Source organism: Globicephala melas, chromosome 12 (assembly GCF_963455315.2).
Source record: "Globicephala melas chromosome 12, mGloMel1.2, whole genome shotgun sequence".
Lineage (NCBI taxonomy): Eukaryota > Metazoa > Chordata > Mammalia > Artiodactyla > Delphinidae > Globicephala > Globicephala melas.
Window position 1 is genome coordinate 1,700,612 of NC_083325.1, and position 72,089 is coordinate 1,772,700.

At 42.6% G+C, this 72,089-nt stretch overlaps 1 protein-coding gene across 1 annotated transcript; it reads right to left on the reverse strand.

Moving 5' to 3' along the window:
- Positions 1-23,366: 23,366 nt before the first annotated feature.
- On the reverse strand, positions 23,367-39,359 carry SLC5A7 (solute carrier family 5 member 7). Its single transcript, XM_030845052.2, has 8 exons — positions 39,231-39,359; positions 34,913-35,026; positions 34,006-34,161; positions 30,058-30,206; positions 29,083-29,226; positions 25,813-25,966; positions 25,071-25,288; positions 23,367-24,041 (listed from the first exon to the last, which is right to left on the reverse strand). Exons 1-8 carry the CDS (start codon positions 39,235-39,237, stop codon positions 23,412-23,414), a joined length of 1,572 nt encoding a protein of 523 aa, XP_030700912.1. The 5' UTR covers positions 39,238-39,359; the 3' UTR covers positions 23,367-23,411.
- Between the last annotated feature and the right edge of the window lie 32,730 nt (positions 39,360-72,089).

The following is a 72,089-nucleotide window of genomic DNA, read 5'->3' on the forward strand; positions in this document are numbered from 1 at the left end:
ATGTTTGAATCTTGGAGGGGGGAAACAAGGAGGAGGGAGATCGTGGTCCCGGGGAAGCCGGGTCAGTCAGCTTTCGCTGCGTCCTCTAAACCTTCCAGCTCCAACTTAGGATGAAGATATTGCCAATGAATGACCTGAAAAATGCGTCTTTTACCATTAACAATTTGTTATATTCCAGACATGAAAGATAATTATTCCAATCAGCTAATGATCAAATCAACTGAGAAATGGAATATTTCCTGCCATATCAGTAAACAAAGGAGGTCACAGTCATTGGAGATCGCAGCCACCTCTGATGGTGAGCTGGTGAGCCCTGAGGGAACTCAGGAAGGGAAAGAATACCTGCCACCTAGCAGCCGTCACACTGCAGCCACTCCCCAAGGTGAGCCTTGGCGAAACTCAAGATGGGAAAACCCTGAGGGAACTCAGGATGTGAAAGCACAGGACACGGCTGCAGGTGGCTGAGGTGCACATCAAAGGAATGATTTCAGCGAGCCCAGACTCTTGCATCTTCCCATACATAGAAATGCGCCACATTCCTTAACTTGAGATACCTGGTTTCCTTTAATTAACAATAATCTTTTGATGTTCTGACTACCTGCCCTTTGTTGCAAAACTTCTATATAACCTGGGTCCCCCCCGTCTCTTCCTTCTCTAAGGGTTACTTGAGATGTTGCTTCCCGGGCTTGAAGTCCTAAGCATTCCCGCTGAATAAAGCATAACTCTCAACTTTTAGGTTGTGCATTTAGTTTTTTAGTCAATACAACTAAGGAACCCAAGTATAACAGATTTTTGAAGCCAAAGAAAAAAGGAAAATATTAAAAGCAAATCTGGAAAATGAGGCAAAATTAATGCCAATTTATTTGAATTAGCTAACTTTTTATCTCAGATATGAAGGCGGTAGTCCTAGATTTAAATATCTTTTAAATGAGATACTCAGAAGCAGAAAGAAATCCCATAAACTGGCTGAAGCAGTGAGTGTGATGTATGACATCAAGGGTGAGACAAAGCAAGGTAAGGTCAAAACTGACCTGGAAGAAAGTCATCTGATTAAATGGAGTTGGTGGCACGCATCTGCTTCGGCAGCAGGTCAGAATGTTTCCATCTCCCAGTGCTGAGTTTTCTCCTGGCAGCCCTCTCATACTGGCATTGTAATCCCGACAGTAAAGAATTGGCGATAAAACTATGGATTCCAGGCTGAGTATGCTGATTTCATAGTATGTTTAGGAAGGGAGCAGAAGGGAAGATTTATTTTCAAATTAGTTTTATAAAATAACTCAGGTTATCTTAGACGATCCCTAATACCTTTTCCCGCAGGAACTGTTCTTTGAAATTCCCTGAAATGTAACTCTATTCATTGCCTCCTTCAGAGAAGCTGTGCATATGGTCTCCCCTCATGCAACAGACTCAAACCCTTTTATCACCACAGGCAAACTCATGGGGAGTTTGCTTCTCAGATGACTGGAATAGATTTGAAAAAAGAAAACAAAAAAACCTTCCTGTCTGGGCACTTGCAGGAAATGTTTGCATTTTAGAAAGTTTTACAATCAGAGTACACGCTGTGTGTTTGCTGCGTCAGCTGGTAACCTCCCTGGCACCTGGAGCTCCAGGTGGGGGATGGAGTACGAAGGAAACCAGCTGCGGCGTGAACTCCCAGAGGCAGCCGGCTTTCAGGGAGCTCCAGTCACCATGGCCGAGCTTTACTGCAGTCCTCATCTTCCCTGATTTAGTTTGAAATGAGCAGAAAGGGGAAAGAAAAGAATCCTCATGAAAGTTTTCCAAAATCTGGGGACTGAGAATTATCCTAGCAGCGTTATTGGGGGCGAAGGGGTCAGAAATCAAAATGATGAGCGTGCTTTTGGGTAGCGCAAGCCGCGGTCATCTTTCGCACAGGTCGCCACGGGAAACAGGTTGAAAGCTTTGTTCGTGTGCAGGGAAGGGAAACAACTGCAGGGTCGTGGACATCTTTCTAAGTCGTGTTGAGCCAACGAAATTGTTTGAGGGAGAAACAGTGCTCAACTGGAAGCTGGAAGGACCAAATTTCCAAGGCATTGCAGGCTAATACTTTTTGTAAAATACAATGAAAAGAACTATTAGAAAAGAACAAACAGAAAGCCATAAAATATAAGCCTACTGATCTCATGCTTGGATGTCAGGGTTCAAATTGCTAGAAAAGCTTCTTAATGCCTACTCTCTGTTGTGTACTTTTCTCACCATGATAACTACAGCGATTGGCATGCGGGGGGTGGTCCTTGTTTTGAGGGGCACTGGCTTAGCTTCTCCACAACTTCTTCTCTTCCTTTAGGTCTCAGTTGAGATGTCCCTGCCCCAGAAGCCTTCCTCAGTTCCCCAAGACTGGCCTGGTCCCTCTCCTGTGTGCTTCCCTGGCAGGCTGTGCTTTTCCTAAACCTACAGGGGTTATGTTTTATTTACCTTCCTATTTCCACGGCTGTTGAAACCTGGTGCACAGCTGATGCTCAGTAGATATCAAGTGGATGTATTTCTTTCAAATCAGGAGAGAATTAAGGTGCATATTGTTCAGTGCCATCATTACCTGAACTTGGCGTAGGATCATTCCTGCCATTAACTAGATTTATTGCTCTGTTGAGAAGAATGCTTCCTTGGCAAGAAAGCAGAATGAATAAACAGCGGTATATTTAGACTCTGGGCAAGTCATATTCATAGAACTTACTCATCAAGTGGGTTTTATTCACGAGTTTCAGAAGAAAGATTGAAGGTTTAATCTGTATCCCTTTCTTAGAGGTGGATGTATATGTCTTTGGAAGCTTTTCCTATTTTAAAAATGTATTGCGTTAGAAGATTTGTCTTTGACAAATCATGGTTCTTTTGACTCGCAGAGTTGCTCAGAGTGTAAATTGATGTGTGCAACAGTTTCCCCCAAGGGATAAGGAAATGCCTCACCAAAAGAATAGCTAAGATTTTCCCTTCCTTCTCTCTTTCCCTTCAGGATAAAGGGGAAATGTGAAAATACAGTTTCTATTTTATGAATGGAGGTTTTGCACTTCCTTGGGGAGAAGAAAGGCTCCCTCCCCCACACACTTAACAGAACAGGTCATTGTTTGGGTAATCAAAGGAAAGAAAACACAGTTCTCTTGAAAGATGATCAACTTGTTTTTCTCCCCTTGGTGGGGTCAGTTATTCCATAGCAATTCTGACCAAATCAACATTAAAGAAGCACCCGTGGGCCCCGCCCAGAGCACAGTGTCTCTGGGCTCCGCTCTGAGGGTGGAAGTGGCTGTCCTGTCCTCTCCGGGATGTCCTCGCCAGGGACGTGGACCCTCAACTGGCCCCAGGGGCCTCTTGCAAAGCCACGGTCTTCCTTTGTTTGCAGAGGAGGGGAGAGCACTGAGGTGCCTTCATGACGCCGAGCATCTGGGGATAAAGCAGAAGTCTCCTGTACCAGTGGGAAATTAGTCCAGGCTAACCACATAGACCTGGAGAGCTGGAGACCTGGGAGTGGAAACCCTGGGGCCGTGGACGACGTGAAGCCGGGCGTCTGCCCCCGAAGTGTACGCCTTGCGCAACCTGGAGACCGAACACACAGCTTTTCTTCCCACATGCGGAGCGATTTCTAAGTGTGCAGAGACTGTCACGCTTAATAATTAAACACTTTAATCATTAATAATTAAACACTCTCAGAGGAACGACTGAGCACACCTCAAAATTTTCACCATGAAAATGCCACTGCTGCGATCGCGTGTGAGTCTGTGAAAAATGTGGAGATTACGAAGGGCCCCTGAGTGCCTGGGATTGGAAGCTGAGATGTGCACGGCCTGGCTTCTTCTCTACACCTGCACAGGTGCGTGCAGGGCAGGGAGGGAGGGGCAGTCAGGTCACAGCAAGATCCAGGCATCCCTGGGTCTCCCCATCGAGATGCCATCACCACGCCTCCCTGATGACCATGCCAGCTGTAACACCTACCATGGACAAGAGTCCGCATCAGAGAAAAGGAAGGGAGAGCGGCCGAGAGCGGGACGGACCTTTTCCCACCAGTGCTTGGAGTGGCCCCCAGGGAGGAGCTTCAGCCCCCACATCCATCCTGCCGGAATAAAAAGTATAAGGGGGAGAAAGAGAAGGAGAAGCAGAGGCCTCACCACTTACGTTTTCAAGGTTAAGCCCGATTCAAAACTGACCCTCGCAGGCCACGCCTCCTCTTCCTGTGGCTGGATTCTTGCTAAGAGGTCGGGGAGGGTGACAGCACGGAGGGTCGGGGCTCGTGGGGCAGAGGCCTGGCCAGTCTTGTTCAGCTCTCCTGTCCCAAGAGCTGAACCCTGATGCTGACATAAGGGCGGCCCAGAGTTAATATTTGTTGCAATTTTGAGTGAATGAATGTCCTCTTCCTCCTGAAGGCCGACAGAGACCTCTGACCACAGATCGATTACTTGAGTTTTGCCTAATTTCCTTCACCCTGACTTGACGCCTTCCATTCACAGCACAAGTAAGGTTACTCATTCATGTTAAACACAAGAAAATTACAGAGCTGCAGATCAGCATCTCTGGAGAGATTCTAAACGATTCTGAGGATTCTGAACGCGATGGGAGTCTCTCTGCCCTGTATGCATAGCAGATCCGTTGATACAGTCCCCAGGCTGCTAGCAGGCATCAAATCCGATGTCACACGCACACACTTTTCCGTACAAGGGGTGTTTGCACAACAGTACCTGAAGGCAGGAAAAAGCAAATTCATTGTGTGACATGAAAAGTCCACTTCATATTCATCATTGCGTGTGTGTGCGTGCATGTGTGCACGCATGTGTGTGCATGTGTGCGTGTGTGTGTGCGTGCGTGTGTGTGCGCATTGCGTGTGTGTGTGTGTGCATGTGTGTGCAGGTCGTCCATCTCACGAAGGTCTTGGTGAACAGAGTCATCTTGGGCCCCAGTCATGGGTACTGTGTTCCTGCCCCATTTACAGGGGTCACTTCCCCTCCTTTCACTTATTTTTCCCTCTTTGCTTCTCATGTTCATGTTCCCTCTTTTCCTTTCATTTTAATTGCTCTTTCTCCTTTTTTCTATTCTGTTTCCCTTTCTTTTTACTTTCAGGTCTGGTCTGGAATTCCCTGTTTGCCCCCCTCTTCTGTAAACCCACACGGAGCTCGGCCGTGAGGGGGAGTCTCCACTGTACTTTGGTTTGAGCCTGTTTAAGACACCCACTTCCCGTGAAGGGACAGGGATGTCCTCCCTGACGTTATGTCGAGATGGAGCTATTTGTTTATCATCGGTTCTTCCCACTGGCATTAGGAACTACGCGGGCGCACTTTCTTGAGCTGTGCCTGATACATGTAGAAACTGAAGAGTATTTGTGGAATAAATGAATAGACACCGAACGTCTGTGTAGGTAGACAGGGTACGTTTCACAACTTGATGTAAACAGATGTCTGCACTTGCGCCAACTGAAATGAGGACCCCGGGGGCTTTGCAAAGACGGGCTGAATCTCCTGAAAGCAAATCCTTACATCCCTTTCCACTCTACCCCCAGGGACTTGCTGGGATTTCTCCAAATCCACAGTGTGTTGTTGTGCCAGGCCCTGACTATTTATCTCTGTGATGAATACTTAATGCAAATGGCAAGCCATCCTGAGGGCAGCTGGCGTCCATACCCACTGAGAAGGCCGGCAGTGGAGCGTGAAGCACTGCTGTCAGAGGCCATTAACGCAAATGAGAGCAAACGCTGTTCATCAAGGCCTGATGTGTGTCTCCAGGTGGGCCGACCACTGTGCCACCTGTTTACAGACACACGCTGCTAATCAGCAGGTAAAAGCCCGCGAATGTCTGTTTCTCCGTTAGATTCGCCTCAATGAGTAAAGCTAATGTGTGCAGGAATACTGAACATTTTATTTTAATGGAAAGCATCCTGCTGGGTGAGAAGCACGGTTTCTATCTGGAGCCCCTTTTTTTAGCACAAGCTGTTGGTTCCCTGTCTCGAAAGGTTAATCACAGGTTTATTGCAATCAAAACACTGATGTCTACTTTTTTTTTTTTTTGCATTTCTTACAAATCGTTAAAAACCTTGATATTCATTTCCTCAGTGATGAAGCTTCATCAGGAAGGTAATGACCTAATTTGTGAGTGTGAATTTTATCTTGTCTTCTGTTGAAGCAATAGAAGGGAAGTTGCTTCCTCATGAATGTTTTCTATGGTGTGAATAGTTTCCATACAAATAAAACAGGAAGTACAACCAGGCAGCAGCAGTGATGGCCTCATACTCCCTGCTCTCTCCTTCCTGTGCAGTTGGCTGTTTTATTGTTGTGCCTGCGGCCTGGTTTCCGGGGGGAGGCCCCTGTGTAATGGAATGCCAGTCGAATTCCAGCTCCCTGTGATTTCGCGGGCAGCTTTGTTCTCGAGAATAAACTGAGAGGACTAGACACAGGTAATGAGAAACTGCATTTTATTTACCGGCTGATGTTCCTGTGTTGATTTTATGGGGGTTTAGGTTTTCAGCCATCACTAAACTTCACAGAACTGGCGACTCATAACTTCACATCTTCCCAAGGGTCATCACAGTGAGAGGCTGACGGGCGGGATGTGACAGGTAGAAATACACGTCAAGTATATGGCCATCAAAAGAGAATATCTCAGTATTCAAGTTCAAGATAAAATTAAATTAAAAAAATAAAGATAAAATCAAATGTCATAAATCAAAGATAACCTTTTATTCTCATCCATCATATTATGAAAATAATAATGATTCCTGGTTGTGTTTATCAAAAAAAGATGTAAAAAGTGAAAAAAGGTAGTCTGATGCTGGAGCTCAGGAGGGCGTGCAGGAGAAGAGGGATGGGGTGAGCCCCCGGGCTCAGGGTTCCTGGACATATTAGACCCCAATCCACTGCCCTTTGTCGATGGACGCACATTTCAGTTGTGGATTTGACTCCCTGACCTGTAAGCATCTCTATTCATCGCCATACTACAGGGGACGCAGTGGGCAGCAAAGGACGTGTGACAGTGGGTCTCAACCGTGGTTCTCTGGTTCTTACCAAGGTCCCCAGACTCATATGTTGAGACTATAATGGCCAGTGTGGTGGTGCTGGGAGATGTGGCCTTCGAGAGGTGAGTAGGTCACGAGGGAGGAGCTCTCCTGATGGGATCAGCGCCCTTGCAAGGAGGAGAGAGCTGGTTTTCTGCCTCTCTGGTCTCTGCCATGCGAGGACACAGAGAGAAGTGGGCAGTGTGCAAGCCGGGGAGAGAGCCGTCCCCTGAAGCCCAGTCTACTAGCACCTGGGTCTTGAACTTCCAGCCTCCGGGTCTGTCCTACAGCATTTGTTATGGCAGCCCTAGCTGACTGTGGGGGTCCCACACCCCAGAAGCACCTGGCCTGGTAGAATCCTGCATGGCCCGCAACGGGTTCAGTTATGGGAGAGTTGGGGGTGAGTTTGCACACTTACCCGTGTGGTAAATGCTCTGTATGAGTGGAAAACACATGGTGTTATCCACCATGGACCCAGAGGTGGGAATGGCCCCTCTCACTGTCCTAGCTGTTAGCCCACTGGAAGAATGTTCGATTCCTTCCCACACCTTGGACTTGTGTGTGTGTGTGTGTGTGTGTGTGTGTGTGTAGGATCTGATCCCTAGGGAGGAATCCGTCCACCCAGGAATATGACCGTCCTTTCCTTGAGCTGGAAGCTGAGAGCATCTCCTGGCCGTTTTGGCTTCTTTGGCTACTGAACGAACAGAGAGAGAAGAGGGTGTGGCTGTGATGACTGCGGGGTCGATCTCAGTTACTGAAGGAAAGTTATGTTTCTGTTATACAGTTTACATGAGAAGGACCATGCCTGGGTCAGCGCTTTACTGGGGAGTCTCTTATTACTGTCTCGTCGAAAAGTGCTGGTCTGTGAAAACCTGCGGCCTACCCAAAAATCAGACTTGCAAGGATTCAAATACCAAAAGCATAAAGGTTTGATGTATCCTGCTGGGCAAACAGTCCCACACAGCTACAGTGCAGGAAAAGACAGGGAGGAAGGATTGGGTGTGAGAATGTGGAGCTCTGCACCAACTTATGCTTCATGAGCAGCTATAGGATTGGGGCTCCCAGAGCCTTGTTTCCTGTTAATTCACTTTATTCCCCCCCCGTCCCCCTGCTACTAGTAGTGACTTATAGATTTCAAATGTAAGTATGACAGAATCAACATTACCTCGAGAAACCCCTGTCAGCGTTGCTAGCTACCCCAGGGACTTTGCTGTACCTCAGGGTTTCCCTGCACCCTACCCACAACCTTTAGATATTCGCTTACCTATGCTCTCCTAAAATTACCCAGTTTGAGTGTGTTGCATCTTTCCTGCTTGGATTTTAATTAATATACCCTTTAAATGAATAATTGAAGATTCTTTAAAAATTTTTTCTGATGCATGTTTCATCATAATTATATTCAGTACTTATGTAATGCTTTTTTACTACACAAAATATTCACATTACCTCATGTGTAACACTCACACCAACATTTTGAGAAAGGTATTAATGTTACTGCTTCTTAGATTTAAAAAATGGGGGTAGAACTATCAGAATATTCACACTCACAGGCTTGAAGAAGCAGAGCTGGGGTTGAGTATTCTCCCTCTGGATCCTTTCCATTATGCAATTACTGTTTCACAGACGACAGTGCACATGCTTTTTAAAAACTTATGTACAGGAAACTTTACTTCCTCTTGGTGTACAGTTACGTGAGGTTTAATACATGCATAGAACCATGTGACTTGCACCGCAATAAGGATAAGAAAATTTCCATCATTTCCCCAAATTCTCTTATATTTCTTCATCGTCAATCTGTCCACCATTGTTCATTTCTTAAAAAAATTATCTTTCTCCATGAAATTGCCTTTTCAAGTTTGTCAGAAAACAATTGATCATCTTACCACGAATCTATCTTTGGACTCTATTCTGTGTCTATGTTTTTGCTAATACCACACTCTGGTACTAGAATGGGAAAGGGGTGGGGGGAGGGGGAGGGTTGTGAGGGAATTGGGCGGGGCGTGTGACAGAAGCAGGAGGTGTGGACCTCAGAGGCCTGCCTGGAAGAGGGGGCCTGCGCAAAGCATGTGAGCCAGGTGGGAGTGCGGGAGCACGGGTGGAAGAAACTGGGAGAGAGCGCAACTGAATATGAGCGAGCGAGCTAGTGAGTACAGAGCTACAGCTGCCCGCTTGGGGGACTCTTCCAGTCCAGGCGCATCCCACTCCCAGATGTGGCTCCACCATATCACGTGTTGATTGCTGGTGGTGTACGTCCTCCAACTTTATTCTTCTTGGAAAAGATTTTTTTCGCTGTTCTATCATTTCCTTTTCTTTTCCATATCAGTTTAGAGTCAGCTTATGTATCTTTAAAAAAACGCTGCGTGGATTTTGATCGCATCTGAGCTAACCTATGTATAACTTTGGGGAGGATCGATATATCATGTCTATTATCATAATTTTTCTAACCCATGAACACAGCATATCTCCCCAATTATTTAGGTCTTCTTTGACTTCTGTTATCAGTATTGCATAGTTTTTAGCATGTAAATTTTGTACGTATATTGTTTTATTTATTCCTAAGTATTTCCTTTTGGCGTTATGTAAATGGAGCTGTTTTACTAATTTTAGTTTGCTGTTGCTCAATTTATAATTGTCCAAGTGTATAGAAATATGGTTAAGTATTGTATGTTGGCTTTGTATCCTGCAGCCATGCTAAATTCATTTATTCTTGGAGATTTCTGTAGATTCCTTGAGAATTTCTACATAAACAGTTATGTTTCTGTGAATATGAACAGTTGTATTTCTTCTTCTTTCATTCTGTATGTCCTTTCTTCTTTTCTTTCCTTTTTCTTCCTTCCTTCCTTCCTTCCTTCCTTTCTTTCTTTCTCTCTTTCTTTCTTTCTCTCTTTCTTTCTTTCCTCTTTCTTTTTTCTCTCTCCCTCCCACCCTCCCTCCCTCCTTTCCTTCCTTCCTTCGCCAGAAATAACTATGTTGAATAGAAGTGACAAAAGTGCACAGTGTTGCCTCTTTCCTGAACTTAGGGGAAAAGCATTAAGTATGTTTTAAGCTGTAGGATTTTTGTAGATTTTCTTTATCAGATTAAAGCAGTTTCCTTCTATTCCTGGTCTGCTGGGGAATTTTTATTGTGAAAGAATATTTAATTTTCTCAAAAAATTTTTTCTGCATCTATTGAGATGATCATATGCTTTTTCTTTTCAGTCTGTTAATATGGCAGGTAACATAGATTTATTTTCTTAGTGAATTGACCCTTTTAACATTGTGGAGTGTCTCTTGTTTTCCCTAGCACTCTTCCTAGCTCTGAAGTCTATGTTTTTTCGCTTTAATATTGTTATTCTAGTTTTTTTTTAATTAGTATTTTCATTGCATTTTTTTTTTTTTAGTTTTTCTTTTATTTCAACATATCTATATCAATGACATTCCAAGTGGATTTCTGATCGTGTTTCTGGCATATGGTTTCATGTTTCCTTGGTTTTTTAAATTCAGTATGATTGATATTTTTAGAACATTTACACTTAATGTAATTATGAGCATGGTTGGATATAGTTCTACAATTTCATTATTTATCTTGTTTGATCCCTTTGTTTTTCTACTATCTTCTTTGTCATGGTATCGTTTCTATTATTTGAATATTACTTAGTATTCCATTTGAATTTATCTATTGGCCATTTGTATCTTTTTGAGCAATATGTTTAGTGGTTAAACGAGGGATTACAATATGCAACTTAACTTTCTTTTTTTTTTTGCGGTATGCAGGCCTCTCACTGTTATGGCCTCTCCCATTGCGGAGCACAGGCTCTGGACGCGCAGGCTCAGCGGCCATGGCTCACGGGCCCAGCCGCTCCGCGGCATGTGGGATCTTCCCGGACCGGGGCACGAACCCGCGTCCCCTGCAGCGGCAGGCGGACTCTCAACCACTGCGCCACCAGGGAAGCCTGCGACTTAACTTGCACCCATATACGTCCATTCCTCCTCCCTTATAATTTACACATTTATTGTATCCACACACATCGAAGATTCTACCCGACAGTCGTATAACTTCTGCTTTCAACTGACATACATATTTTACGGAACTTAGGTGAAAAATCATCTCCTTTTGTTATATTTACCCGGATATATGCCATTTCTTTTGCTCTTCCTTTGTTCCTAAAGTATTAGATTCCTCTGATACCATTGCCACTTTGCCTAAAGAGCTTCTTTTACCATTAGTTTCGGTGCACGGGACTGACAACAGTTCCTTTTAGTTTTATTTTATTGAGAATACCTTTATTTCGTGTGCATTCATGATGAATATTTTCATAGGGCTCTGAGTTGACATTTGTGTTTGTCCTAGTCTGTTGGTAGGGATGCTGTTGGCTAGCAATGCCCTGGTGTACTCACCAGGGCACTCACTCTCCAAGCGAGCCTCTACAGGCATTTTCCTCATCAGGGCCAGTTTTGTTTCTGGACCAGCCCTTGGTGTTCTTATAATGAATGCACAACACAATTCAGCAAAAATCGTTAGGGAACGTTGAGGACTAAATGTTATCACTCACAGGTCCTGAAGGGGACTTATTCTCAAGACTTGGAGCTTTTGGACAGTTTGATCTGATGAGTGAGTGACATAATCAGATCCGAATTTCTGAACGCTGTCTCTGCTAAGAGCCCAGGGTATAGATCTGAGAAAGTTGAGGCTGGAGAGAATGTCCCAGGTGCGTGGATGTGAGGTGGAAATAAGTCAGTGGCGGGGATGGAGAAGCAGGGACAGGGGAGGAACCCAGGGCAGAAAGACCGAAGGGTCTTGGTGACTGCACGGTGAGTGGTGACCCAAGGCTCTGACTGGGGGCTTGGGTGGGCGTGGCTGCCATACATTAGGAAAGACTATCCAGGGAGAGGTAACTCCACGAGCTCTGCTTTGAACAGGAAGTATCTGAGATGTCTGTGGAAGTTTTCAGTAGGAATAGAACTGAGAAATCTGGATTAAAAATCAGGATTTGAGGAATATTGTGGTGGATGCAGTGACCTAGTGAGGATAGTTACAAGGAAAAAGGGCAAAGGCAGAATCCGGTATTCAGGAAGCTCTGGGCGGGGAAGGGGCTTTCAAAGGAGGCCCCACAGCGCGGGGCGTAGGATGGACACAAAACTAGCAAGAGAGCCAGGAAATGGTGCTGTCGGGGGGCGCGAAGGGGGAGGGGCTGCGGGAACTGGGGCGGGCGCGGGTGGGTGGCAAAGTGCAGCCCCTGAGGAGGCGAAGTCCCCAGGAAGGCAAAGCCTGAATTTCAGTATGATCAGATTTGGTTGAAAGGAGGCTGCTGGTGACCCCAGCGAGAGGCGTTCGCATGGCGTGTTGGGGCAAAAATGAGATTCTAACATCCAGGGCAGAGAGTTAGAGAAACAGAGCCAGGGCTGTGCGAACCTTTGGGGCTTCAGAGCGGAGGCGGAGGCGGAGGCGAGGAGAGAGCTGGACTCCCCTCCCCCTGACCCCCAGCTGAGCAGGTACTCAGCAACCTCGCCCCTCCCCCCGTCCGTCCCCCCCTCCCCCCTGCCCCGTCCACCCTGTGGGACAGCATCACGTTGCTCTTTCTGCAACATCATCCTTAGGTTTGGGGGTGCGGTCCTGGGGCTTTCCTTTAACCTCTGTGGCCCTCAGATTCCCATCTCTAACAGGGATGTCAGGGGAGTTTAATAGGTTAAAAATGTGTGAAGCGTGTAGCCCCGAATCCGGCTTGGAGTGATGGCTTAATAAATAGTAGTTATTTTTTAATTGGTGTTTTTGTTATTTTTTACAAGGAATAAATACTAGCTACTATTGGCTATTGTGGTCGGGGGATTATTACCTTGCTGCATGAAGTAAAACCCTAAACCTCCGAGCTGGCCAGTGGAAAGAGACTCCCTGGAGGAAGGGACAGTTAAGTGAAGCCCACTTTTCTTGTCCCCTGAGCTCACCGCCAGCACCACTTGGCCCCCGGCAGGAGCAGATTGAGGGATATCGCTTGTACCTTCAACACTTGCGCCAGGAGTGGATGCAGAAGTTCCTGATCCCTTTAGCAGAGACAGTATAACCTATGAAAACCTTTTCACCAGAGGAGTAACAGAGGGGAAATTATGAGAATTCCCCCTTAAGGGAACTTCTCCTTCCCCTAGGACTTCATGCTTCCTCAGCCAGGATCCTTCTATCAGTTTCTAGGCATCTTAAAGTCCTTTTATTTTCCATCGTAATCCACTGAAACCTTTGCACCTTCCGAAAATGCTTCCTCTGTTTAACTTTTGGTCCCTGGTTCTCCTTTAAGACTTTCTTTGTGGTTTTCTAGATTGGAACTTCGCTATGAACCCGCAGAGCCCGGCTTCTTTGAAAACCTTGTTCTCCCTCTTCCAGACTTTTTCTTTGAAGCCAAAACCTTCCCCTCATCATCCCTCTTCTTGTTGGGTAATCAGTAACGGACAGGACTTTCTGCAGCTCCCTCGCTCCCTGAGGACTTAGCGCAGGGACTCCCAGCCTTCCTCTGATGCTCTACTCAGGCCTCCCGCTTCCAGAGCCGCGTTGTGCATGTTTAACAGCGCAGAACCTTGGCGCGACTTTTGAGCCTTGGCATTTACATTGAAGCAGTGCGCAGCCCAGTTGTTTTCCCAAACGCCAGCCTTCTCTGCCACCTGGCTGGGAACCATTCTTCTACTTGGAGGCTGCAAACACTGTGCAAACTTAAATGAACTAAAGTCACATCTCCAAAATGAACTTCCGTCTTATATCTGGAGATGTACATAATCTTCTCTCATAAGCAAAATAGGCTTAGTTTTACAGGTAGCTCCCAGAGAAACCCATCCCTACAGCCTGATGCTAACACTTAGGTGTCATAGTACCGCTTCCTGTTTTTTATACTAGTTTCATAATCTGTAGAGTAGAAAATGAAAACAACAGCAGCAACCTAACCAAATACCTGTCCTCTCAGTCTGCCTATTACATTTGGGATCAGCAGGTATCAAAGATAATTAATATAGGCTGAAAGGTGATCGTCTGCACCTGCAGATTTTGAAAGCGACTTGAAGCCGTTTGCACAGCATAGGTGTTCATGCTCACCGAAAGCTTTCCTCTGGAGAGTGTGTGTCTGTAGACTGTCTTTAAAAAACACACCCTGCAGAAGAAACCCCCTTTTGAAGAGAGTCCTTTTTTTGCTGCTCTGGAAGAGCAGAGTTCAAAATGTATCCCAGTGAAGCAGGGGGCTCCTTCCCCGAGCAGCTTGGCTTCTCCGCTCTGGGCTCCCTGGAGCTAAGATGCTGCTCTGGGCTAATGCAGCCCTAGTTTCTCTCCGTCCTGCTCCACTGCCCTCCTGTGGGCAGCGCTCACCCAGGGGCTTTGGCCTCCATCCTGGGAAGTTACAGAGGAGGACAGATAAGTCCATGTGATGGCGCTGCCATTTAAGTGTCTGTCCCCAGGCAGGGGATGAACTTATTAAGGGTTGGCTCTTTCGAAGGCCCCCCAGGGACAGCTCTCTGTCTCTGGCTTCTGTGCTCAGAATGTAACAGTCAGGCAGCCCCTATCAGCCAAGCTGCTGGCTGTGCTCAGTGTGTCCTCTGTTTCTGCCTACACAGCAGGTCTGCTGGGTGAAGTCTTAGGGACGGAGCCTGCTGCTCCGGCATCTATTCAGGCAGGTCCTTCTTCCTGCGACTGGCTGACGTCAGGGTGAGCAGAAGAAAAGCAAATTCAAGAAATTGTAAAGCAACGCAGTTCGGTGAAATGCTTAGAAGTAGAGACCTTAACCTTACCAACTCGAGTTAGAGTTTGGGGCTCTTTGGGGATTTTTGGTTAATATCCCGTCTCCTCCAGTGTCACTGCTTAGCGCTGTGGTGGATTTCTAGCAGTCACAGTGGGTATATTGTTGTGAGAACCTCACGAAGCCATAAGCATATGAGTTTCAGCAGAAATATTGCATCACATTTTTTGAAATGAGTCAAGTGTCAAAAAATACATCCAGGGCTTCCCTGGTGGCGCAGTGGTTGAGAGTCCGCCTGCCGATGCAGGGCACATGGGTTCGTGCCCCGGTCCGGGAGGATCCCACATGCCGCGGAGCGGCTGGGCCCGTGAGCCATGGCCGCTGAGCCTGCGCGTCCAGAGCCTGTGCTCCGCAATGGGAGAGGCCACAACCGTGGGAGGCCCGGGTACCGCAAAAAAAAAAAAAAAAAAAAAAAAAAATACATCCAGTATCATCATAACGGCAAAACTGGCCACAGAAGCAGCTAAATCCCGAATATTCTCTCCTTTTAGATTGTTTCAGGTTTTCAGTAAATTACCCTGTGGAAGGAAACATACTGTTGCCGTCCACGTTTTCGTTTACTGTCAAAAAGATGATAGTCTAAGACTTACAAATAACTAGAGGTTTTATCTTGATAGCTTTATCCTTATAGCTTTATCTGTTTGCATTACTTAGAAAATAAAATACAACAGCTTAATTGTACATATTGAAGTATTCATATGTTTATAGTTATATATTTCTATGGTTTCTAGATGAGATTACAGTAGTAAAGGCTTTTGTGTATGATTCTTACAGCAAATTACATTTAACAAAAGAGTGGCATTTTAATATAGTAGAAAATTGATAGAGGACTAAAAATTAAGACTAGTCGCAACCGAAGTGGCTGACGGAATTAAAAAGAAACTTGCAACTTCTATTTGTCAAATGGTAATTGACCATGTAATCTTTTTTTCTCATGATAATTATTTTATTTTTTGCTTTTATTTATTTTTGAATTGAAATATGGTTGATTTACAATGTTGTGTTAGTTTCAGGTATACAACAAAGTGATTCAGTTATATATCTTTACCTATATCTGTATCTAATTTTTCAGATCATTTTCCATTATAGGTTATTACAAGGTATTGAATATAGTTCCCTGTGCTAGACATTGGGTCCTTGTTATTTATCTATTTTATATTTAGTAGTGTGTATCTGCTAATCCTAAAATCCTAACTATACTTCCCCGCCTTTTTCCTTTGGTAACCCTAAGTTTGTTTTCTAAGTCTGTTAGTCTATTTCTGTTTTGTAAATAAGTTCATTTGTATCATTTTTTTTAGATTCCACATATAAGTGATATCACGTGATATTCGTCTTTCTCTGTCTAACTTATTTCACTAAGTATAATAATCTCTAGGTCCATCCATGTTGCTGCAAATGGCATTATTTCATTCTTTTTAGGGCTGAGTAATATTCCGTTGTATAATGTACCACCTCTTCTTTATCCATTCGTCTGTCCATGGACACTTAGGTTGCTTCCATGTCTTAGCTGTTGTAAATAGTGCTGCTCTGAACGTTGGGGTGCATGTATCTTTTCTATTGAGGGTTTTGTTTTCAATCAAAACTGTGGGAAAGGAAGCTTAACTTTGCAGTTTGTTACAGAGATCAGGTTTAAGGGAAATGCAGATTTTGCCCAACAAGATGAATGTTTGTTGAACAGTAGGGAATTTCTAATGTTTGAGTAGGCGGACTCAGGAGTTGGTGAGGATCCTTCACTGGTATCTTTCAATGTGCTCTGAAGGACCACTTGGAAGGAGGCGTTAGGCAAGCATTACTGAGAGGTCCAGACGTTTTACGTGAGTCCTTCAGGATTCCAGTGGATCTCTTTTCCTGGGGGAAACTTGGAAGAGGAAAGCAGATGGTAGCAACCACAGCCCCACCACCGCATGTGGTTTCAGGGTCACAGCTAATGCTCATCGTTCCCCTTCTCTGCCAGCCATTCTAAGTTCCCTTCACCCAAATCAAGATACAGAACAGATCCATCACCACAAGGTACTCTTCCATTTCCATAATTCTTCAGTTCACAGAAAACACTGAATCTGAGATATTGGAAAGCAAATAATTTGAGTAGTTCTAGGATGAGTAATGAAGTACATCTGGACTGACGTGGAGGGGAGCTGTAGACTCATGTAGCTGTTAAATTCCATGCCAGAGAGATGCCCTAAAGAAGGAGACTTGGGGCCAAGACAGGTCAATTAGCTCATTGAAGATCAAACAGGAGCAGAACCAGGAGTGGAGGGCTGCGTCTCCTAGCCTTGGTTCAGGGGGTGGTAAAGGCTAGAAGGCACAAGCCCTAATGCGTTTTCAACGAATGTTGAAACTTGCTTTTACTTCAGACATCATTGTTTAAAAGTCTCTAATTTTTTCCGTAAATTAGGAGATAGAGTAAACTAAAGTGAATTTTAAAGTTTTTTTTTAGCCATCTTTCTAAATAACTGCGATCTCAGAATTATTTTGTAGATACTGGGTGTAAAAGGAATAGAAGAGTGAATCAAATGTGCGTGAAGCAGACGCACACGTAGATGTTTTTAGTTTATACTGTGTTTTAAAATCTCTAGTTCTTTCTGAAAAGTGAAATGTGGGAAATACTTACCAAACGTAGCATCATTTAATAGAAATTTTACTCTAAAAAGTAAAGTATACGCAAACAAAGTTGTTGTAAAATGAAAGCCTATGTAGGTCAGATTTTTCCCGAAGGCTAAATTTCAACTTACTGTTGATTAGCAGAAAATAGAGGCTGCAGCGTCCATTGTATCTCTTCAAGCTCTGAGAACACAAACAAAGGTGGTGGGACTGATTGCCTTGCATGGATTCAACCCAGATTGTTCCCTGCACTTAAGTCATAGCTTATATTTTATGCCCTTGGCCATCTAGGCCAGGGACATTTTAACCTATATAGAGTATATGGTTTGCAATACTTTCTTGACCTTGATGTCTTTAAATTTCATGTTAATTTTTATTGGTTTCCATCGGCCATCTTTCCCACTCACACCCAGGCATATACATTTATGGCCTTTGAAGTTCAGCTTTGGGTGGTATTTGAAGAACAAAATTTGCTTTTTCAATCTATAATTTTTATTACCTTGTAAAGCATTGTTTGAATCACGATGCTTTTTAATGGAATGATCAGAAATATAGAGAGCAACTAAATTAAAGAATTTTAAAATGACTTTTCCAAACCTGCACACCTCCCGTAGACTTTCTACTCCTTATTCTCGGTACAAAGTACTCTTGGGAAGTGGTATCGCCTGAAAGTCCCAGTATGAACAGAGGTCAGCTTTCCATAGACTTCACCACTCCTAGTTCAGCCATATTCATACGCGACCACAATTCAGTGCTTTCAGAGCAGCGCTAAAATTCTGTTAAATTAGGTCCTTGAAAAGCCCAATCGAGCAAATACGATCTCTAGCTCAATATACTTTAAAGCATGACTCTCCTTTCTTCATCCCTAACTTAGAATCCATGCTTAAAACTAGTTGAATATGACAAGACTCAAAGTCAGAATGGTTCCCCAAGTAGCTAGATACGCTTTGTCACAATTTTCTCAGTTGGAGAGCTCTGTTCATAGTTCTATATCTTTGCATTTTTAAGGTGTGTTCTACTGTGTAGTCTCTTATGTATCCTGTAATTTCAGCCTAATGACAGGTAACTGTGAACCTAATTTGGGAAACTGAGGCCCCAGAGATTCAGAGGCTCGGCCTGATCGCACAGCTGTTGAGACCCTCAGTCTAAGGCAGAGCTGCTATCGAAGCCACATGTGTCCTACTCTGTGGTCTCCCTCCTGTCTGCTGACCCCAAGTTATGCTGTGGTCCCTACCCGGGTTTCCAAATTAGGGTATCATCAAAATTTAGAGATTTAAGAGACCTTAAAGATGATCTGAATCAGAAGCCTTAAAAGGACAAAACAGAGCCTGAGAGATTTCAGTGATTCTCCCAGCTACATCCATTTCAGGCCAGAAGCCAGGAGTTTGGTTCCTGTGCTGTGGCTCACTTCAGCTGCATTCACAGCACTATTAGGGGGTATTTCCAATTACTCCTTTCATTAGAACCCACTACTCTATCATTAGGCCTTTAGTCCTAACTAGTTTTTAACTACTTCTAGATTAAAAATTACTAAACCAACAGAGTATTTTGGCTTCAAAATACATAATGCAGTGCTTCTTTTAAATAGGCAACCATAGTTTTCCAACTAAAAATCAACATAAAATTTCCATACACTCCTTGACTTTAGGGAATAGGAGTAACGTGAGATGACTGTTTTCACTATTTTGGAGTTTTTCTTTAGATGATTGTATTAAAAAGGTAGAAATAATCATTTTTCATTACCCTGTAGCTCCCTGGATTTCTCTCACAATATCTGTGTTAGGAGAATGCTGATGGTCAAATTAAACTCTCTTAATACAATGGTCAAAATGAAGACGGCAGATACAGCCTCCAGTATCATATTCTAAATTCTCTTTTCTAGCTCTTAATAATTTCCCCTATAGTATAGATTTGTGATAAAGCAAATATACATGCTGTCCAGAAATGTGTCCATACGGCAGACCAAACTGATGTTATCTCAGTTGGTTAACAGTTTCCCACCAAAACTATTTTTTCTTTTCTTCATTCATTCTTTCAGTGACTCGAGGCCCCTACTCCCTGTGTATACATCTGTAGGCACAAATGCTTATGACTAAGGTGTAAGGGGCAAAGGTTCTTCTGAGAGTTTATATAATTATACTTTTGTAGACTCCTGAGGGAGTTAGATAAGAGATATGAAGTATATACTTGGAGCACAGAAAGAACCAGTTCATCGCCTAACGGTTGGCTGCATATCCTAAATCAACAATTATCCGTTACTGCCTTTTTAAAAGGCAGATCTTCTTGATATTAACGGTATAGATATAATGTCTGTTGATTTCTTTGATTTAAAGAGAGACCTGGGTACAGTGATAGAACTTCTTTTCCAAGCAAAATAATTCACATTTTTTGGAGCTATGATATCGTATATTGCCCCAAGATTTACAGGAGGTGCAGCATTTCCATTTAGCGTTTTCGTAAGTTCCGGTAATGAGATGGTTTACTTCAGTTCCGGTGCATTACTGTCTTGCAGCACCATTTATATTCCTTATAAGAGAGGGCCCCAAAAAGCCAAGCCTAGACAATGATATCCTGAATTGCACCAGCACAATTTAATACAGTACCATTACATTGAAAACATTTACACAGACAGTTGCAAATCTACTTATCTTAAGCACAATTTATATAATACTTTGACAGACAAAAATATATGTTTAGAACTATTATATGTATCTGTCTGTTCAGTAGCAAACTTACAATAAATTATACATTATACCAGCGTAAACTTTCTTAAAGACTAAAAAGAAAAAGTCACATTTATGTTTAAAATACAGGTGCTACTTCATTATCTCCAAATAAAACAAGCTAACAGCCATTACATTAGATTCACTTATTTCAAGCTTACAGTCATTTGATAGTCACATCAAATTCACTACTTATAAGAGTAGCAGTGAAGTTGGATGTTAACATGGAGTGTTTGAAAGTTTGTTCCTAACACTTCAGTCCGGCTACAAGCTGGATATTTTGAAAAGCATGTGTGAAAAGAAACACTAAAATGACACAAGAAACATGTCACACTTATTGTAAAAGTGTGAAAATAAAATATGTGTTTTAGGGGCTTCCCTGGTGGCGCAGTGGTTGAGAGTCCGCCTGCCGCTGCAGGGGACGCGGGTTCGTGCCCCGGTCCGGGAAGATCCCACATGCCGCGGAGCGGCTGGGCCCGTGAGCTGTGGCCGCTGAGCCTGCGCGTCCGGAGCCTGTGCTCCGCAGTGGGAGAGGCCACAGCAGTGAGAGGCCTGTGTACCGCAAAAAAAAAAAAAAAAAAAAAATGTGTTTTCTTCTAACGCTTTATCCACAGGTATTGCCTCCAAAGGTTAATACACCCAGTGTCTGAGATGTTGCTGTTTTAGTTTCATTGAGAACGGGTTTTTGAAAATTAGGCCCACTGAGGAAAGACAAAAGACTACAAAGCCGTGCGCATCACCCATGATGTCGAGACGGAGCAAATGGTGAGCATAAAGCGTCGTCTACCATGTTTCACAATTTTGTTCCTTCCTTAGAAACTGGGGGATTTGTGTGTAAATGATCCTAAATAAAGACCCTACGACTGTTGTTTCATTCCTTTTGACCCTCAACTTTTTTTTGTCCTTTTAAAAGAATCATCTTGCTAATATTTAGCCATTTACTGGTGTATTTTACCCTAACCTAGTTTTTTTTTTTTGTATATCTAGTTTGAGAGTAGGAAAGAAAGAGTAAGTTAAATAAACACAGAACATTATTTATTAGCTTAAATTATTTAAGTTTTCTAGTTTTTAATATCTTGGACAAGGTAAATGCTTTTCCCCCTTTATCTTTCTACTATTACAAAATGAATGGAATGGAAGAAATTTTCACTATTAGTATTAATTCTTTTTCAGTGGATTTAAATAGGGTCATTTGGACAACTGCTGCCCAACAAAATTGTAAACTATAATATCGGTAGAGACCATAGTTCCCTGTGTCACTCTACTGTAACATGGGTGATGTGCTTCTATGGAAGCATGTGCCTAAAGGGGTTGAAACAAAAATTTATGACGATGGAGCGGGTGAAAATAATTATTCAGGTAGCGTGCTGGAAAGAGGCACATCTGAAGTATCACACTTGCCAGGAGCTGCAGTCCCCATCACTTAACTACCTTCACCTGTCAAAAATTTCCACCTTTGTAGTTTTTAAAAAGTGTGTTTCCTGCCCCCGTTTCTTCTCTCAACCCATGTCCGAGAAACTTGGGACTCCCACACTTACTGGTTCCAAAGCTGTGCTCCTTTCCAAGCACTCCATTCTGAGCAAAGAGATGGGTACGAAAAAATTCCCTTTTCATTTAGCTTGCAGACGATGTTTTACAAAGATTCTGAATGCAATGTCACATTTACCATCAAGCTTGGATAAAGCATTAAAAATATGGGACTGACAACATATAAAATTATTCCACATTTTAAAAATTACCCTGTAAATTTAATTCATGTTTAATAACAAAGGAGAGATTACTGGATGCTTTGGGACAATTGCAATAAAAAAGGGAATTCTAGCTTCCCAAACACAACTTTTATACTTAATGTCGCACACTGAATTTTCACTTTGTCTATGAATCACAAAAAAAGAAATATTTTTTGGAAAAAGTGCTTTAGTTTGAATAATTCAGGCTGCCTTTCTTTAACTGGATCAAATGCTTAGATAATTTTTCCGCTGATCAACTCACTCTGCTCTTGTAGACGCAGCTCCAGTTATTTCTATAATGTGACTGATAGGAAATCATTTAAAATTCGAAAATGGATACAAACCATTACATATAAATATACACATATTTTTTTAACTCCAGAAAAGGAGTAAAATAACATTTAATGACCAACCTCATGAAAGTTACGTAGACGCCAAATGTTACAATTAAGTCCTTCTTCCCTTTAGGACCTAATTTTACTTTCTCCTTTCTTCCGCATTTTAAAATTCACGATATACGATTTGTAGCGGTGATCTGTCCAGTACCTAAGACTGGTTTTTGCAAAAAAGGGCCACAGAGTAGCTCTCTTGACACTAAACCATCCTCATTAACTAACGTTCAAAATCGAGTGGTTTCGTTTTTCTAATCTTGCTACTATCAGGAGGTGTGGTTTGCCTCTCACTAAGCAATTTAAGGTGTGTAGCTATCTCACCTTACAAACGGCTCAATTTCACTTCCAATACTGATACATAGCAACTCAACAGGTTACTTCTTTTCTCATGAAGCAAAATTTTCTAAACTTCAGATGAAGGTAAAAGTTCACTGTTGTTCCTGTCACTTTCTACTTAGTGGCCTTCTTGATTTATTGCTGTAAGGTTGCCTAATAATCACGCCTTTCTCTCTGTAGGTACTTTCCCCAATACATATGGTAGTTGTATGGTAGTTTTAGACACACCCGAAGGAACCAGGATCCTCTATCGGGACGGAATCTACTTTCCTATCATCTTGCATGTCAAGAAATGCCACTACACAATATTTTTTTGTGTGTCTGCTTTGCCTGCACTCAGAATAATACATACCACTACTAAAAGAAAAACAAATTGCATATTCAGCGAATGTTATAATTAAGACCATGAAAGAAGGAATTACTCATCACATCAGGGAATCATCTGATTAATTCGCTGCTCCATTCACTGGAGTGATGGGGATTTATTCTCACAACTTCAGTGTGAGAGTTAAACTAGACTCACAGGGCATTCACAGACAAGGTCGCGATCAAGGCTCCCCCGTCTCCTTGGCTTTCTCACATCTACTTCCTTTTTCCATAAGAAAGGTGAACACTCTTTTTGGCTCTCCATTCTTTGAGTGGGGTTTTATTCATGTTTGAATACTTAACAAAACTACTGAGAGTCGAAATCAAATGAGGATGAGATGTGTCCACGAGGGAGAGAGAGATGCTGCTTCAGGGGTGCTTCCTTCTGGCTTGTCTTGGATGTGCAATTACACTATTATATGGAGTTTTGTCCTCCTGAACGATATCTTTAAAATATATTTTATATGCCGCAAACCACCCTTCCGGGACTAGCCTGCTATAGAGCTCCGTCTAGGAAGGCAGTGAGGGTGTGTTTATTGTAAATTATCTTCAGTCCCAGAGCCCTCTGGGCTGGAATCCATGTTGAGGAGGGCCTCCTGATTGGTGAAAGTCGAGCTGACGGTTAGGCTCTGCCGCGGCTTCACAGGTGCAAGTTCATCTAGCTTAATATTTTCGTTTCTGACCAGAATTGTCCTATCCATGTTTTCTTCACTGTGCCTTGCAACGACAGCATCAAATACATCTAATTTTGGTGGCAGGGTTCCACTTTCAAATAGGTATTTGGCTAAATAAGAGACGCAAATGTTGGATAAGAATGAGGTCACCATGGCAAGGGTCTTAAACGGGAATCTCTGATTATATATGCCACTTTTATCAATGTAATAACCAGGGTAAAAGATCAAGGGCTGCAGGTTCAGGTACGGCTCCCCGCCGGTTACTCTCAGGAAAAGGCCAGAGATGTAACCTGCCACGGCCCCATACGTGTTGGTCCCCTTGATGAATAGCACGCAGAGCAGCTGCGGGAAGATGATGATGTACACGAGGTCGGAGCTGAGGTACCAGAGCCCGTACACCGTCTTCGTCAGCAAGGCCATGGTCATTGCGGAAGCTCCGAACACGAACACCGTGATGCGCATGACCCAGACGAGCTCCTTGTCGGAAGCCTGCAAGAAATCGACATCGAGTCAGTTTTTCTCAGGACGTGCTGGCTCCTCTAGGAGGAGAATGAGATGACTTCCTGTGTTTTAAAGCTGCTCTAAAGAATCCGCCTGGTTCAGAAGGGTCAGTCTATGGGTGAAACCAGCCGAAACCACAGCATGTGAAGCGAGCAGTCTAGGCAGCCTCCCCAGGCGACCTTGCGAGAGGCTTCGCAGTAAGCAGAGCCCACTGGCTGAATGTCAGAGGGAGACGTGAGATGCGCGCTGGGTCCTCGGAGGGGAAGGATAACGCAAGGGAGGATTTCTTTACTTTCCACGTTAAGGAATAGTTTTTCATGTGGCAGTGAGAGGTTGTGGCCTATCTGTCTTCCTCTCTTCCTGGAGGGTAACTGCCTTAAAAAACAAGTGGGACCATTTTGTTAACTATGACCTAGAAAACCTAGAGAAAGGCAAGCCTGAGTCAAGGAAGAAGGTGGAGGGGGGCTCTGGGCCCCTCCGTGAGCACGATCGTGCTGCTCTGCGCGCTGGCATTCAATAAGGAAAATCAAACTGAGACGCTGTTTTCTGACAAAGGAGGACTTGGGGTTCAAGTGAAGAGCAGACAGGTGTGAGACCAGCACCCATGAAATAATTACGCATTATCTTCTGCTCTGCCAGGGTTCCTGAATTTCTTATCGTATTTAGTTAAACTCAGAGTTTTTCTAAGTTATTTTAGGTTTCATCGCTCGTTCATTAGAAAGAGAAGACGTTTAAATTATTGCAATATGACTGTACCTCTTGGGAAATAGTTATATTGATTAGTGCCCTTCAATATTAGCGTGAATGACAACATGCATTAAAAACCTCATATACAGCATAAATAAAGCGCTGAATCAAAGTAGGGTCAGATTTTCATGCAGACTATTAATAAGTATAGAGAAACACCTACATAGTAACTGCAAGGATGAGAACAAGAGCAATCGCGTTATGTTGAAAAAACTGTTCTTACTACCGCAAAAAAAAAAAAAAAAAGATAAAAGCAAAAACTGTTCTTACATTTTGTCTGAAGGAAAGCTGGTAGATGTTGCGAGCAAACATCGAACTTGCTGACAAGATGGAAGAATCTGCTGATGACATGACAGCAGCAGAAACGGCTCCAAGACCAAAGTAAGAAATGTATACAGGGCAGAGATACTTCAGGACGATCGGCAAGATCATGTCTGACTGTTGGTTGTCCTTGGGGTCGAGAGGCCCGTATCCGGTCTGGCTCCAGTCTGTGGATAGAAACAACAAACACAACAACCAAAGAGCCATCCATTCATCCCTCCATCCATCCATCCACCTGGGGTCATCCTATTTGCTAGGTAGCTTTCAAAATAAAATCAGAACCTATAAACTAGTCTAATCAGTGGGAAATCTAATTAGTCTAACAGGGCATGTTAGTTTAATTAGGTGGGAAGTCCATGTACTGGTCCAGTGAAATTGCCTCATATATTCCAGCTTCTAATGGGTTACAGTTAGTCTTATGCACAAGATCTGAACAGAATATGGTGGTGTGAAATATATATATATAATTAAATATATATTTAATATATATTTCTCATCTTCAATGTTACAATGGTGTCTGAAATATAAGACAATTGGTTGACATATTACAAAGGTAGATATATGAACAGATGAGAAACCACTGACTGTGTGGGGGTAAGAGGGAAAGTGGGGGAGGGAGGGCAGCTGAGGGGTAACTGGTGACTTGGATGAAGCCTGAGTGAGTCAGTTAGTGAAGCTGCAGGAGATTTACCTGTTGACGCGCCAATGGCTCCAATGAGTATGGCTGGCAGAGCCATCACCATGCACCCAAAGGCTGCCAGGAAGGACAGCACTTGAGCGTAGGTGGCTGAGGATGAAGACAGGACCCTCTGGAAGTAGGCTTGCCACGGGATTCCACCCAGCATCTGCGTGGGAACCATGGGGACTCACAATGAATTGGAGGCAAATAGCATCTATTAGGTATTTTTAAAATGAGAATTTTTTTTAACAATCACATTCAGAATGGTCACATGTATGGCTCTGAAGGGGAGAAAATGGTCCTACATGCCTCTTGTCTACACTGCTGTCACTAAGTCATCGTCATAGGTTCAGTCGTGCAGAATTTCTCAAGTTCTTTTCTCTCATAATTATTTATGCACAATATTTTCTTTTGCTTAATTTACCTACTTTAAGCTGCGTTATACACAACTACCCAGAAACCTTCAATTTGTTCTTATCTGGAAGTTTTAACGGCCACAAAATTATCTCAAAAGATTAAGATTCTGAAACCATGAAGTTTCATTTGATTCAAAACACCCAGTGAATATTTCTGGATTCCAATCACGTGCCAGGCAATGTAATGGCTGTCAGAGCCCAGAGATGAGTGAAAAATTCCTGCTCTTGAGACCACTGTCCACTGGGAGGGTCGATGCGTTACGGTGTTTTCTAGACAGGGGTGTGCAGAGGCTCAAGACAATATAGAGCATCAAGAAGATACTAGAATTTCTCTTTATATTCATTTCTACCTCATACCTAAATATTATTGTTTTATTAAATGATTTCCACAATGTGCTAGTACAGTACATATAAGCAGTTTATAATTCCTATCCCTACCTTGGGGGTGTGCTTAACATTCTTATTGAGGATATACAATAAAAAAGTTTGGAGACATTGAACTTGCATGTAATTTGTTGATGCTATAAAGAGGTACATATGGGAACAGTAATGAGAAACAATCATCTGGGGGTAACAGGGGAAAGGTGGGAGGAAGACAGAGACATGGTAACCATGGTAACCATACAGAAAGAGCATTTGAGTCCCCTTAAGTATCAAGAGGGTGTCACTAGGTGGAGACGGACAGGGAGGAGAGTTCTTGGGAAAGAACCCAATATGAAAAAGAAAAAGAAAAAAACAGAGAGGCAGCCATTAGACCACCGTGTGTTTGGTATGGGTAGAGTCAGGGTGTGTGTGGGTGGTGAGAGAGGAGGCTGGAGCATCCTCTCACTGGCGTAGAGTCAGTGTTCAGTAAATATTTATCATGTGAGTGAGTGAATTGAGGAGGGAACTTCCCACATCACAATGTACTGAAGTTGCTTCTTTGATTGTCTGTCTCTCTCACTGGCTCCGAGTTCTGGGATATCTGTCTTGTTTATTATTGTCACATCTGTGCCAATCACATATTGGCTCCAGAACAGTTTCCTTCTTATAAAAGCCACACAAGCTCAAATGCAGAACAAACAAACAAACAAAACAAAACAAAGGCAAAAGGAGAAATTCTAAAATTCATCATCCCATGCCTCAAATCTATATGCTTCCAAAACTTTTCCTTTTGTTTTGCAACCTGTAAATCAGTATATCATTGACTTCTTCCATGTCGATGAATATTTCGTCAGTAATTTCAATGACTATGTGAATTGATATATCATAATTTACATACCTGTGTCTATGGACATTTAGGTCATCCAGGTTTGTAAGTCAGGTAAAATCTGGCCTCCACTGACAAACAGGAGCTCTAATGGAAAGGTAGAAATGGGCTTGGGGGGGTGGGATGTGGGTGGGCTGCCAGCGGGGAGACCAGTGAGGGGCTGTCACAATAGGGCCAGGTGATCCAGGAGCTCGATCTAGTGCTAATATAGGGATGGGGGAAGTTTAGGGTGGGACGGGCAGATGCCTCTAGATTACCATGAGCAGGACTTGACAAGTCATTTCCATGGCAACTGGAAGATCAGAGACCATTGGTGAAACGTTTCAAGGCTCGCATCTAGAATTTATTCAGTCAGTCATTCCGCATCTATTATTTCATTTCAATTTATCTTACAATTTGAAGGATGAACATGACTTAGTCATACAATTTTTTTGAGTTGGGAGAAATTGTAGCAATCATTGGATATAATGCCTTATCTTGAAGATGAGTAAGTCCGAGGACTAAAGTGTGGTGTAGGAGAAAGGACTTTGGGGTCTTGGTTCTGTTTCAATCTGTCACTCAGACAGTGGTGTGACTGATAATCAAAAAATTGCCTAGTTTTTCTAAGTCTCATCATCTCTCCCATATAACCATAAAATACACCAGCCATGAAGGTAAAATTACACATACATATAATATTTAATCGCCTTCTCCATTCGATTCATAATTGTAAACCATGCCCGAAAAATTTCAGCCAAATGCATTTCTTAACAATCGTTGAGGAAAAAGCCCTCCTCCCCCGCCACTGGAAACATTAGTTTACATGTTTTCCTGTCTTCTTACCAGTAAGTTCTTCACGGGGGCAGACACACCTACTTTCAGTGTTAAAATTTAACAAAGTGCCACAGACACAAAATGGAATCACGAAATATTGTGAATCTTCTAAAAAGGGAACAAACATAAACCATTTCCCCTTAATTTGATAACAATTAATCTATTGCTTACTTTGAAATCAAATACATTGTTTTTTTTAAAAAATACATAATCCCTCTAGCAAAATCACACAATCACAGAATCTCTGAGGGAGAGGTTCTCTGGTACTCCCTCCCCCTCAGTCTGTGATCCGCCTTGATTTCTTCCATGCCCACCCCTCAAGGCCACCACCTTCACCCACAGGTTCTGCACATTCCCAGCTGCCTGACCTCCCAGCCTTCTTTCTGGGCATCTGTCCTGGGTGACACCTCCCTTCCCTACGTATCTCACGCACTTAAGGCCTTATGACACCGCGAATTTAATTAGAGACTGAATGAGTTACTTATTTCAGAAGAAGTTGGATTTTAATGCCTTAATCCAAGATACAAAATAGAATTTTTAGATGGTGTGGCTCTCAGATTGGGGGAGGTATCCGGCAGTAGGGCGTGGTGTTCAGCACAAGTGTGGACACACCACACATAACCCCAGGGAAGTGATCGCTTTGACACTTGTCAGTGCCCCCATCCTTCTTCCAGCAGGAAGCAGTCAACCCAGAAACGGACAGGAGCGTGCACTTTAGTGTTACATAGAAACACTAAAGTCTTGGAAGTGCGTTTGACTTTAGGACAAGTGAGAGTGCATTCCTCGGGTAAGAGCATCACTTACCAACAACAGAAAGCTATCGAGCCACGTGTAGACTTCAAACGGCTCAATGGTCCCCAGCCAGGGCTTCTGGTACTTGGTGTGCACGGCCGTGAACCCGATGTCAGCAACCGCAGAATGTGACAGCGCGAAGGGGACGCTGACCCACTGCAACCAGAGCGCGGGAGAGCGTTAGGCCGTGGGACTGTCTGCGACGTGCAAGATTCAGTTTATTAGTTTTTTTCTCGTAGATGGCACAGCTCAGTGTTCCTCGTGTTCAGGGAAGAACCTGGGAGCACGTTCTCTGTGGGACACCGTGCAACACTTAGGAGAGTTAGAGTAGCACATAACTTCTGTGCTAACGATGCCGTTTCACATTAGCCACAGAGCAGCCACCAGAGACCTTTGGGAAGGAAGCGCTGAATCTGAGAACTTGACATATGTTTATACATAAACATTTTGTGTTTTCTTAGAATTGGAAGAAGATATCCATTCCTTAAAGTGACCGAGAAGATTTGATTGAAAAGAATTTCTATGTCCCATGAGCAGTTTCATGGATTAACCAAAACTAATATAAGGAAGGGTTAAGAGACAAATACAGATTAGCGTCAAGATTTAAATTTTAACTCTGAGGGAAGTTATTCAAGGAAGATCCCACATGTGTTTCCATCAAGTGGAGGCATGAAGGAGGGGAAGCCCTAGACCCTACTAAGACTTAACTGAGGGCAATTTTCTGTCAAAATCTCACAACGTGACTAGGGGTTTTTCATCCAATTGATCCACAGAGAAATGAAAAATTGCCAATAGTATACGACTTACTGTGTATTACTCATGATGGGAAAATAGCATTTCTGTTAATTTTTGCTGAGTTGGTATAAAATACCACATTATCTTTCACAAAAGGAGAAAGGAAGGAAAGAAGGAAGAAAAGAAGGGAGAGAGAAGGAAAGGAAGGAGGGAAGGAAGGAAGAAGGAAAGTCTGTGAACGGCCCCACTTACCAGTCCCACGAAAATGCAGAAGAGCTGAACGACATCTGTGTAGGCCACGGAGTAGAGCCCGCCCACCAGGGTGTACAGCGTGGCGATGAGGGCGGAGACGATGACGGACACGCGCACATCGGCGCTAATGATCACGCTGATAGTGGCTCCTGGAAGGATTGGATGAGAACAGCCCAGGTGAAGTCTCACATTCAAATTCTTCCATCTCAGTAAACTGAATATGCACGTGCATATCTGCATTTATATACATACACATATATATACATACATATGTTTAAAAACCTTCCTTCTTTCTGAAATTAGTGCTTTGCTCACTTATTTGTGTGGGGACACCTGAAATTCACGATTTGATTACAGATCCATGACATACACTACACTAAATACTGCTATAAGATCTTGCAGTAATGCCACCAACTACCTGAAACTCTGACTTTGTTGAACGTATGCAGTATATTTACTCACATCCATGAGAAAAATAAGCCTTTATGGTAAGCATATCACCCATCTCCACATTTTACAGTCGGCATTCATTTGCTCTTTTGAGTTAACTCTGACCTCAGCCAGCTTTTACTAGATGACACGTGGTAAAAGGTGCCAAGGTTTGAAACAAACTTGTAGGAGAAAATAGTAAAATTGGTAACTTGTTCCTTCCAACGTTTTCAACGTCGGGAAAGACGACTTATCTTATTTGTTTGCCAGAGAACTCCAGTTTTGCCCCGAGGACGCCAGTGCATTGAAGAGTCGTAGATTTTAGCATCATGTTTTAAAGTAATTTTCATCGTCAAAATTGTAACCCTGCCTTAGAAGTCAATCTATGCTTTTCTGACTTTCTGACTCTGTTTACTGTGTTCGTTGGTGTCTGTATTTCCAATAGAACGTTATGGTGTGGACGGCTGGACCGCTGCAGTTCTTGGACAGCCAGTTCGGAATTCACTTGCTGCCTTACACACCCTTTCCCTGTTCTTTTCAAAAGTGGTATAGTTCAGACTTCGTATTATTAAACGCAGCAATGATATTCCTGCCACGTTAACATACATGCAACAAATCTGTGATTTCTTTGAATCATTACTTGCAACCTTGCATTCTACTATCGCTTCTCAATGGCGCGCTAATAGCAGAGGCAGCCCACCCGAGATGAAAAATCCATTATCTAAAGAGCAGTATGTTTTGATCTAAGATAACAATGCAAAATATTTTTCAAGAAATTTTTTCTTAGTGCTTTGGCTTTGGTATCAAAATTGAATTACTTTCTTGCATAAAAACCGGTTGAGGAGAGGGCATGCCTAGTAAGGGATTGGGGAGGAGGACAAGGGAAAGCGGCCAGTTACTTACACGTGACTTTGGGTAACTGGCTGAATTACTGTTGTATGGATATTTAACAAGTTATTGTTTTTTCTCCTGAGATGATTTACTACATGTTGAAACTTCAGTCGCAATTCTTTGTCATTCATCTTTGGTCTAGTTCTCTACTTTAAGAACAACATTTTAGAGTCATACCCCATGAATTATGAAAAGTCCAATCATTACCCGACCTCTTTTGAATACTGTTTAATTTCCCACCCTTTTGTGAAACTTCTATTAATCCTACACATCCAAAAGGTAGGGAGGCTGCATGTTATAGAAGAAAGATCACTAGACGGGGAGCCGAAAGATTTAGGGTCCTAGTAAATGCCGCCATTTGGCTGTAACTCAGTGGTTTTAAAGACGTCACCTACTTTCGTCCCACTATTAAGGTTGGGATGAATTTTTTCTCTAAATATTTTCTAAATCACCCCATCATTTGTCGTGAGTAAAATCAAAGTTATACTTCCAGATCTGTTGTGAAATATTAATTAACTCATGCAGCCGTAAAACTAAATATACTGCAAATAAAGTTATAAAAATTATCTGAATTGAGCCGTGAAAAGTGTAAATATACATTTCTTTAAGCAGCTGTAAGGGTGTTGTCTGTTGATACCAAGAAGATAGTTTAAGATGCTCCTAAGCTTTGGTGGTGAACTATGCTCATTCATACATATTCACAGTAAGGTGGTGGAAGATCTTGTCCCAAGTTATTTCTAATAAACACTAACTTTGAGTTCCGTCCGACTATTATTTTCGAAGAAAATAGAGGTGTTAATTTAAAATTCACACACATTCTCTTTACCAGAGCACATATTTCAAGAATAGCAGTAATATTTCATAAATGTTGTTTGACATGTGTGTGTGGAGACAGACATTAATATATTTTACATATGTGTTGACAGCAGACACAGATGTAGACACACGTATTTACAAAAATAACTAATTGCAGCAAGGTTGAGTTTAGCTATTAAATTTCCAGAATACTTTAGAAATAATAGATTATTCATTCTGTTCTCCCTTCAGGGCTCTGTTATATAAGTTGATCTTTATTCCGTGAGAGTGAACATTTTGTATTCTGTTAGATATTCAGCCCCCTCCTTCTTTGATATCTCAGCAGGAGTTTGTTCTTAAAGCCAACGTTTTCTGGTGTTGAAACCAGTGACAAATAAACTACCATTGCTTCCTAGCTAATGAGAGCAAGGTGGGAAGGGAGCTGTGCTTTTATGTAAAATTTCATTAGGATGTGGCAGTGGTGGCTGTGGAGTATGATTACTTAGTGCCAGCAAAGTGCAACATTTTCACTGAGTTATTACAGCTTTTTTTAAACTATCAAGTTCTCTTCTTTTCTATCTACACCAAGTCATTCCTTCATTTTACAGTTGGAGACCAGGAAAATAAGATACGATTATACAAGAGTCTAGAGAGACAGGAATGAAAAGTGGTGTAAACTAATATCTGATATTACAGAGACCAGATCTCATGATAATACTGAGACCAGAAGACTAGCTTGTAGTCTAATATGCAACAGAGAAGGAAATTCGTCTTATCTGACTTTTGTTTTGTCCACTTAAAGTTTGACTGTAGACATAAGCCCATTGTTTCCATTTGTAGGAGGAGATGGAGAATAACACAGCGTGTTCTGGGTATCACACATACACACGGCTCACTGAGGAAGGACAAGGAACGTCCAGCTCTGCTGGTCTTCAGGAAGGAACTCAACACTCAGTAGGATGGTGTAGGTTTCTCCTTGGTGAACAGGGAGGGTACTGAACCTGAAGATCTCCCACTGAAAGCTCTCATTTTCTAGGTCGTATCAGTGGGCTGAGAATCCGAGGACCAAAGACAGGCTGTCCTCAGCACTGATGGATCTCGATAGTAAGTTAGACCCCAAGGAGTCTAAGTCCATTTCCCAAATCCCTGAATATGTCTACAACCCAACAGTCTAAGATGTAAGGGGGTTACACTGAGAAAGGAAGGACTGTTGTTTTCCTTTTTCTGTTTTGAAGAACATGTAGCTATAGGTGATGCATTCATTCATACATTTGTGATAGGACTGTAAGCGTTAACAAGACACAGGTCCTGCCTTCAGGAAATGGATAGTTCCTTTTGTGAGGTTGGAAACTGGGAAGTAGATAAATAGGCACGTAATCATACGAAGTGGTAAATTCAATGGAAACAGAATTCCTGGTGCCTCCGGAAGCCCATAGGAAAGGCATCCAGCAGGTTCAAGATGACTGCCCTGAGGAAGTGACATGTCTAGCAGATCTGAAGAAACTACCTGGTTGGCTAGAAAGGAAAGAGGGGCGTGAGTCCTAAGCAGAGGGCAGTGTGCTTGCAAAGTGTCAGAACTGCCATTCTGGAGGAAGGGAGAAGGAAAAGCCCAAGTTGTAAGAAGCCTTCCTAGCCTGGTTCAAAGGCCTGGTTTTAAGCAGGAAAGGGACATGATCAGATTCGGTCTTATGGGAGAAGAGCAGGGGGGTGGTGGCATTAATCCAGGTGCTGGAGGTTGGGGGTGGCCTGACCTGTGGCTGAAGAAAGTAAAGCTGTGTACCTGATGCTCATTCAACCAGAGATGCGCACAGAACGACGTTCTTTGGTCCTTACCTAAGGCAGAGAAAATGGCCGCAGCCCAGAACATTTCCCCCATCAGCGCGGGAATGAACAGGAGCCCTCCCATGCGCTTTCCGTAGATCTGCTGAAAGGGGTCTAACATGGTCACATATCCCTTGGAACGCATGGGCTTGGCAAAGAACAGACCACCTAAAGGAAATTAAAGCAAGCGTTAATGAGAAAATGAAAAATCCCTAATACAATAGTCTTTGCCAACCTTTTACTATGTATAATTTCTGAAGGGAAATGAATTTTTTAGAACACTCATACATGTTGAGGAACCTGTCTGCAAAATCCAGTGAGTACAGGACCAAGAAATATTTAGCAACAAAGCGGAAATTTCTTAATACGATTGTCGTGTGCATCCAGGGCCACACGTGGCATGGAAGAGGCTGTGGATTGAAACACACGGACCAGCAGTGCACTCGTCAAATGTCTTCATGTATTTGTGTCACCCAGCAGGGCATTCAGATATTTGATTAAGCACAGGATCCAACAAAAGTATTCTAAGTGCAAAAGAAATTTAGGAACCCTCTGTTATATAATATTCTTGACCTTTTATTAGTTTGATTTACAAAATGAAATGCAGGTACAATTTAAGTAGATTCATTTTTAACGATATGTCCACACTATTTTGGAAAGAAAAAGCATCATTATGTTAAGAAATTCACTGTTTTGATAGCAAAACAATCAAGGGAATTTTTTTAAACATATTCCATCATCAAGAGATCCAATCACCTAAACGTTAGTGTTACCACTTTCTGATAACAGCTACTTAAGGATTTCTGGTAGCATTTCCCACAACAGTTGTTCACATCGTTTGACTTATTTCGCTTGTTATTTATACTCCTGATCTATATGCTTTACTGACTGAGTCGCTCAGGTGTAAACTCTTGCTTACCTAAGATCAGACTAAGGGAATATCCAACTGGTGCCTGAGCCCACGCTAGACCGTAATCTGGAACATACACGGCTTCGGCCGTCCCATTGATGTAACCTCCTCCGACCCAGGTGGCTGAAACAGAGTGAGAAGTGAGGGGAAGACGTGTCATACCTGTCATCCCTGAGACCCGCTCAGCCCCGCACGGCGGCCCTGGACATCGAGTGGCTGGTGACACAGCCACCGGAGACATGGCTTGTCTGACGTGTTGGAAGAATGCAAAGGGCACATCGGATTTCAAAGACTTAGCATGGAAAAATAAATGTAAGGTTTCTCATTTTTGTTTTTGTAATGGTTACAGGGCAAAAGAAAAACATTTTCCATGTAGTGCGTTCAGCAATTCTATTATTTACATTAATTCACCTATTTTTAATGTTTTTTTGAAGTGATATGTAGAAGATTTCAGATTATATTTGTGGCTTACATCATATTTCCATTGAACAGTGTTGCCCCAGATATTTTCTAAATCCATTGTCATCAACATTTTAAAATGATATTATTATATCATAAAGTCTGAGACCATATACAATATATAACACTATATGACTACTCCTCAATAATACTATGACTTTCCCCCCAGCCTCCATTAACATGGGGTCAAGTGTCTTCATTTCAAGGGCCTTTTGTTTTAATTGTATTGATCTTTCTCTTGATCGTGACTGTTGTCTTCGAGGAGTGGGAGGGGTGTGTGTGTGTGCGTGTGCATGCGTGGTTGTGTGTGCGTGTGCTTTTCACCAGTAGAGTCACTCTGTAAGCATGCTGGGTGCATAGGATTCTGGCAAATCTATTCTGAATTATAACGAAGTTGTCCTCACTCCCTTACGCTGTTAAGGGAGTGGGGAGGGAGGTGGGTGCCAGGTGCCCTAACGTGAGCTTAAATTACCTTTTCCTTCTCTGTCATCCCAAGAACCCGACCTACACTTAGGGCTAGATCAGCCTTCAGGAGAATTTACAACCTTGGCTGCAAGCCCATCTGCAGTTCTTTGTTCTGCTCCGGGTCTTGCAGTGAGACGCTTGATAGTTCATAAAGAATGATAAGAAATATGTCTTCTTCAGATGTTATTTAATAACATTTCTGTAGCGTCGTAGGTGAAGAGGGCCATGGAACCAAAGAAAAGACGTTTTGATTAAACAAGTTTGGGCCAAGAATGCTCTGTAAACGCCGTCATTTTCTCTGAGAAGACACTAGACTAGTTGATTCTTGCTGAAAAGCCAAAGTTACTGGAACACTCAGATCTTTGCAGTTTGTATCCTTTTAAGAGTATAGTCAAAACATTTAAAATAATCCCTACGTAGAATTTGTGTCAAATTATGAGGAACAGAGGCTGGCATGAAGCTTATCAAATATGAGACTGAACTCTGCGCTGTACCATGCAGTGGGGAATAAAATTTGACTCTGAAAAGTCCCCTGAAATTTCGCGGTTAGAATGTAAGTAAAATAAATAACATGTACATGAGACTGCCAAAGACAAGTGTTTCTATTGTGTTTCTCGCCAAAATTTATCTGGCGTTTAATCCAAATCCAAAGCAAAGAAGAGAGAACGTTCAAGGGTTAATCTTATTTTTAAAAGTCAACGTGAAAAGACCTTCCTGCCAAGGAAATTTAAGTGGGGAGTTTATATACAAAATGCTCAAGTGGACAAATGCAACCACCCCGTCTCCACCGGTAGCTTTTCCATGGTGTTGATATATAACAAATGCTATGATGTGCTTTTCTCATCCTAAACCCTGCTGAAATTTTAAAGACTCCCCCTACCCCTCACTGGACGAGTAACCAGGGCCTGGAGCAGCGGATTCTCACAGGCACAGCCCCTGAGACCTCACCTTCCGCCTGGCACCTGGGACCCTTGACTCCGCACCAGCAATGTTTTGCTGCATTAAGTAAATATCTGATGGTCTTACAAGCACAACACTTACTAGTGATCATTTTTCATTGTGTAGGTCTCCTCTCCATTTCCAGAAAGAAAACTGGTGCCTGAATGATTGCAAATATTATAATATAGAAGTGCAGACTCGGTCACTTATGACTAGAGCCCCTCCATTCTTATCCATCTGGTCCTTTGCATGTTTGTATATTTCACGTCAGATTCATGAGTGAGAACAAGAATTCTTTTAAATTATATGCATTTTTATTTTCAATCTTTATTCTTTGTCGAATAATACAATCAATGAATCTGACAAGGTTTAGATAATATGGTTCAGATTTTAATTGAATTATGATATTGATCAGGGCTCTTTTCAGTTCTGAGAGAGAAAAAAAAAGTCTTTAAAAGCTGAGCTCGAGCATGACACTTTATAAGAAATATCATAATTCAAATTTTTTCTATACATTTTAATAGCCTATTGGATTAAAAATCACTCTAAATGATAAAAGATAAATTCTGAAATATTATCTTTACGGACATAATAAATGTACTATTAAATTAGAGTAATAGAACATGATCATAATTTACAATGAACAAAATACTTTGGTATACAACAGCTCATTTATTCTTTTCAACAGTTTGAGTGAAATCAAAAACTTCTGTCCTCCTATTTTGCCTTTCTTCTTATTTTCTTAGAGGAGAAATCTGAAGGACATATAATTACAGTGCTTTAATGCGGTTCATACGGTATCATATATGGATCTTTAGAGGAAAGAAGAAATGTTTGTGCTCTGATGAAAACTGAAAATGAAGGTATGAAGGTGTGTATTCATCAGCAGCTGGATACTAAGAGAAAAAACAAGAAAATCTACATGGACGTTTCAGTAAACATCTGCAGGTGGTAGGGAAGTGGGTGATTTTTATTCTTCATGTTTCTGTATTTTTCTAACTTTGTATGTTGTGCATCACAGAAAATATTTTGCAAAACATTTCTTTTCTGCATATGTGTGTATGTAGAAAAATTAGAAACAGAGGGTACAAGAGAGCTGTTTTTACCCTGGGTACCTTGACAAAGAAGTGGGGAGAGACCTGTGGAGGGCTGGGTGTGGTCACTGCAGGGGCCCCGGCATGGCTGCCAGACCTGGGTGTAGCCCTGGCTCTGGCCCTTACTAAGCACGGGAGGCTGGGTCCTGACGTAACCAGAGCCCTTCCGTAGTGACGTCATGAAGATTGAACGGAACCATGTACATGGTGAAGAGTTAAACAAACAAGATGTGAATATCTGAAAGGTAGAATCGATCGTCCATCAGTTATTCTACAACATTATAGGTTTCAGGTGGCCAAACAGGGATGCAGTCTTCCCAGACTGGCTTGGAAAACTCTGTGATAAACAGGGTGAATCAATTTTAACCAGCACTTCAGGAATGAAATTTGACGTCATCTCGATATGATTTGCAGTGGGGTACTTTTCCACTGAGCACTCCACTCACATTAATCCACTGAGAGTTCCTGTTAGTGTGGATTATGTCGCTAACATTTAAGAACTTACTGAGTCTAAAATGAAATGTCTGCTGTTAGTGAATACACATCAGGTGATAGTACAGATATAATTTTAAATTGTTGTTTTTCCATATTATTTTCAACAACCGAGAAGAACACAAAAGAAAAACAAGCCACCACTTAATCAGAACCACCTCTGGGCAAAGGAGGAAAGACTGCTCCTAGCACAGAGAGGCTTGAATGGGCAGGAACTGCAGCTGTAACTGAGGGATTCCTACTAGGACACACCCTGGCTTTTTTCGTTTCATATCAATGTTCCTGGGAATGTTTTTCTCAGAGCCGTGGATTCAACATGTGATCGTCTTCCTGTGAGTAAATTATTTCATTACATGGGAGAATAAGGTTTCAAAACAGGACATCCATCAATTTGGAATTGGGCTGCCCCCATGTTGATTTATTCAGTTTTAGCTAGTTAGTTAAAATCACTAGTTAGTGTTCATTGGCTAGTTAGTATTCATTAAGACAAGTCAAAGTCACAGCTTTATGCCTGTCTCCATGAACAGGAGGGGATGCTGCTTGTATCACATTAATGCACAGAGACACAACTTGTAAGGCTAAGGCACTTCTGCACATGCCTCCACCCCTTTGTTTTTACTGCCTCCACCCTCTCAACAGCCCAGATAGCCCAGATTTGTTTCACTGATATTCTGTCCAGTAATTGATTATAAAAGCATTAGTTCCAGCGCTACTGAGTGGAAACCGTTTTAATTTTGTTCTAAATAAATGTAAAAAATTATTTTTTAAATATATAAGTAGTGAACACGGAGAATCCCCCAAGGACAAAGAACAAGATTTGCTCTGTGTCTGGAGCAGCTAGGGTGGATGGCTGCAGGGGTAGGCGCGTGGGCACCCACCTGTCATGGTGAATCCGCCCACCAGCAGCCCGATGTCGCGGCCGCCCACAATGATGGCCTCGCTGCGCTCCCCCGAGCTGCCACTGTTCTTGGTTCTCCACGCGGCCCATATTCCAACCAGCAATATGAGAAGGTAGAACACCACGATGGCTATCAGCCCTTCCACCTGGAAAGTGCTGGCTCCTGACATCCTGCACCACTTAAAGAAGAAGTACATTGAAATCGCACGTTCACCTGTGGTTGCCAACAGGTGTCCTTTCCATCACTCTCTTTCTATTCAACAGCTGAACCTTGTTTTGGGTTTTCAAGAAACAGAAAAAATTGGAGATGCTGTTTAAGGAATAATCATTTTGTGTTAAATAAATCCGTGCAATGTAAAATTCACCTTGTCTTGTGTTTTAACTCAGTAACAGTCGAGAAATCACTTACGAACAGTGTGTCCGTATTTGCTTTTTGGAACTATGTACTTATTCAATCTAGAATTGCTCAGTAGTGTAAGTGTATCATAAAAGATTACTCTGAGAATTGACCCATATTCGTTCATTCATTATCCTACCCCTCCTTTCAAACAACTTCAGGGAGTTGTTCCAGAAGTAATGTGACATGCAGATATCTGGGGGAAAAAATAACAAATTTAGGGAAATCCATTTCAGATCCACACGGCCTCCAATTTTCAACAAGTGAACTGCCCGAGGTTTAAGTTGCTGCAGCCACTGAAGGGTTGCGTTGTTTAAAGGGTCTCCCTCCCGGTCAACTGTCCCCACCCACTGTCCTCCGTTCCTCCGATCCGTCCTCCACCCCCTTAATGGCACATACAAGAAAACGATTTAAAATACAGAAATGCCTAAAACATAATGGAGCGCCAGAGGCACTAAAAACAAGACGCTTGGAAGAGACATGCCAAGTTCTAACGCCTTTACTTTCTGGAATTCTCTTGTTCTCTCTTATCTTCCCCGCGTGACCGCGTCTGTTCATGCTCCCCAATTTACACAAACAAGTTTCTGGGGGAAAACTCAGATATCTGCGCACGCAAGTGAGTGACAGACCTAGGGCGAAAGAACCAGCCCCCCTGGGGTTCTGGGGAGGCGAAGGGAGCCCCGGCGGTGGGTGGGGAGGTGGGGTGGGTTTTGCCTTTGCAGCCAGAGCCGGGAGGGACGGCTGCCCCTCCCGCGCCCTCGGTGTCCCTCCTGCGCCCCGCTGCCCCTCCCGCGCCCCTGGTGTCTCTCCCGCGCCCCAGTGTCCCTCCTGCGCCCCCGGTGTCCCCGCGTCTCCGGCGCCCCTACTACGCCCCGACTTCACAGCCGCTCGCGCTCGCACCCGCACCAGAGGACCCGGACTGCGGGACCCGCCCCGCCGGGCGTGCCCGCGGGAGGCCCAGAGCCGCGTCGGAGGGCTGGCCCCGACGCGCTCCTACCTGGAGAGGTCGCCGCGCAGGGAAGCGCTCCGCGGGTCCGGGCTCCTCTCGGGAACCGTGGAGGCCGAGGCTGCGCGGGACACGGGAGGGGAGGTCAGGGGCGCAGGGCGGCAGGGCCAGGAGGGTCAGGCTCCGGAGACTCCGCACCCCGGGTCTCCCGGAACGCGGCGCGCGCGGAGCTGACAGGTGTGGGCGCGGCGAAGTGGCGATCGATCCGGTATTGGCCACAGACCCCTTTATAAGGGCGGCAGGCGGGCGATCGTCAGAGCCGGGGAGGCGGACGTCAGAGGAAAGTGCCCCGCGAGCCGGCGGGCGTGGGGCGCAGGGCGCAGGGGACGCGCCGGAGCCACCAGGCCAGGCTGGGCTCTGGGCTCCCGGCCAGCGGCCCGGCGGGGTCCCGGGTTGACGACACGGGCGCGGCGCTGCCACTCCCGCCCCCCTCCTCCTGGAAGCAGGGCGTGATTCCCCAGGGTCATGTCCAATGCCTACTTCCCACGACTCTGGTTGGAAGCAGGGAATGGGGAGACGGGGAGGGTCTCAGGAAGTTGTTTTCAGGTGCAGCCGCTGGAGGTGCAGCAGAGAGGAGGGGTCGAGGGGTTTTGTTTGCCCAGACCTGCGGGAACGGTTTCTTGAGGGGCCTCTCACTGGTGCTCAGGGGCTGCCTCCCTCCCGGTTCTCTGCTGGAGGCTGATTCTGGCTTCCCTGCAAGGTGTTCTCTGAAGGAGATATTTTGGGAAGGTTTCGAGAGTCATTTTTAAATTCATACCCTTTCCTCTTAAAAATGGGATCAAAATGAAAGACTGTAGGAGTCGCGTCCAAAACAGCAATGGAGGCAGCAGGTAAGCCAGACAGGGTTGAGCCGACATTGCTTGCCCACCGACGTACGCTGTTCCAGAGCTGTGAAATTTTGCTGTATACGTTTTAAATATCTATCTACACCTAGACACCTATCTCTAACACCTACCTTATGTATCCACAGGTATAGTTGCTTATCTGTAGCTATATTTACATCTAGCTATGTATCTATATAGATAGATACAGATATCTGTGTGTATTTCTGTAAGTGTGTGAGTGTAGGGGATGGAGAGAGAGAGAGCGAGAGAGAGCGAGCGTGAGCATGCCATAGAGCTACAGCCCCTCTGGCCGCTCTCTCACTCGGTCCCACATTCCACCAGCTGTGTCAGTGAATTAAACAGTGATATATGAAAATCTAGTAAAAGATCGAATTAGTAAGAGTGTTCCTTAACTACTGTCCACCTCTCTCTGCGCAAGATTTCAGACCATCCCCCGTTTTCTTACACTGGATTTGGAAATGAACTTTCACACTTATCTCGTTTTCTTTGTTCTCTGTATATACAATGAGAGCATCCAACCACCTTGGGTGAGATAAAGCCTACGGAGGTCAAACAGCTCAGATAGAGGAGAAGGGCCTGTGTGTGGTTACCTGGTCTGGTTTGTATGATTAGCTCACGGCTTTTCTGGAAAACAGTTGCATAGCCTGTCGATATAACTCCATTTTTACAGTTTTACATTTACATTAATTTAAGCAATTTTGAGCAACGGATTGAGGGAAGACGATGGAATTTCATATAATTACTCAAGTGCTTTTCGCAGAGATTCACTCATTCATTCGTTTTGTTTTTGACAGTTATAACTCAGTTCCTGCTTCTGGACATTGGCCACAGGTTAACTTCCGTCCTTCCTACCAGAATATACTTGAGGTGATGATGGCAGGAAGCGTGTGACCATAGCAGGCCCGGCGTGGGCAATGGCGGTGTGTGAAGTAGTGTCCACTGCTAAGGCCAGGAGGCAGACTCAGATCCAGGGAGGGACGAAATAGGAGGCTGTCCTCAGAGAAATATCACCAGGGCTTTAAGGCATAAGCGTCGGGATGCAGCCAGGATGTGGGCTCTCCGTGGGGCCTACCTAATCCACTTTAAGAAGCTGGACTTGCCAGAGTCCAGATTCAGTGCCAGATCTGAGAGGTACGATGACCTTGAAGGTGGCCAGACCAATTGTGACCTGGCAGAGGAGCTGTCCTTTATGACAAAGAACACCAGTTGAAAACAACAGCAGCTGACGTACTGTACTGAGTCTACTTCTGGGGAGACGTTTGCTCATTTGCCGCGTCCTTTGAGCTCCTCCGTCCGACCTCAGGATGACGCTGCTTGTGAATTTCTGCTCCAGGACGTGCTCTCCCTGACACCCATTCCTCTTTTGTCTTCAATATGCATCATCTCTCTGTCCAAGCTCCAGAGAATACGTGATCACGCATGCAGTTAGAGAAATTCGTGTCAGTGGAAGATCAGTTGCAGCTTTGGTGGATAGGAAAGCAGGGATTGCCTTTCCAAATCCTTCATTTACTTAATACATTTCCTAAGTGTCTTTTATGTTCCAAGCACTGTCCTGAGTACAGAGAAACATGCAGACTGTTATATAGCCTCTGCTCTTATGCAATTTATCATTAGTGAAAGGAAAGAAGGAAACAAGCAAAAGCTGTCCTCCAGTATTTTCTTATAAACACTGGGAAAGATGTATCATCTATACACACGGATTTAAGGGAAAACACAAACAAAAGGCCTTAAACAGAACAGGGTGTTCTCCCTGGAGGAGGGGAGCATTCATTCCACAAACACACGGTGAGCACCCACCATGCACCAGGAATTCTGCTCGGTGGTAGCTATATAGTCAAGTGACTTGAAGGAAAAGAGCCCTGTCCTCAGCGGGCTTACAGGCTGCGGCCTTGCTACTCAAAGCGTGGTCCTCAAAGCAATGTCACCAGCATCACCTTTTCTTTTCTTTTCTTTTCTTTTTTGCGGTACGCAGGCCCCTCACTGCTGTGGCCTCTCCCGTTGCGGAGCACAGGCTCTGGACGCGCAGGCTCAGCAGCCATGGCTCACGGGCCCAGCCGCTCCGCGGCATGTGGGATCCTCCCGGACCGGGGCACGAACCCGTGTCCCCTGCATCGGCAGGCGGACTCTCAACGACTGCGCCACCAGGGAAGCCCCGAGCAATAAAGTATTTTTAATAAGGTGCCTATATTGTTTTTTAGATGCTTAGTTGGTTTTTTGCACACCTAATAGATTACAGTATGGAGTGAGCATAACTTTTATGCCCTGGGAAACCCAAACAATTGTGTGACTGCCTTCACTGCAATATTTGCTTTATTGAGGTGGTCTGGACCCAAACCTGCAGTATCTCTGAGATGTGCCGGTACTGGATGTTGACGTTGATAACTAACACGTTTCTTATTGTAAATATAATTAAAAGCGTAATAGAGATGCACTGTCCGTATCCTAGGCATCGTCAGTAAGAATTCCGGAAATGGCTAGCAGCACGGGCCAGTTTAAGCACTGCCGTCAGTCAGAGGTTGTAAATGTCAGCAACACGGAGAGGAAGCGAGCTCTCATGTAGGAGGACACCAAACCCAACGTCTACAGTTACCGTCATTCCAATACGGGAAAAATCAACGTCATATGTTTTTTCGATGGATTTTTATTTTAGAATATTTTTAAATGACAGGAAACTTGTGCATAGATAAAAGAGTTCCCGCATATCCCACATTGCTTCCCCTATTGTCGATATTTTACATTAGTGGTAAGGTTGTCGCTCTGAACTAAAATACATTGTTGCTAACTCAAACCCATGCTTTATTCAGATACCCTTAGTCTCTGCCCCTTCTGTCCAGGAGACCGTATGCCGTCGAGTCCCCATGTTTCCTTAGATTCCTCTAGGCTGTGACAGTGTGTCAGACTTCTTCCTGTTTTTGGTGACCTCAACCATCTGAAAGGGCACTGATCAGGTAACTTACACAATGTGCTTCAGTTGCGTTTGTTTGATGTTTTTCTCGTGATCAGATTGTGATTGCAGGTTTGGGGGAGGAAGATCACGGAGGTAAAATACCGTTCTTCTCGTATCGTATCAAGAACGCATGCTGTCAACCCACTGCTGGTGTGGACCTTAATTACTCGGTTGAGGTCGTGTTGTCACGTTATCTCCACTGAGAAGTTTCTCTCCGCTCCCCTCCTCTCCCCCTTTCCACACTGTATTCTTTGGAAAAATTGCTATAGGAACCTACGTTTAAAGGGTGAGGAGTTATACTCTACCTCTTTTGGGGGGCAATAGCTACATACATTACTTGGAATTCTTCTGCATGGAAGATTTGTCTATTTTACCATATTTATATTAGTATGGCTCAACTGAATTATTTATTTTGTTGCTTAAGTTGTTCCAGCTTTAGAATTAGGAACTTCATAATTGTCTACTGTGCCCCTTTGATGTCCCCCATTGTGTGTGTGTGTGTGTGTGTGTGTGTGTCTGTTAGCATTTCTTTACCTTCTACAACTACAAGGTGTTCCCGACTCATTTTGTGTATCTCCCTCCCCTGCTGTAGAATGAGCCCTTTTGCCGAAGAACCCTAGTTTGTTTTAGGGACAATGGTCGTGGGTGAGCTCATTGTTTCTGGAATATCATTTCTTCTAGCTCCTTTCAGATAAACGAGTTTGGAAATATGTATGAATACTAACCGCTGTTTATGAACATATCTATAAATGGTCTACATAGGTCCGTCTGTAACGGCACATCCATCTGTATGTGTTTTGAAACACCAGTTCATACTGACGCCCCCCAATCTAGTCCAGCTCCCGAGGGGTCATTTGAGCCTCTTCCCCTCACTTTTCTGCAGCCTCCAACTCCAACGGTGAGATACCTGATTTCCACCATCTTCCATCACTTGCTTAGTTGTTCACTTCCAGTACACGTGTATAGAGGTTTCAGAATTTCAACACCATATTTTAATGACAAAACAAAATTGTGTTAGCCCAGGAGATTCTTGAACGCTGTATATTTTTCTTTCTTCACATAAAGGATTCTGTACTAAGTACTCACAAGAAGTATTTTATGCATTTAAGGAAATTGAAACCCAGTTAAGATGAATAATTGGGAATGGACTTTAGTTTTCCACCTGCTATTCACATGAATTATTATTAGTATCAGTACTAATATTATTAGTATTATTAGTATTACTTAGAAGCAAAGAGGAAAATAGATAAGTCAATTCTTCATCCATCACTCTTGTTGCCAGAGAGAAATCATGCTGTACTGTTAGGAGAAATTTGATCCAGCAGACATGAAGACCTACTCCTTAACCACGGAAGACAGTTTCTTTTTTTAAAAAAAATTTATTGAAATACTGTTGATTTACAATGTTGTATAAGACAATTTCTTTTATTCCCAGGTTCACCAAGCAGGCCTGATGTCATCTAAGATACATATGCTATCTTTTGGGGACTATTATGTTTAAAACTGTGGAATCCTAGATTTTTAAGGGATAAATATCATAAAAACTAGAAACTAAAGATAGATCTCTTTGCTAGCTTTTTTCTAATAATTGTCTTGCTATTTTAGAGATGAAGAACTGTAAGCATTTAATACAATTTTACAGTGAGTCTGTGAATGTGAGTGTGACGGGCCATTTGGTGAATCTTCTCTGATTCATAGCACTGCGACATTAATCTTTCCTTAGTCACAGTGAGAATCGTCTGCATTGGGTGTCATGTTCTGCACTTTGTAACTGATTATTTTGATCGTTTACTCTGTTCGTGTTGAATGTAAACACATTCTGTAAGTAAGTGCTTCTGACATTACTGCTCAGTAAGGAAGAAAACAAAAATGAACGTTATCTTTACCACTATCCAACCCATGATTCAACAATAGATGTGGATGTTCAGAAGATATTTGATATAAAAATGAACAGAAATTAACACTGTAATTATTTATATTACTGATTAACTCCTTAAAATAAATAAATAGATTTCCAAATTTTATTAAGGATAAACTTTTTTTTTTTTTTGCCGTACGCGGGCCTCTCACTGCTGTGGCCTCTCCCGTTGCGGAGCACAGGCTCCGGACACACAGCCTCAGCGGCCATGGCTCACGGGCCCAGCCGCTCCGCGACATGTGGGATCCTCCCGGACCGGGGCACGAACCCATGTCCCCTGCATCGGCAGGCGGACTCCCAACCACTGCGCCACCAGGGAAGCCCAAGGATAAACATTTTACCTATACTCTTAATGTAAAATAATTTTAGAGATACCCTGGATAATTAAAAGAAGATTTATTCTGTATGCAAATATTTCACCTTTGGTCCAAATAATAGTAAAGCAATTTAACCTATAATTTCTATGTATTTCTTTATTGTATACATTTTTATGTTTATATTCAAACTGAATTTTATTAGCTGCAATAAGTCTATAGTTAATGGCTTTTAGATTGTTACATAAGCAGACCCAGTGGTATGTTCCTGTTAATTTTAGTTATAAATGTCTAAGACCCATATATGCTCTTGTGCTGAACATGGTAAGAAAACAATCCATTCTTTCAACAAATATATATTGATCACCAACTGTATGCCAGGCTTATGTACATAACTTTTTTTTTAAGAGTAACTTTTTAAAATAATATTTTATTTTTATATTTTTTAAATATTATTTATTCATTTGGTTGTGCTGGACCTTAGTTGCGGCTCGCTGGCTCATTAGCTGTGGCTTGTGAACTCTTAGTTGCAGCATGCATGTGGGATCTAGTTCCTTGACCAGGGATCGAACATGGGCCCCCTGCATTGGGAGCATGGAGTCCTAACTACTGCGCCACCAGGGAAGTCCCCTTAATAGCTTTTTAATCCTTTTTTTTTGCATGCCATGAAAGTTGAGTCATAAAAGTCAAATTTTATTTAAAGACACATGTAATTATGCACTTGTGATCCTCTCGGAATAAGCACTGGTTCACGGCTGTGCTGGCATTGTGAGTAAGCAAGGCAAGGGATGTATTATTGTTCATACTCTCTCTTTTCCTGCTGACCCAGAGCTCCCTACGTACTCTTTTAGGTACTGTAGCACATAGACTGCAGAAAGTCCTGTTAACCGTGCTTTCCTAATCCTTGGCCTAATACTTGTAATTGCACTCTTCTTTTAATTTTTCTACTTAAGTATTTCAAATAAAAATAAATGTGGCATTATTATAGGATAGTATTTTATTTAAAAAAAGTAAACAATTCAGCAACTTGATTCTTTTGCTTACTGAATGCTGTTGGGCTGTGGCTAAGGAGGTGAGAGCTTGAATTTTCGGCCCATTTGTCTGTTCTTTTCTTTTCCTCCACCTCACCAAAGTAGGTCATTATATCTGGGGAATAAAATCTTGGGCAGGTGGATAGGATCTTTTTCTCTTTGCATCCCAATAATTTATACTAGTCATGTGCACCTAAACCTGTATTACTAGTAGAGAGATAACGGTTTATTGTTACCATCGTTACTGGGATGGGTGACGTGTTTTCACTGAGCTTTAAGCTCCTACTTACTCAGCTGTCTGGCTCTCCCAGGAGCAGGGAGATGTTGCATGAGCCGGGTTCAGTCTGCAGGTCTGCTGTGTTTTAGTCACAGAATTCCGACATATCTGAACGCCTTAAAACCAGATTTCCCCCCAAATTCGGATTTCTCCTGAGAGCTGACAAGCTGGCCTGGCTTTGTGGGTTTCCACAGGGAATGACGTGATGGGCCGGGTCGAATGGTCGCCGCTCCCTTTTAGTGTGGAGCCACGGGCCTCGCTGACTGCTCTTGCTTTCCCGAGACCGAGGGCAAGCGTCACTTTGCATTTAATTCTACATGTTTACTTTGCATTTTAGAGTAAGAGTGAGGGTTTGGAGAAAAATGCACTGTTTATTGAATTAATATCTACCAAAAGTAGGAAAATAAAAGATAGACAGAGAGGGTCAATTGTTTCGCTCTTTCCCTCTCACTAATTGTACTATCTGCGTATTTCAGCGGTGACCTCCACTGTACCTGAACATTATTTTGAATAAATATGCACTTGGGTATGTATGTGCGCTGTGGGTTTCATTAGCTAGATTCAGTGCAGTGGGCATTGAATTAATGAGAGCTCACGCACTCCATTAGGACCTGAGGACACAGAAATGAATGAGACGTGATATTTTTATAAAGGAGTTCGTGGTTCAGGCAACTACAGTGGAAATCCTTGATAATTGTTTCCTCATTCATTTTTCATCCTTTAAAAGGTACCTCTTTTTGTTGTGTGTTGCATGATAACCCCCTGAACTAGTGCTGAATTCCCCGTGTCATTAATTGTTAGTCCAAATATATACTAATCTTTAGAGGGTGGTCAAAATCTAAACTCACTTATTCAAAGGTACTCTTCATTTAAGTCTGCAAACAAATTTTCCAAAACTTATTGATAGTGTTTGTAAAAAAAACCCGATAACTGATTTATTGAGGAGGTTAAGATTATTTCTATTGAGTAAAAAGTAATTCCTGGCGAGAATTATAATACCCAGAGAAAAGGAAAAACTCCATCAGAGAAAAAATTGATCAATTCATCTGTCATTACTTGACCATCGGTCAAATCCATGAACGGATTTATCATATTGTTTGGGAAAGAAAGTGAAAAAACTGTAAACATCTATAATTCCAGGCAGGCTTTACCATCACTAACTTTCAACACTTTCATTATACACCCTGGGGATTCACAGAATGATGGGTTTCTATTTCTTAATCCTTCCACCTGGAAGAGCTCACAGGAGAGAAGTCAGTTCGTAAGACTCAGTGGCAGTGGATTCCGCCGATGCTCTTACAGTTAAAGCCCTAAGTGATTGCTCTGTCGAGAGCGTGATCATCTCGACACTGAGGTTGAGGGGGTTGAAGGTGAGGCTAGAGATGCTCCTAGATGAAACACAGTGGGGATCAAGAGAAACCCCACAGCTTGGTTCTGAGACTAGTCGCTAGGTAACGATGGTGGAAGTTCGACAAATTCCCAAGGAAGCCATCAGAAGGTTGCTTTCCCTACAACACAGCTGTATTCTTGTTTCCTTTCTTCTCTTAAAACTATTCCTGTTTGTAATTTATCCCTCCCCCTTCCCCTTTGGTAACCATTAAATTTGTTTCCTATGTCTGTGGGTCTATTTCTGTTTTGTATATAAGTTCATTAGTGATTAGGAGTTTGCGATGAACACATACACCTGCTATACAGAAAATAGATAACCAACAGGGACCTACTGTATAGCACAGGGAACTGTACTCGATATTTTGTAATAAGCTGTACGGGAAAAGAATCTGGAAAAAAAGTAGATGTATATGTATGTATAAATGAATCACTGTGCTGTACACCTGAAACTAACACAACATTGTAAATCAACTATACTTCAATAAAAAATAAAAAACATAAAACCAGAAAAACCGTTCCTGTTCAAAAATGACTAAAGCAAAACTGTTGTAATAATTTAGGATCATGGGAGAAAAGCAAACATTTATCTGATGTCCTTTGTGCCTCTGGAAGGAACTGGGCTCCGTATTTGAATGCTTTTTACCACCGACAGCACTTTCCTCTTTAGAATGCAGATCACATTAATAATTCCTGAAATAACACCACTGAAATATCGTTTCTCATGTCTGAAGTTGGAAATATTAAAAATGTTGTCAAGATTTTCTAATTTACTGTGTAAAATCTTTTGGCCAGACTGCTGCTAACCACACTGGGAATTGGTTTCTTTGTACTACGCTTCAAGCCAATGATCTTTGCAAGTAATTCTCATTTATACTCAGTTTCATCTATAAATTATTTTCATTTCATAGTAACATTAATTAAGTTATTATTAGACGTCTGGGTAATAAGCTAAAAGTACCACCTGAATAAAATATTATAGAAAAGGCTGCCTGCTTAAGCAATGCTCAAAGACAACACTCCTTAATAAATTTATTCTTTCCTGAGTAACATTACAGAACCCATTTAAGGCTCAATATCTTCTTGAATATCCATGTGTGTGATTTTGAAATCATTGCCACTGGATGAGGTGATGGCCTGATTCCCAAACGGTGTGAAGTAGCCCATGTATTCAACGTTCTGACCACTCCTCCTCCTACAGGCCTAGGACAAAAGGTGAAAAGGAATGAGAAGAAGAGAACTTACTACGTATCAGTTGCTTTATATTCATGAATTCTTTTAACCTTCCCAAAGCAATATGAGGTAGAATGTAATCACATCGAGGAGGACTTGTACAGACCAATATTTAATTAGTAATAATAATAATAAATATAAGTACAGTAAAAAGAAATAAAGTTCAGTAGATGCCCATTGGTTGAAATTTGACAATGAGAAGTGAAGGCTTATGCCAGTTTTCCTCAAGTTGATATGTGGCTGTATATGTTTGGGAATTGCTTGTCCAATGATGTCTGAAGGGATTTCTTTAAGGAAGGATATCTAAGAGCCCTTGATATGCTAATGGTGAGAAGGCATTTCCTAAACCTGTAATGTTATGTTTTAATTTTTTTTGAGAACATTTTAAGAAACTGGCATTCCCCAAGGACTCTTTGGGAAACATTGGTTTATACTAACAAAAAGGGAAACCATCGACTTCTGTCCATCTTCTCCTTTGAGACACCGTAACATAGTAACTGAAAATTACAGCCTCTCCCTACCATCTCTCACTTGATTCCTGTGCAATTTGTGACCTTGCTCTGAAACTTGCTCACATTTTTTAGAAGAAAGAACCTGGCAGGCCATTGACTGAAATCTTCCTTAATGACCTGCCTTTTTCCTACTTGCAGGAGTCTTCATTTTATTGGAAAGGCACCAAATGAAGGCAAGTCTCCCCTTCAGAGGTTGACATCGTCCCTCTAATGACTGCTTTGTGTTATCTGGACTAACTATGATCCAGGCTAACATGACAGGTGATAAAATATTCTTGCCTGTTGAATAAGAATCGTCTGGGGCATGATGGCATTGAAATTAAGCAGTTGAGGAAACCACAAAGCCTTGTCAGTAGCATCTCACCATCTTCCCAAAAAGCGCTCTGACAATGGCTGGGAATATTTTTCTACTGATAAGAACAGAGTCTACAGAAGAGACTTGTTCAACATTGAAGACTGTCAGTAACAGACCCAGATTCAAGCTCTTCATCTTTACTTTTTACCAAAAAACTATATTCACTGGCTTGAAGTTTTTATCAACATGTTTTCAGATGCTGGATATTGTTTAGAAAAGAGACATTTTCTTTGTTTTTGCAAATTACAAAATGCTGTTAATAGAGCTATTCTAAATTTGGTTACCAACAACTGCTATCCACTAAGTATTAGACCATGTTGGTTTCTTATCAAGAGATAAGAAAAATTCTATGATTGATTTTTAAGGACAATTAGCAAAACAGTCACCAAATTAGTAATACAGGTCAAAAGGAAGTGCGCTACACTGAACTGTGTAACCAACTTGCTGGGATAACCTGGAAAATACATCCAACTGTTAGTTTCCTCAAATGTAGAGTGAGAATCTATAACTAGGTTAATTCTTAAGTCTGTTTTTGAGTGTTGAGATTTAGAATATGCAACTAAAGTAAATCAGAAAGGGAAAATAGATCTGTTCATTGAAATAATTTTTTGAGCTAGTGGAGTGATTCATCTTGCTTTTATTTCTGATCCCTGAAACTAATTTTTAGGAAATTAAATTATTTTAAAAGATTAACAGACACTATTGAAAGTGAGATAGAAAATTTTAAGTAATTAAAATTATGTAATTTTATAGTATGTATTTATTGACTGTAAAACTTGTTTTATTATAAAAGATAAAATCATATCCATGTTCAATGATGCATTAAAAACATAAGCAGAATAATTATTCACTCATATACTTATTTATTCATATACTTTAACCAATTTCATAGCTCTGTTTCTAAGACCAAATCATTGGTATTTATCTGAAGAATGTATTTTTATATAGTCTTATTATTTTTAAAATAAAAAAAAGATTGCCTACAATCTTCTTCAAAACTGAATTTTATGATCACTAATTGTGAAAATGTTGACATTTGCAACTTACTCTTCTCTATAGAACATAATATATTTTTAAAATTTATTTATTTATTTAGTTTTGGCTGCGTTGGGTCTTTGTTGCTGCCCGCGGGCTTTCTCTAGTTGTGGTGAGCAGGGGCTACTCTTCGTTGCGGTGCGTGGACTTCTCATTGCGGTGGCTTTTGTTGCGGAGCACGGGCTCTAGGTGTGCGGGCTTCAGTAGTTGTGGCATGTGGGCTCAGTAGTTGTGGCTCACGAGCTCTAGAGCTCAGGCTCAGTAGTTGTCATGCACGCGCTTAAATGCTTTGCGGCATGTGGGATCTTCCCAGACCAGGCCTCGAACCCGTGTCCCCTGCATTGGCAGGCGGATTCTTAACCACTGCACCACCAGGGAAGTCCTTAGAGCATAATATTTTTAATGGAGAAAATGTCTTCTTTACAGTTTGAATGATCTAGTAAGCACAGAGAAAATTCTGTTGAATAAAAGGATATTCTCAATGCTTTCTTTTATGTTAAAATTTGTAAATATTTCAAGCCTAGATATTTAACTTTTCCCCTTCCATTCAATAAAGCTATCTTTATGAGATAAAACTTTTAAATAATTCTCTATACTTTAAAAAAATATTCCATCAAATTTAGACACTGCAGAATCAACTGCATTCTTGATTTCATTTCATTCTAATACAAAATATGAACTTAACCAACAAAAATAGGTGCTCCATGAAAAAGTCTTCACCGTAGCTGAAATATTATAAATGATAGAATTTCTAAAATAAATGTTTAGCTTTTACCACTTAAAAAAATGCTATAGCATTAATTGTATCATGACTTCGGTAACTAAATTTATGTATTGGAATGTTTTAGAAATGTGATGCATTTCTAGATGATGTAGAGTCATAAAGCCACTTTTTCTTTGAAAGTTTTTAGTCACATACATTTTCCTGATACAGATAACTTCCAATCATCAGTCTCCAAGTAAGTATCTTGGAAATGACTGTCTTAATAATTTATTCAGTTATTATCTAATGGGAGTTTCATATCAGAAATGCAGGAGAAGAATATTTTAATGTGTGGACACTAAATTTGTGAATTATCCATTTGGAATTTGAAATCAAAGAGACTCTATTTTCCCCTGCACCCCTATCTTAGGGGTGGTAGGAATGTAATATAGTGTTATTCTCAGCATTGGCTGACCACAAAATGATGAAGATACGTGCAAAGCATCCAGCATCCCAAAGGGTTATTTCAGGGCTTCCCTGGTGGTGCAGTGGTTGAGAGTCCCCCTGCCGATGCAGGGGACGCGGGTTTGTGCCCCGGTCTGGGAGGATCCCACGTGCCGCAGAGCGGCTGGGCCCGTGAGCCGTGGCCGCTGAGCCTGCGCGTCCGGAGCCTGTGCTCCGCAGTGGGAGAGGCCACAGCAGTGAGAGGCCCGCGTACCGGAAAAAAAAAAAAAAAAATTCTTGACTATTTTACTTATTCTTTCAGATAAATCTTGAAACATTAAAGATCAACTTAAGACAAAAATTGTGGATTTGGGTAAGGTTTTGCTGAACAGATTAACTAGAGAAATATTGAAATATCTATAATTTATATTCTCTCTTTTTCACTAATTTTTTTATCATTTTTTAAAAATACCTTTCTTCTTGTGGGTTCTTGCAGGGTTATCCCCAGGTTTTCCTGATTTTCGCTTATTATGACTAGAGTTTTATTTTATCTTCTAATTTGGTATTACGGCATTGCTGACATATGAAAACCTTTCTTTTAACAGGAATATTTGAATCTAAAGTAGCCATGCTTCAGTAAGATTGCAAAGTCTTCTCCATATCATTCCAAAGGTGTCTTAAAAGGACAACAATATTTTAAATAATGCAGTGGCCCCTACAAAGGGCTCTGTTCTCTTTCCAGGCATCTACTATAACAAGATTAGAATAAGCGTGGGCACTGGTCACAAGACACACTTGACCAACTAATTGTCCATTTGTATCACTTACCCGATTGTAAAATAGAGGCCCTTTTTGGCCCAGAAGTTGACTTTTAACCAATTGTGGTACTCCATCTTTCAGTCTTATTTCATCCTTTTCATAGTTTCTGTCTTATAAACTATTTGAAATATCCTTTGCAATCTTCTAAAATTTCCTGCCTGTATATCTTTGTCCACACAATTATCCTACTTAGACACCCTCTTCCTTCTGTTTTCTTCTTATATCCAAATCCTAGCTATTTTTCAGGGATTAACTAAAATGCCAACTTATCCATGGAATCTTTTCTAATCCTTTTAACCAGAAATAACTCTCTTCCATGTTCTTAAACATTTTATCATTTTATCTCTTAAACTTTTTATCTCACTTCTCTGATTGTGTCAGTTAGGATGCTTTGGTTATGGGCAACAGACTCTGCTTCTAACTTAGGTCAAAATAGAAAGATTTAAGGTAGGTCATAGAATCAATGGAAAGGAAGAGTCGCACTGGGTAGCTAGGGAATAAGAATAAAATGTGGGCATCTGCAGGGTGCTCCTTGGAGATACTCAAGGCCAATCGTTTTCTGAACTTGTGTTCATTCATTAAAATTTAAAACCTCTGGAGAGAGTGTGTGATTGAACTGGCTGAGAGCAAACCCCTCCCCTTGGGTGTCAAGGGCAGGTCTCGTGGTGGGTGGCCCAGCATGACTAGGAGTCCCACCAAAGCTACGGGAATGAGGAAAACAGGGTGTCTGGTTAACAAAATAAAGGGGAAGGAATGCTGGATGGTAGAAAACAGAAGATAGTCACTACACTTTTGTACTCGATTACTTTTGACCTCTTATTATAGATGTATTGGGAAGTCTTACCTTCAGCATTTTATTAATGTTTGGATCCTCTTCATACCCACCACAAATCTCACACACACACACACACACACACACACACATACGCACACACATACACACACACACTTATATTTGTTCAATAAATATAAACATACATAGATAAGACTTCTTATTTTAAGACAGAAACTAAAAGACAGAATGTCTTAGACAATGTACATAGTAAGTGTTAACTGAGTTCCTCACCTTATGTACTTTCATATTACTCCCTTCTAGGGTATTTCCTTCTTCTTTTTAAAATCTTTACCTTTATTATATTCATACTTTGTTGTTCCTGGGTACTTTACTGTCTGTTCTCAAAACATTTCCTTCTGTAGAGCTTACTGGAGGTTAAAGGCGGAGCAGAGTCCTTCCCTAGCGGACACATCTCCTCCTTCTTTTCCTCATGTCTGTGATGAATGGGAAAAAATTGGGAGAAGAGATCTATAATTATTTGTTTAGATTGTGAATTTGGTTACTGGGGCCCTATGGACAACTTTTAGCTTATTCGTTTGAAGATTTTCATTGTTCAGTGATTAAAACTTTTGCAAGCCTCCCCCGTTCGAAACTGAGGCGCTCAGGTGGAGGACAGGGTCCCTGTGTGGTGAGCTTGCAGTCTGCGGGGGCTCGGTGCCGGGCTGGGCTGCTGTGTGTCGCCGTGATTAGGGCAGGCGCGAGGCACAAGGTAAACGGGCAGGCACGTCTATTCCTACTGGGGATGGGAAGCAAAGACAGTGTCCTGGAGGTGGAGAATCGAGTCCTGAAGGTCACTTCAGGACTCCGGCTCCAGAAGGGGACAGAAAGTTTCAGGAAGAAGATGCAGGAGCAAACGCATGGGGCACGCAGGGCATGACGTATTTAGGAAATTGCACGTACTCAAGTTTTGATTTTATTTTATTAATTCATATAGACCTTAGTGTATGCCAGGCCTTGTTCTAAGAGTTTTATATGCTTTAATTCATTTAAGGTCCTTTAATTATGATTAGAATTAGGGTTGGCAAATTAACAACCTGCAAGCCACATCCAGATGATTATCCGTGTTGGTAAACACAGCTTTATCACAAACACTCGTGCTCACTGATTTATGTACCATCTATAGCTGCTTTCATAGGCAGATGGGAATAGTGAGAACCTGCAAGAGAGGTCGCATCGCCCACGAGGCCTCAGATGTTTGCTATCGGGCCCTTTATTTTAAACGTTTGCCAGCCCCTAGCTTAACTGGAGAGGGGACACATAGGCTAGAGAGAAGGGGAGAGGTCACAGAGGATGTTCCCTTAAGGAAGCAGATTCATCTACAGCATAGCAGGAGTGTAACTGTTCCCCCAACAGGCATAATTAGCAGTGGCCCTCAAAGACTGCCCAGGGAGAGCAGCTAGGGTACCTGTCAGACCACAGCAATATCTTGTGGTCTGTGGTCTGCCCAGTTTTGCATTAAGTGGGAAACTTCACGAAAGCTGTGTGTTTGCACCTGCTGCTGAGGCTTTGTTGTCTCCTGAGCTGCAGCAAAACATTTCCGTATTCACAGTCTAATAGTGTAATAGACAAGATACTGCCTGGATCGCAGACGAGTATCGTTTTAGTACAAAGATCTTAAGTATGTTTTTCAGCAACAATGATATTTAATATCTCATGCAAAGACCCTATTCATACATAGAACCTCATACGTAGGTCGTTACATACATAAGAGCTCATTCACTGGTCCATGCTACTAATTCCTTGATAAATTATGTGACTCCCTTGAACCCCATTTCCTTCACCTTGCATCAAATAATGTTTTGAGGGTTCAATGAGGTAGTAAACGTATAGCCCTTAGTATAGAGCTTGGTACATAATGGGAGCTCAGTAAATAAAGTTTATTATTATAGAAACCACAGAGCTTCAGAGACCTCTCTCTATCTCTTTAAAGCTGTTTTCTTGCAACCCATTTTTTGGGAAGAAAAGCTTACAGTTGGAAGTCAACAAAATTTACATCTCCTAAAAGCTCCACTGAGTAAACAGCTGGAAGGTTGATAACACAATCGAAGCATAAACAGGTAATGATTATTGGATTTTGTTTTTCAAAATTAACCTGAGCACAAGGCAGAAATCATCTTTTCTGAGAAGAGGTCTGATTTCAATGAAGTCTGGAAATGTTTTCAGAGGAAATTGATATAGTGTTTTGGTTTTCAATTTTCCAGACTCAGTAAACATGGAGAAGAATGGGAGTGTGGTGCTGATTATGGAATTCAGGCCCCATGGAACACTCCCCCTAACCCTCAACTGTCTCCTCTAGTCCCGACTGGGAAAGTAAACCCCTCGTCCATCTGAGCTCCGGATCCACCCAGAAAGCAGCTCGGTTTCCAGGTCTCCGAGCTTCCGTACTTCCTGCCCATCAGTCAGATGTTGTTAGAACAGCAGGGGTTAGCCCTGGAGACCACAGCGTTAGAATCAGAGGAAGGGATGTTAGAGTTTCCACTCTTGATAATTAACAATCTAGAATATTGAACTGACAGAGGGGGAAAAGAAGGAGGGGAGCGAGAAAAAGCAGGGCATGGAGTCACGGGCTCCTGGTACCCACAGGTCCTGACCCAAGTGTTTTTGATAGGGACAGAGTAAAGGGACAAAGGAGGTGATTAAATAGTTAATCCCACTAGGGGATTGTAAGTCAAGAAAAATGCATGGGAAACCCCTGTAAGTTAATGATCACTCAAGAAAGCAGGTTTGCTTAACCACGAAACCAAGCAGGCTGACTTGGCAACAAAACCATGCAACAGAAGCATGAAACATGCCCCCAAACGATAAAACAACTGTGGCATGAGACCCACACCCTGCCCAGTGAGCTCAGTAAGTTAGTGACCCCTAGGACATGCTCCTCTGGGCACATTAAAAACAGAAGTATAAGGCAAGGGTGACATTATACTGAACCTGAGATGACTTACCATTTTTAGTATATGTTACCACCTTTTTGCTCATTTCCATTGCGCCATGACATTCCCGGCTTGACCACGGAGGGACAAGAAAACTCCCCTACCCAACCTGAAGGAGGAGCTGGTGATGGAAGCGTGATGCCTACTCAAGAATGAGGAAGAAAGTCATCTTCACCCCTTCCCTGCTTTTCCGTTGATTATGAAACTGTAGCCGGCTAAGTTCTTGGGGTACGACACCTTCTCACCTGCCCCTTGTAAGCCTCACAAGCATCCTATTCTAATAAATCACTTCTTATCTATCACCGCCTCTCATTGGATTCTTTCTGCGCTGAGACATAAAGAACCGGAGCTCCTCGGAGCCCCCGAAACACCACCTAGCAGGTTCATTTCAGCAGAAGACTTTCCCATTTAACAGTCTGGGGTAGTCTTGGGAAAGGTTTTTCTCCTTGTTGAAACAAGCTCCTGGAGAACCCCAAGAGAGCCACAGTTTACATGCCCCACAGGCATGGAGTCCGGGAAATGGCCGTGTCAGGTCTTTTTAACTGAGAAATATGAACTCAAAGGCTGATTCCTTGGCGTTTCTCTGCAGGTTTGTTTCCCCCTTGAACAGTACCTGGTCGGATCTCTTTCCATGAGTTCAAGAGCAGTCTGCACTGGTGGTGTTCCCAGGTCTCGGAGCTGAAGCTCATGCAAAGGTTCCTGTCATTTATCTACGGGAGAAGCTGCCTGTACCTGCTGGTTATACACGTGGGTGTCCTGCAGAAAACAGTGTACGGCAAGTCTCAGGACAGCTTTGCAGCTTACTTGTGATGCCATTTGTTCATCCAATTTCCTCTGACGACCGAGGATGAGAGCAGTGGAGCTCCCGGGTGACAGGCAGGGTCTTTCAAAGCTCTCTCATTACTTCCTCTGTCGAATTTGCCACTATACAAACAGGAGAATAATCCCCATGTGAGAAATACAAAGTCTAGACAAGACAGTTGACTTTTGACAGAGAAAAGCATCTAGCCGTTCAGAATATAGACAGTAGTAAGAACATACTGAACGGAGAACGTCCATTCAAATGAAGTAACTGTGTAAAATCCATCTGCAAATGTTCACATAAACCTTCAAGCTCTAGTTCTCTCCTGTATCCCACCTTCACAGTTTTGCCAGGATTATGAGTTTGGCTGGTGAAAGGTGCCAGAAACTTCCTCAGCAATTTTGAATAAAATTGCTCTTTCAGTATTGCTTCCTATTGTAGCCATTTTCCCTGCTCTGCTGTAGTGATAAAATCGAACAATCGTGGCTAATAAATTATGTTATCCATCAGTATCAGAATGGAAGAGACTAGAATTCTTGCTTGAGGAATAACAAACGATTGTTTACAATTAATTGTAAAGATGTAATCAATGGTTATTCTTATAAATGGCGAGACCATCAACAAATTCATAAATGGGGAGAACATCAAAAAATTTCCAAGGTCTTTTGGTTTATATCCTGAATTTTATGATATTGTTCCAGATTGATAAACATACTGAAATTTATAAATAATTAGCAACTTGTACCAGTCCTATGCTTGAACAGGAATGTTTCTTTAAACCTGGGAGGTATGAAATCATTGAAAGTATTTACTTTAATACATGTTTTACCACAAATGATGAAGAATGAATTTCTCTCTTGATCTTTCAGGATTTTTTTTCCTTTTATCTTAATTTTGGTAAACAAAGAGTTTACCAAAACTTCAATATCTTGTGTGTATGTGTAACAAATGGAATTTTTTCTGTAACTGAGCTTTATTTCTACTTTAAGCTGCAGTGACACTAATCTTATCAGCGGAGGCCGGCCCCCTTCCTCAGGACTGTGTCTGGTTAGGGAATTTGTGAAGTACCAGGGGTGAGGAGAAGCGGGAGAGGTCAGGTCCTCGCATCCCTGGTCCCCACACGGATTCTGACATGCTCTTGGGCCACTCTGGGGTTTGGTTTTCAGTCTTTGGGTTTTGGTGCTGACAGGCCTGGCCCTTCCAATCACGGTAAATGCCTGACTTGAAGGTCGGGATACCTGTAGCTTCCTTATTTCGATGTGACAGGAGTCTCTGTGAGGTGGTCTTTCTGCCTGGACACGTTTGAAACATCACCTTAGAACTTGTTAGAAACGCAAATTCTAGGTGCACCCCCCTCCCCCCGAGTAACCTCCGAAGTCAGAAACTCTGACTAAAAGAGTCAGCAGACTGCAAATTCTCCGGGACTTCCACTCCCCGAGGCTCTGCCCAGGATGGAGCAGGGCCAGGCTTTACCAAAGAGTTTCTCCTCCCCCTGGAGCGGGAAGGAAGATTAGAGCCTTATTCTACTCCCTCCTCTCTCTCTTCTTTAAGACTGTCCATAGATTTTATTTTTTAGAGCAGATTAGCTCTGTAGAAAAACTACTCCTCTTCCCATCACTCAGTTTCCCCTATTACTATCTTCCTTTATCGTGGTATATTTGTTAGAACCAATCAACCAACATTTATGTGCTATCATTAACTGAAGTCCATAATTCACGCGGGGGCTCACTCTTTCCGTTGTACGGTTCTGTGGGTTTTGTCATGTGTCCTTCTACACAGTATCAGACAGAACACAAAACTTAATTTTAAGTAAATTAACGTTTACAGACCACAGGGTTTTCCTAGGGAAAATGGGTTAGGTAAGTAAAGTCTTTATTCCTCATTAAATGCCTTGAGAAACAAAAACCAGTTTAGGAAATAAGGTAGTTTATGGATTTAGAATAGTTTACCCCCCAAAGAGACATGGTGAAAACACTGTGCAGTTATAAAGTTCAAACTGACTAATTAAAAGTAGGCTGGAGGCAAATAACATGATTTAACTGATTAACCTAGATGAGAAATCAAGCAAAGTAATAGCCCTGGGTTCTCCAACTTGATTGAAGACTAAATTCTCAGCTAACTTTGCCTGCGAAGAAATCAGACCCTTTACAAAAGCAAGCTTTTTTTTGTTGTTGTTGTTTTTTCTTCTGCGGTACGCAGGCCTCTCACTGCTGTGGCCTCTCCCGTCGCGGAGCACAGGCTCCGGACGCGCAGGCCCAGCGGCCATGGCTCACGGGCCCAGCCGCTCCACGGCATGTGGGATCCTTCCGGACCGGGACACGAACCCGCGTCCCCTGCATCGGCAGGCGGACTCTCAACCACTGCGCCACCAGGGAAGCCCCCAAAAGCAAGCTTTTTGATGTTAGTCCTGAAACATCATTTGCAAGAATTTCATATTAAATAATGTTTGTCAAGTCAGGCTAGGGGTTCCTTGGAATAGCTACAAACTACCTTCCACCCGTTAGCGTGTCCTGCATGACACACAGCCTGTCTCCGTATCTAGAAGGATACACGCATATGTTCTGTGACCTTACAAGCACCTCTGATTGCTTTTAAGGATGATAAATGATCTATATTATGTAATCAAGTGGATTCTGATTTTTCTGGCCACTTGTTCAAATTGTTTTGTTTGCAGGGGGAGAAGAAAAATGGTATCAGGGCGCCCTCTGCTGGTGAGGCCACATAAGAAATAAAAACGAGTCAAGATTTTGGAAGGATAAAATGACATATTTTGGGGCTCTCCACCCTCCCCACCCAGTCCTGTTAAAGCATTACAGGATCGGGACTCAGACACACGGGGGCTTGCACTTTGGGTCTGAAGGGTAGAACACAGAACTGGGTGGGAGAACGCAGCTCTTAAATACAGTGAGGTTGATAGCCGGGTTGTTTTCCAGATTTATTGACGTATAATAGACAATATTAAAATGTGTTTAAAGTATACAACGTGATTATTTAATATACTTATACACTGCATGGATTTCCGCCAGCAAGTTATTACCATATAGCCATCACCTCATATACTTACCTTTTTAATTTATTGGTGAGAACATTTAGGTTCTACTCTCAGCAAGTTTCAGTTATACAATATGGTGTTATCAACTATAGTCACCGTGTTATACGTTAGATCCTCAGACCTTATTCAACTTATAACTGAAAGTTTGTGCCCTTTCACTAGCCTCTTCCTATTTCCCTCACCCCCAAGCCCCTGGCAACCACCATTTTACTCTCTGTTTCTACGAGTTCAAATTTTTTTTTAAGATTCCACATGGTAGTGATACTGGACAGTATCAAAACTTTTCTGTCTGGCTTATTTCACTTAGCATAATGTCCTCCAGTTGCATCCCCCTTATCACAAAGGTTGACAGGATTTTTTTTTTCCTTTTTAAGGCTGAATAGTGTTCCACTGTATGTGTATATCACATTTTCCTTATCCATTCATCGGTCAGTGGACACTTAGGTTGATTACATACCTTGGATATTGTGAATAATGCTGAAATGAACATGGTAATACAGATATCTCTTTGAGATAATGATTTCATTTCCTTTGCATATAAACCCAGCAGTGGGGTTGCTGGATCATACGGTAGCTCTATTTTTAATTTCTTGAGGAACCAGCATACTGCTTTCCATACAGGCTGTGCAGTTTACATTCCCACCAATAGTGCACAAGGGTTCTCTTTCTCCACATTCTCAACAGCATTTATCCCTTACCTCTTTGATAAAAGACGTTCTAACAGGTATGAGGTGACGTCTCATTGTGGTTTTTGTTTGTTTGTTTTTGTTTTTGTGTTTTTTGCGGTACGCGGGCCTCTCACCGCTGTGGCCTCTCCCGTTGCGGAGCACAGGCTCCGGACGCGCAGGCTCAGCGACCATGGCTCACGGACCCAGCCGCTCCGCGGCACGTGGGATCTTCCCGGACCGGGGCACGAACCCGCGTCCCCTGCATCGGCAGGCGGACTCTCAACCACTGCACCACCAGGGAAGCCCTCATTGTGGTTTTGACTTGCATTTCTGTGATGATCAGTGATGTTGAGTACTTTTTCATGTACCTGTTGACCATTTGTATGTCCTCTTTGGAAAAATGTCTCTTCAGGTCCTTTGCCCATGTTTTAATTGGATTGTTTGATTTTTTGCTATTGGGTAGTATGGGTTCCTTATTTTTTGGATATTAACCCCTTATCAAATATGTGGTTTGCAGATATTTTCTCCATTCCGCAGATTACTTTTTCATTTGTTGGTTGCTTCCTTTGCTGTGCAGAAGCGTTTTCTTTTGATGTACCTCCACACGTTTATTTTTGCCTTGGCGTCAGGTCCAGAAGTTCACTGCCACTCGTCGGGTTTAACTGGCTCCTAGCTCAGCTTCCCCTCCTCCTGTGGCTTTGTTTTCATAGGTTCCCTTGGGTTCCGAGGAGCTTGGTAGAAAGGAGGGGACGCGATTATGTAGCTGGTCATTTAGATGGTGTAGACGACAGCCCATCTCTGTTCTGACACATCCCCCTGGGTTCTTGAAACACGTGTCATCTGTGTGTGAACTGCCTAGTTCTTGCCTCATAACGCTGCTCGAGTCCTGAGATCCCGGATCAGAGATGTTCTACCAGCACAGACGGGCTTGGTAAAATTTCTAATTTCTTCTAGATTACTTTTAAAGACCTGATGATTTGTATTCGGAAACCGTCTCCACCAAAGTAGAATTAATGCCCAAACTGAAACAACTACGAGCTTAAACTGCAAGATACTTTGACCTTTGGCAAACCCTGGGGGCTCGTGGTGTTCACTTCTCCCCAATTTAAAGTTTTAACAGGAGTTGCTTGTGTTCTTTCTGTTTTGTTGCTGTTGACTCACTAGAGGGGGGTAGAGGAAAAGGTTTCAAAGGAGCTGAGGCAGAAATCACACAGAAAACCCAGTACCCATTCAGGTTAGCGTCCGGCAGCTCTCTAAAAACAACTCGGGTCTAAATATCGGATCCAATGGGGAAGCAAAGTAAGGCATCGTGCCCTCGCCTTGAGGATAGACTTATGATGGATAATTCAGTCAGTGCATTGTTTGGCTAGGAGTTGATGACTGATTGGATTTGATGTCTTCTGTTTCTATGTCAATTAAAAGCATTCACAAATAACATATATTTTTCTTCTGCTCTCTCTTCCCTTGATTTTTGCTGGAAACAGCCTAATGACATCATTTCCCTACTAGTCCTCCAAATTTCTCTTGCTTGTAGATTGTAGGATGGCATTTTAAAAGTTTTGACGTTGGTACTCGGCCATGAAGATTGCTGGGAATCAAAGCATAAATACAGTTTCGGTGCACTCACTATGTCTAGTAATATGGCAACCTGCCAGTTACAGGTCTCCTCTTATCCCTTCTGGGGACTCGACTGTTTCAGAGGTTTTGCATGTGGTGGGATCTTTCTGGATACACATGTGTTTTTACCCAGAGGGCTAAAACTTCGCTGGCAGCATTTTGGGTGCTGGGGCAAAACCACGGAGGAGGGTTCTCTGAGTCAAGTTTCTGAGACTGTGTGTCTAGTCGCTCTGTATCCAAACTCAGGTGAGTTTCAGTATTTTAGCGTGTCTCCCTGTGGAATCACAGAAGTGAGTTGTTCTTGGTGAAATGATCTCTTCTTTTTCTTCCCACCCCCGGGCACTGGCAAAACTGTGTACAGAAGAAACCAAAATTGGCCCTTGGAGAGAGAAGTCACGTGGGCTTCTTGTATGCTCTCCCTGGGGTCGTGAGGCAAACATACCTGGCGTGAACTTTAAATAGCCTCCGACAGGTGTGTTTAAAGACACTTGTGGAAAAGTGAGCACAGCGCTGCCCCCTGCCTCGCAGCTTTAAAAGGAGAAGGAAAGAATTGTGGCCTCTCCCTGGGGTGAGGGTCCCTGCCAGGAAGCTGAGTATTAAACACAAATTGCAGTGGTGGTGTCACCCCCCTCCTCCTGTTAATTACAGAGCAACTGCACTTCATTTCATTCTGAATGGAATACTGTTCCTATTTCACTAAGTATGTATGTTCCATAAAATACGGGTTAGCATATGGCTTTGCTGGTGATCAGTGCGTTGCAGACTTTCCAATCTGATCTAAATTATTCGTGTTGGTTTTATGACCTGGAAAGCAAATGTATGCGTTCCAAAGACTCTTGCTAAGATGCTTTAAATTATTCCATTGTAATATGGAACAAATCCTTACATGTCATCGCTGAAAAAAAAGCAAGCCCGTTACACGGCAGAAATGAGTTAGCCATTAATTCAGGTAAGAGCCTGTGGCTCGATCACACAACTGCTCATCATTTATTCAATGTTGCCTTCTCCTCCTGGTTTGAATCCGGTTCTCTCAGGCACTGTGACTTGTTGAAGGTGGGATGGCTTGATATATTGTTACCTTTCCTAAACAAATGAGGTGGGGTTTGTTTAAAATACTAGTAAACTAATTGGTTCTGTGCAGAAATGATACCTGGAAACTTGAAAATGTATGGCTTTCAGTGAAGAAAAAAAGGCATGCAAAGAGATAATGATAATTTATATATCATAAACTGTTGCTAAATCTAGCACTGTGAGTTAATTTTTAAAACTAGTCAATGTAATCAGCGCTTTATTTTTTTGCTCTCACAGGAGAAAATGTGTTTCCTTTTCTAGAAGGTTTTTCGTTTTACTGGCTGTGTCTAGGTTTATTAAAATGTAAAACATATTGGAAAGAGCCCACTTTCCCCACCTCTTGATAAACTAAAACTAAAATGTAAAATGCCGCTGAAGATTAAAAACACCATCTGCTATATGGAATTGTACCAAATCAAAAGTCGTGCATCATTTCTTGGCGCACCGACTGAAAGGAATCCTAGGGCATAATTTTTATGGCTTTTATTAAAGAAATGAAAATTTTATTCCTGAATAGCATACAGAGAGAGTCCGCTTTCATGTAGGATACATATTCTCTACAGATGTATTTAGCTTTGTTCATATTTAAAGACATTCTTCTCTTTATAACTTCCTTTAATGTTTATGTGCAATTAATATTTACATAAAGCTTTGCATTTACAAGACAGTTTCAATATACATGATCTATTTAATCTTCATCATAACTTTAGAGGCAGGAGTCATAGCCCTGCTTTACAGATGGGAGCGCAGTCACTGGGAGATATTAAATCCCTTCCCCAAACTCCCGTGGAGTAAGGGGCAACGTGGGACACGAATCGCAACTTCAAGTCCCTGGTTTCAAGTCTTAACTGCCCCAAGTGTCAGCTGACATTTAGACCCCTCCTGTCCAGAGCACCATGTGGTGACCCTGGTGTCTGCCCTTCCACTCAAGGACTATTGGCAAATTTACAGAAAGCCCATGCATTCTTACTTTTTTCCTCCTTCTACATCTAGATAAAATTACCTACTTGCTATTGAGGTGAAATATAGAATTAGTACAATATTCCCATTTTGAAATCTTAGCAAGCTAGGTCCACGCTTGGCCCACACTCAGCTCTGGTGGCTTTTAGCGCTCATTAACCTTGCTGTGCACTCACTGGGCTCCTTCACTAGAAGATAAACTCCTCGGGGGATACTCTTTGTTGTCACAACCTTTCCCTTGCTTAACCGAGGGACTTCATATACAGCTGATGTTCAAAAAATGTTCCTCCATGATAATGCTTAAAAGGCTAAGGTAGTTTTGACTTGCATTTCTCTAATGATTAATGATGTTGAGCATTCTTTCATGTGTTTGTTGGATGGACCTAGAGTCTGTCATACAGAGTGAAGTAAGTCAGAAAGAGAAAGACAAATACCATATGCTAACACATATATATGGAATTTAAGAAAAAAAATGTCATGAAGAACCTAGGGGTAAGACAGGAATAAAGACACAGACCTACTAGAGAATGGACTTGAGGATATGGTGAGGGGGAAGGGTAAACTGTGACAAAGTGAGAGAGTGGCATGGACATATATACACTACCAGACGTAAAACAGATAGCTAGTGGGAAGCAGCCGCATAGCACAGGGAGATCAGCTCGGTGCTTTGTGACCACCTAGAGGGTGGGGTAGGGAGAGTGGGAGGGAGGGAGACTCAAGAGGGAAGAGATATGGGAACATATGTATATGTATAACTGATTCACTTTGTTATAAATCAGAAAGCTAACACACCATTGTAAAGCAATTATACTCCAATAAAGATGTAAAAAAAAAAAAAAAAAAAAAAGACGAAGGTGAAGACCATCTTCCCTGGATGCTAAATTCTATTACAGTGAGTCTAAAATTTTACAGCAAATATACAAGAAATTTGAAATTAATGAAACTATATCATGGAACATAGATTCCTTTGACTGTATCTCACATTCATTATACAATTTATATGCTGATGAAATTACAGCTGAAGACAGTTTTGAAGATCTGTTTTGCTTATCTTTTCCCCTGGGATCATTAGAATTTGCAATGTCCGTGTTTACCTGAGGTTCTGCTAAGCAATGATTACTAACCAACACACCTGCTGATGACATCAGAGCCCTGACCATTGTCTCCTGCATTTTGAGATTTGGGGAACATTGTCAGGTGCTCTCTGAAGCCCACGCTCAGGACACCTCAAGGCACTTTCTGAGAGTGAACTCTCTGGAGGTTACCTTTGCAGAGCTTGGATAGGAGATCTCAATTTAAAATGTATTCTGTGTCCAAGAAAACTGGTGTCTAGATTTGAATTGTTACAGAGTAGTAATTGATGATTTGAACACTTCATTTAAAATGTTTTCTATAATTATTAACCTGAAAAATGGCTGTCTTCTCCTGTATTTTTCATCAACTGTTTCTTCTGTCTCCTAAATCTCTAATCTCTGTTTTTCTGCTATGAGTCCACAGATCTGTGGCTCGTCCTCAAAACTCTTCCCTCAGTCCTATTGCCACCTCGAGCAACTGTTCTGATCCCACCATGTCTACACTCTAAACTTTCTGTAGGAATAACTATTCCTCTTGCTTACTTACTCCACAGCCAAATCCCTTCATCCTGACATGCTTGCCTCCCGCTAATGTGGAAAGAATTTTAATAAGGTAGCTAATGTCTTTGGATCACCCGATCTAATCAGCAGTTCGACTTTTTACCTTACATTTCTATTAAATTTTAATAATGACATTTGACGTATTTCTATACACATAGAAAGTATAGGAAGTACACAAAAATAATAAACACTTCCGCAAAAGAACTATGTAGATTTTGTCTTATGTTAATACTTTCTCATATGTTCTTCAATAGTCCCCCTTTAGGAAATAAAATAGTTCAGTACATTTAAATACTCATCCCATCTTTTCAGTACTCCTCTGTCCACTTTTCTGCAGAATTGACCACCTTTCTTTCTACTGTCTTCCTGCCGGTACTGGTCCTGCCTGGGTGCTCCTCCTAGCACTGTGTCTGTTAACTTTCATCGCTGCTCCCCACTCTTCCTTCTCTACCTGCCCCGTACTTGTTGGAATTCCCACGTCTTGCATCTTGGTTCTGCCTTATGTCCCCAAACCTATGTTTCCAGCCGTGACTCTTTTTGAGCCCCGTGTTCCCGGGAGCACAAGACGTGGGTTTCTGGGTGTAGTACCACACCCACCCCTCCTGGTGCTTCGTGTGTCCACAAGCTCCCTCCCATGACACAGCAACCTCAGTCTCCTCCCGGCCCCATCCCTTCTCGTCCGTTATGATCACCGAACATGGTAGGCGACCTCAGGAAGTCTCCCGAAATTCGGTCTCCTACCCATCGTGACTAGCGCTGCATCGATGTGCTTCCATATCACGTTATCTCAGCTTGGCCCCAACCTCCACCTTCTGAATGGCTCACCTCACTAGACGTTCATACTCCATGCCATCAGTTAGCTTACACACTGTCAGAGTTTGCTTCTAAAAAAGTGTCTGGTCATGCACTGCCAATGCTTAAAAATTTCCACTGACCTCTGGCCCTACGAGGGAAGAAAAGGCGTGGGTTTATTTTTGTGCCACGTGACGCCCTGGGCACCTACCTGTTCCTTGTCTGCCTCACTGCTTCAGGCCTGTGCAGCCCTGCCTTGCGCACCTGGTCTCTATGTGCCGGGGGTGTGCTCTTCCCCACATGCAAGCAGAGCACTGGGTCCTGATGGCAGACGAGACCGATGTGCAATGCTGCCTCTTACCTTCATTCTAAACACAGACAGGAGCTAAGTCACAGCAATAGCAAAAATAATACAAAATAAAAGAAAATGCATAGCTGAGCTTAAAGGTAAGAAAGGGAAACCTCTAGGTGCCTGAGAAGGAGTGGACCGGCCATTAACCCGAAGGACTGGAAGTTGGTCTACATCTCCAGGTAGGGTTTTCACGTCCGTTCTACAGAGGCATGAGGGCTGCAGTCCCTGTGCTCCATGTGAAGTAGAACCAGGGTCCTTGAATAAGGGAGTTGAAAAGAGGTATTTATACATGAATGGAAACGAAAATAAAATTGTGTTCACCACACCAGCGATGTCCCATACAGCACGCCGTCTGCCTTGGACCCCGGGCGTGGAAAGAGCTCCAGTAGCAAGATCCCCAAATGTGGGCTCTGCCGAAGTTTGGGATCCAAGCTTGACTTTTTTACATGGTGAGAAAATCATGTGCTAAGAAACCAGCCATAAATACTTGATTTGGGAGACTGGTGCCGTTCACAGTGCCTGGCGAGAGGCACAGCTGCCCCGCACTGAAGGCTCCACCACCAGCCCCCAGCAAAACTCCCGCGGAAAGTGAGGCACCTGGGGCATAAGTTCGGAGTCTAAAGTAAGAGCAAAAATTAGACACAGAGAATTCACCAGCGATGAGCTGTGGGTTCAGAGTAACCTGAAAACATCTTCCAGAAGTGTGCTTCAGTTATTCAAAATGCACAAGGACTTGAATCCGCAAGGAAACTGCGAAGCGTTAGGGAAGAAATGGTGCAGCTAGATTTAGAGGGGAACTTGAATATGTGAGGACCCCCTTTCTGCCTCTGGGGGTGGGGTGTCCCTTGAGAGCAGGGAGACGGTAAGAATCCACACAGGCCTGGGGGAAAAAGTGGTCAGTTTTTCTCAGGAAGGAAAAGCGCCGAGCAGAGGGGCCCCCGCTCAGCCCTGGCTGCACCCCTGTCGCCTGTACCTGCCCCCGGACCCAACTGCGGCAGCCCTGCTTGGAATCACACTGCTCTTCTCAGGAAGTCAAAACAGCAGCGTGGACGGCCCTCCTGGGGGTCTCCCGGGAGCCCCCGGTTCTCCCCCCACCCCGGGGTGAAGCCCCCCACGGGGGACAATGACCCAAGTTGGGAGGCACGCTGGATCGTCACACGGGGAGGGGGAGTGGCAGCGTCTGGTGGACAGAGGCCAGGGATGCCCTCCAGGGACCACACAGACCCTATGACAAGGATGCTGTGATCCGAGTGTCAGTCGTGCTGAGGTGGAGAAGCCGTGCTGTGGACAAAGCGAGACCTTAAATATCAACCATCAATGTCACACTGGCTTGGAGCCGCGTACTGACCGATGGGCCGGAGGTGAAGGGACTGGGTACGGGAGGGAGGGGAGCAAAGGTACTGTGAACACATGTCTATCTTACTGTGTGGAGAAGTGAAGGATTCTGCCCCAATTTAAGAAAACGCCAACGGCTAAAACTAAAACTCTTCGTTTTAGAAGATCAAATTATATGGAGATCAGATAAATAGAATATAAAATAATATAATATTTTTACAATAATGGAATAATATATAAATAATATAAAAATCGTGAGAAGGTGTGGGAGGGAGGTGGTAGAGGTGAGCTGAGCTTCTTGATCTATAGCACAGGCGTTAATTCAAATTTGACGGATCGGGAAACAAACATATTCCACGGCTGTATAGTGTTAATCAGCAGATGTGCTGGAAGCAGAATTTATTGAAATACTGGGGCTCTTTGAATTTCTTCACGATGTGAACACGCTGTTTCTAAGTTTAAAAGAACACAATTTTAAAACCAAGCGTGAGCAAGAGTGGGATTGTGAATGTAAATGGACCCATCTTTCTGGAGGGCATTTTGCAAATACGTGTCAAAAGCCCTACAACATTTTCGATCGTCCTACCCAGTAATTCTGCTTTGAAGTATTTATCCTAAGGAAATGATTAGAGATGCAAAGATAGATTTATATGCAAGAATATTAATTGAAGTTATGTTTTATATAGAATTGTTAAAATTGTAATATTTGTAGTACCAGAGTAGAAATCAGCCAAGTGAAATATGGAATATGTCCAGACAAAGGGATACAAGGTTCTATTAAGATCGATGCTGTTCACTATTGTCCAGAGACACATACAAAAATGAACATAATATACGTGTCCGGGCGGGCGCATGTTTCAAGAGTGTGCCCCCAATTATATTAAATATATACTATTATCAAAGGGGCACCTCTGCACCTTTTCACACCCAACTTACTTTGTCCTAAGGGCAGAATGGGCTTAACGATCAGATTATCTGATATAAATTTTGCTCAGGAAGAATTAACATAAAGACTACGTTGATTCTCCCAAAGGCCTTCACAGAATAATGTTAAATAAAGAAAATGTACATTTTCCAAGAACGTATGGATTTTGATCATAAGTTTGTAAAAAAAAAAAAGTCCGTTGGTTAAAAATAGAACAGACGAGGTTATGTGGAGGAAAAAAATAGGTATCTGTAAAAAAATACTTCAAAATATTAATGGAATATGCTTCTGGGTATTGGAGCAGTGGGTACGGTTAGATTTCCTCTTAATTTGTGTTCCAAATTCTCCAAAGAAGGGAAAAAGTGTTTTTTTTTGTGAGCGTCTGTTTTATTTCCCACAAAAAGGCATTTGCTCTTTCCGTTAACAGAGCCTTCCTTTTCCCATGGAAAGGTACCTGGTCTTCCACTCACAGACCATGTGGCTTTAGCGAGGCGTCTTAGCCAGGATCTAAGGGTGGAGCACAGGACCCTGGACAGTGCAGTCCCCTGACCACAGGGACTCGTGTGGGGAGAGGTACGTGAGCCAGACGTACGTAAGACCTAGAGATTTCTGTAAAGGACTCTTTCCTGCCTTGGACGTGAACT

What these genes read in the sequence shown, in the direction of transcription:
- SLC5A7 (XM_030845052.2), bottom strand. An exon ending in GGCCATTTTCTCTGCCTTAG is followed by an intron (nt 30,207 to 34,005) that starts GTAAGGACCAAA and finishes CAATCCTTCCAG; the next exon opens with GAGCCACTATCAGCGTGATC. An exon ending in AGCCATTGGCGCGTCAACAG is followed by an intron (nt 25,289 to 25,812) that starts GTAAATCTCCTG and finishes TTCTATCCACAG; the next exon opens with ACTGGAGCCAGACCGGATAC.